Source organism: Quercus suber, unplaced genomic scaffold (assembly GCF_002906115.3).
Source record: "Quercus suber isolate HL8 unplaced genomic scaffold, Cork oak 2.0 scaffold_381, whole genome shotgun sequence".
NCBI lineage: Eukaryota > Viridiplantae > Streptophyta > Magnoliopsida > Fagales > Fagaceae > Quercus > Quercus suber.
In genome coordinates this window covers 440,898-511,924 of record NW_027069833.1, presented here as the reverse complement: position 1 = coordinate 511,924, position 71,027 = coordinate 440,898, and the positions used below count along the sequence as shown (strand labels likewise).

General features: G+C 33.3%; 4 protein-coding genes and 1 pseudogene across 8 annotated transcripts; 2 read left to right on the top strand and 3 right to left on the bottom strand.

Moving 5' to 3' along the window:
* Positions 1-4,998: 4,998 nt before the first annotated feature.
* On the bottom strand, positions 4,999-9,857 carry LOC112007363 (hyoscyamine 6-dioxygenase). The gene is made up of 5 exons (XM_024039698.2): positions 9,585-9,857; positions 7,893-8,109; positions 6,568-6,818; positions 6,133-6,451; positions 4,999-5,376 (listed from the first exon to the last, which is right to left on the bottom strand). Exons 2-5 carry the CDS (start codon positions 8,091-8,093, stop codon positions 5,125-5,127), a joined length of 1,023 nt encoding a protein of 340 aa, XP_023895466.2. The 5' UTR covers positions 8,094-8,109; positions 9,585-9,857; the 3' UTR covers positions 4,999-5,124.
* A 9,684-nt stretch (positions 9,858-19,541) lies between these two features.
* LOC112007368 (exocyst complex component EXO84A-like) lies at positions 19,542-33,585 on the top strand (annotated as a pseudogene).
* A 273-nt stretch (positions 33,586-33,858) lies between these two features.
* On the bottom strand, positions 33,859-41,112 carry LOC112007384 (uncharacterized). 4 transcript variants are annotated; one of them, XM_065760775.1, is made up of 12 exons: positions 40,919-41,112; positions 40,529-40,784; positions 40,365-40,425; positions 38,920-38,990; positions 38,098-38,162; positions 37,666-37,710; positions 37,485-37,565; positions 37,172-37,239; positions 35,933-35,984; positions 35,354-35,514; positions 35,019-35,124; positions 33,859-34,098 (listed from the first exon to the last, which is right to left on the bottom strand). In XM_065760775.1, the coding sequence occupies exons 2-11, from the start codon at positions 40,635-40,637 to the stop codon at positions 35,052-35,054; spliced, it is 786 nt and encodes a 261-aa protein (XP_065616847.1). In that variant the 5' UTR covers positions 40,638-40,784; positions 40,919-41,112; the 3' UTR covers positions 33,859-34,098; positions 35,019-35,051. The 4 variants fall into 4 exon arrangements, with proteins under 4 accessions (XP_065616847.1, XP_023895491.1, XP_023895490.1 ...); XM_024039723.2 differs by lacking the exon at positions 33,859-34,098 and adding an exon at positions 34,554-34,918; XM_024039722.2 differs by lacking the exon at positions 33,859-34,098 and having other exon boundaries at positions 34,554-35,124.
* Positions 41,113-53,486: 12,374 nt separating this feature from the next.
* LOC112007387 (BRCA1-associated RING domain protein 1) lies at positions 53,487-60,452 on the top strand. Its single transcript, XM_065760764.1, is given in 14 exon segments — positions 53,487-53,730; positions 53,842-53,895; positions 54,028-54,098; positions 54,614-54,717; positions 54,845-55,157; positions 55,160-55,245; positions 55,757-56,059; positions 56,210-56,310; positions 56,614-56,803; positions 56,921-57,027; positions 57,979-58,069; positions 58,646-58,811; positions 59,244-59,362; positions 59,857-60,452. Coding segments are annotated over 14 exon segments (2,163 nt in total). The 5' UTR covers positions 53,487-53,611; the 3' UTR covers positions 60,196-60,452.
* A 478-nt stretch (positions 60,453-60,930) lies between these two features.
* Positions 60,931-66,614, bottom strand: LOC112007388 (protein NRT1/ PTR FAMILY 5.2). Of its 2 annotated transcripts, none has more exons than XM_024039730.2 (4): positions 66,339-66,614; positions 65,760-65,977; positions 62,788-63,359; positions 60,931-61,892 (listed from the first exon to the last, which is right to left on the bottom strand). In XM_024039730.2, the coding sequence occupies exons 1-4, from the start codon at positions 66,469-66,471 to the stop codon at positions 60,983-60,985; spliced, it is 1,833 nt and encodes a 610-aa protein (XP_023895498.2). In that variant the 5' UTR covers positions 66,472-66,614; the 3' UTR covers positions 60,931-60,982. The 2 variants fall into 2 exon arrangements, with proteins under 2 accessions (XP_023895498.2, XP_023895499.2); XM_024039731.2 differs by having other exon boundaries at positions 66,343-66,466.
* Between the last annotated feature and the right edge of the window lie 4,413 nt (positions 66,615-71,027).

Below are 71,027 nucleotides of genomic sequence, written 5' to 3'. Positions count from 1 at the left end.
AACACATCCACGCAGTAAATATAAGGCAAAGATAAAGGGAAGAACGATGCAAACACACGGACAACACACGATTTGTTATCGAAGAGGAAACCGAAGTCCTCGGCGTAAAACCTCTCCACCGCCCTCCAAGCGGTCAATAATCCACTAGAAAATGTAGTTGGGATACATGAACAGCAATAGACCCTCCAAGCCTAATATACCCAGGTACCTAAGCCCTCCAAGCTTCTTGCTCCAACGTGGTTGCGCCGAACCTTTTTCTTTTCTAGCTTACCGGATTCTACTACTTGACCATAGCATCAACCAATGTATATTGATTCCTTCCAAACTGCTTCCCTCAGCACTAAATAAACCTTCTCACAAACGTAGGTGTGGTGAGATAAGGATTTGGTAAAAGACCTCTCAAGGGTATGACAATGGAGAGGAAAAGAGTAGAGGAATTTGTAGAGTTTCTTAAATGAAGAATGGGGATGAGGCAATCTTGTTTTTCTCTAGGGTGTTCTCTCACAAAATTCTCTCTGGAAGCTCTCTCCATTTAGTGGGTATAGTGAGGTGAGATAAGAATACGAACAGACAGATTTTTGCCAAACAGGGTAAATTGGCGGCTTGGTCTAGTGGCTTGTCCAAGTCGCGAAATCAAGTCGCGACGTAACGGCCTGGCCAGTCTGGGACTTTTGTCCTGTAGTGTGATAGCTGGCACGACCCTTCAGCTTCCCTGCGTGCATCTCACGTGCCTGAAGTTGGCGACTTGCAGCCGCGAGCCACCCGCGAGTCCTAGCCGCGAAGCTCTGCTTCTTTGCACATACTTGAGCTTTTCTTCACAACTTCTCACACACTACCCTTACAATAATCCCACCTAAATACAGAGTTACTAAGTGCTTAAATTACAAGCAAATTGGTACGAAATAAAACCAACAAGATGGTTGATAAATTTCAACCTTGCAACTTTGTCCAAATTTTTTATACTACATTTCTTGTAGTTCTCATTCACAGTGCTTTTATACTAACACCAACTAATTATGTCCCTAAAGTAGAAGCTACATAACATAGCTATGTTCTCTAGGCATCCTTGGTCCTTTCGCCTATGCAACCACATGTAGTATTTTTGGATCCATGAGTCTTAGGGTGTATTCGAATACCGCTTATTTACTGAAAACTAAAAACTTATTGTTTATTATTGAAAACATTATAGCAAAATAATTTTTAAATGTATGAATAGTGTCGTAGGACCCAAAAATGCTTTGATATGTGCGTTTTTGTGTTTTTAGCTGGGTCATGAACAATGCCATGGGACTCAGCCAAAAATGCAAATGCTGGAAACGTTCCTCTGCTGCTATCCAAACTCATGTTTAGTGTGTGTTTGGCTCCAATTTAAAAAGCCAGTTTATTTTACTATTTGGCTTATTTTTACTACTATTCATAGGCCACACTGCACTTTTTGGTACTATTCATGGGTCTCACTGTACTATTTCAGCTAACTTTTACATTTATCTATAGTACTTTTAGCAAAAAAATAAATAAATAATTTCAGCAAAATAAACGAATCTCAAACAAACTCTTATACAGTTACGCACACATTGTTGTTTTTTTTTTTTTCCTCAAAAGTCACTATCTCAAATCTCAACTTTAGAGCACCATTCTATCATATAAAAATGATATAATATTAATATCACGACAAAAAGTATAGGCTCCATTGGTGATCTCCATGATGAAGAATAGAATACGTCAATGAAAAATGATCACTCCATACGTGCCTTTGTTTCGTAACCATTATGATTTCTTTTTCTTTTTTTTCTTTTTTTTTTTTTGGGTAGATCACATGCCATACTTAAATAATGAAATATAAATCCTAATCAATCAAACGTGTGAAAAAGATCTCTATTATTAAATAACAAACTTCAATAATAAAATTTTATTAAAATAAACTTGTCAACTTTTGTTAGATAGCTTTCTCAATAAAAAAAATAATTATAAAAAAAACTTTTGTTAGATAGCTTGTAGTTGTCAAAATTAAAAGATACATATGGGTAGGTCGAATATGAAAGAATTTAAAATATACAAGATTATCCTTTACAATAATTTGAATGAATCTTCCAATACATAATAATTTATAAAACTATTTATGTGTATTATATTATTTAATTAAGTCGCAAAAATATTCCAAGCTCAGTTAGTAAATATGCATAAGATAAGCGTATCTTACGCATATGTTAATATTAATTAAAGAAACTTGCGTCTCCCGAACTATTCTCAAATGTGCAGAATCTTACACGTGATTTTGAGATTAGAAGTACCATACGGGAGTCTTACGGAACTGATAAATTTTGATTTGTAAAATATAGCTTGTTAAATGTTAAAGATAAAAGTTATAATACTTGATGGCTAACCACTACGCACCCTTGGTGCGGTAGTCACTCTACAAGTATAAGTGTTTATGGAGTGTGGGAGGTAAGGCCGGAGTTCAAGTCTCCAAGAGAGAGTTTCACACACATATATACTTAGATTAAGTTAAAGTAGAATTTCTATCTTGTATCAAAAAAAAATTTACTTGATGGCTGTTAATTTGGCATTGACGTAAAAGTTCAAAGCTCAAACGCGTGTATGATACAACTAAAGGAAACTTATTCCTACCAAATACAAGTGTCATTTTTTTTTCTTTTTTCTCTTTTAATAATAGAAGTGTCATGTATAGAATTTATTTTACTTAAAGATAAGTAAATGATATGTTCACAAAAATTTTACAACAATTTCACAACAAATTTTAGGCAGCATGTTACAATTGGTGGGTAGAAAAAATAATATCAATGGAGGGCCTAAATTATAATCAATAATAATCTGTCACATAAAATTCATTGTAAAAATATTGTAAACCTAACATTACACTTTCTAATATTATAAACCCAAAAAAAAATATATAATAACAATAATAATAAAAAGTTGCGTAAACACACATTCCAATTTTGTTTGTTGCTTTAGAGTCTATGCTTTATGCTCCCAATGCTAAAATAATCACTGTTTAGATTATAAAAATTGCTAAAATTACTAAAAATTTTACTAAAACTTTTATATACACATTAATATAAGACCTTTTTTTTTTTTATATAAGTCACATTAATGTAAGACTTTTTTTTATACAAGATAAAAATTTTATTCTAACCTAATTAATCTTACTGTATATGTGTGTAAAACTCCCTCTTGAAGACTTGAACCTCGGCTCTTTACCTCTACACCTCACAAATACTTATACTCGTAGAATGACCATCACACCAAGGGTACGCAATGCTAATATAGTAAAATTTGTAACATATGTAGGATCACTCTAAAACAAATTTGTTTGAGTGGTTGGAATTAATCATATATATGACTAGACATAAAAGTCATGATACAAATATTATTCTATTTATTTGACAAAAAAGGGGGATAAATGTCTAAACTTTTTTTTGTTACAATTTTTTTTTTTTTAAATAAACTTAACATATTCGTATTATACACGTACCATTTTTTCTGTTTCTGTATTTTTATGCCAAATTTTTGAAACATAATTTTTTAAAATATACCGAATTATACCCGTCCATATATTTATTGTATTAAACACATACAATATTTTACTAACTATGATTCCAAGTTTTAGGAAAAAATTTAATTTCAAACCAAATCATAAGAAAGCATACATATATAGTTTATTTCAAATGACTTTTTTTAATGAATTATGTGACTTATTCAAATAATACATATGAATAGTGCTATAAAATATAAATCACCACATAGTATATTGAATGAGATAACTCCTAAACTTGTTAATTTGGAGATAAATGTTGTCCTAATTTTTTATTGAGAGAAAAAATAAATTTGACAATTTTAATTTTGATTTTTCGGATAAGACCAAAATACCATTTACTCATTAATTTCTCCCCAACTCAAAATAAACTCAAATAGCAAAGAATCTTTGTAGCTCAACTAATTAGCACCTTCTGGTATTTTTAAGAGAGATATCCAGAGTTCAAATCTCCCCCTCCCCAGTATAATTTATAACTATCGAATTATTAAAAATATTTATATAATAATAATATCTATATATATATATATATTATTTTTATTTTTATTTTTTGAGTAATCAGCAGACCGAAGAAAAAAAAAACAAAACAAACCACTGCCACACTTCACACGAAATCACAACTCTTTTACAAATTAAAACAAAAGCAGGACATATAATTTTAGATATATATATATATATAACCTGATTCCTTGATGAAAAAAATGATATGGGTTTTTAAAAATTGTGAATCACGCTTAGAAACTGCCAAAATTTGAACAATTGGTTTCCAACAACGACAAAGGCCTTGAAATGGGTGCATTGGATGGCCATGGTTCACGATATACATATTTGGTGTTCATTTCATTACCAGTTCTCTTTGATTCCAATACTCTGTCTCCTGAGGAAATGAAAGAAAGAAAGGAACACAGTAAGAGAGAGAGAGAGAGAGAGAGAGTGTGTGTGTGTGAGATCTGAGATTTATAGTTAGTATTGGGTATTCATACAAACTAAGACATGATTAGAAGGGTATTCATAGTTAGTATTGGGTTATTGGGTATTCTTTTTAAAAAATCAAATCAAATCAAACCTAAAAAATATACTCATAATACAATACAGTTAGTATTGGGTTATTGGGTATTCTTTTTTAAAAATCAACCAAATGTAGTATCTCACCTAGGTTTTGGGTAATAATTCATTTTGTTGCGCACATATGTTTTTCAACATGAGAGCTATATCTCACAATATATATGACCATTATCTACCTTTATTTATTTAATTATTTGCTAAATCAATTATATGTCTTTATTTAGTTTGTCAATCCATAATTTATTACTACATTGCATTCATAATCTTATATTCAATTGGTGTTCACTTCACTATTTTTTTTTTTTTAGAAGGTTCATGGCACTAAAATTTAATACATAAAAATAAAATAAAATAATAAAAAATAAAAAAGACAACAACAATGACAATAATCATATTTTATTAGTGCAAGAGTTGACAAATACATTTATTATGATGATCCAATTAAGATTTTCTTGTTGATACAAATGGTCATAGATTGATAAAGCACAATAGTTTTTCTCCCCCCTCTATTCAGTAGTACTACTTAAAACCTCCTCTAATGCTTGAGTGTTGCCAGAGGCAGCTACATATTTGATAAGAAAGTTTTTGTATAGCAAGGACCTATAGAGCGCAGGATTTCTTGCATCAACCAAAGTTTTTGCTGGTTCTATAATTGTTTCATCTAATGGATTAATAAAGAAGGAAGCAGTTGTCCGAGCAAAATTTGAATTTGTCACCACTCGATGTTCAGCACCTTTCAACTTCCCATTACTGATAATCTACAATTCAATGCAGCACAATTTCAAGTGCAATAATTAAGAAACAATAATATTTTCTATAACAAAAAAATACCATAAACTATGGGGGTACTTACACTTTGCACGCTAAACTATGAAATCTTGCATTCACCACCCCAATTGTAACAAACTTGATAATTTGCATCTCATAGCTTGAATGAATATCAAAATTAATGATAGCATGCAAGTTACATGACTGTAAAGAAATAAATTCTATGTTTTGCCCTTATAGTCGATTCATGTGCTAAATTTTTATGGTCTATGTAACTTGCACATTTTTATTTTTTATTAAGGTATGGTTATTAATTTTAATTGTCAATCAGGCTACGGGATGCAATTTGCAAAGTTTGTTACAATTGGGTTGTGATCACAAGTTTTTATAGTTTGGAGTGCAAAGTGTAGGTACCCTGAAGTTTAATATATATACGGTACTATTTGTTACAATTTATATGATATCCCAAATTAAAAAGACTGCCTATAATTAAAGCTTTCCATAATCGTGTAAATAACTTAGACTGATTATTGCACAATAATGTATTGCCCAACAATTATTTACCTAATGCCTTCATAATTCAAAATCAATGTGGTGAAGTACCACAAATCAAATGGATTATCAACTAATTTTCAGTTTTTCACTAATTAAACATCTTGCAGTTACAAATAAGCTAGAATATCCTTCCCAAAAACAAACAAAGTGCATTATATATACTGAGAGCTTGTGAAGATATATGTGCGTACCTGCAAAGGATAACCTATGTTAACCACAAAAGCATAAGGAATAGGTTTAACACCAATCCATTCCTCATCCTTGAAGACTTGAAGCCCATATACTTCACTTTGAAGAAGAATATTGATGATGCTAGGGTCTCTATGTTTGCCCTGTCCCAAGGTTAAACTTGGGTCTGGGCATGGTGGATAGTGATTGACCAACAATCTTGGATTTTCAGCAAGTCCACTGCTAAAATGACCATGGCTGATTTCCAAGCCTTGGGAAATGAACTCCAAAATTCTAAACCCCAACTTCCTTACTTCAGTTGTATATGGCCCAACAACTTCTCTGTAAAAGATTACATAAAACATCATGATGTAGTTCATTTATGTTCTATATATGAAAAAGGTTCAGTAGCATAATAGAACAAGTTAATTTACATGTCTATGACTATGAGGATTTACCGATATCTAGTTGGTTTTTCAGGCCAAAATTGGATGTATTTCTCTTGAGGATTACAAAGGTGTAACAATCCATCCCTCCAGAGGTGGAACTTTTCTTTTGCATAATTTTGTCTGCCTGTGTAGACGGAGCAGCTCTTATTGGGGTCCTTTGAGCATTCAATTGTTTTGTCCTTGCCAGACATTGCATGAAACTCCTTAAAAACACTCATGGCATCATCCATTAAGTGGTTAGGGACTCCATGGTTGATCACCTATTAGTTGAGCCAGAAAATGTTTTTCAAGGGTCAATCTAAATATATTTATGATTTTTAAATTCACAAAATAATACACACATACACATATATATACACATTTATTGGTTAAAACATTTATACTTAATATGCTTTATTATCATTATTATTTTCTTGTATAAAGAAAATTTTATATAATAAAAAAAAACAAATATTTTCTTTCCTGCAGTTATTTATAATTTTTCTTTAGAATTTTATTCAATTCAAGATTTATTATTATTATTATTATTATTCAAAATATTACATATTAGAGTATTACAATAGTTTTAAAGAAAATGTACACAATTCAATTAATTTAAAATAAATTGAAAAAATAAATGTCACTTTTTAAAAGTAATAAATGTTAATGATTACAAAGTAGAAGATGTCCCAAACTTTTAACCATAAAAATTATAGCATATTTTCTTCTAATTAAAACACACACACATATACAATTCCTTTGAATGCAAAATAAAACAAAAATAAAAATAAAAAGTTTTTGCTTTAAATATATATATATATATATATACATGTACAAAATTGATTTTTTTTTTTTTACTTTTTCTTTTTTGATAAATTATGCTTTAGCCTTTAAATACTTAGATGGTTCCACGCTATGCATAACAGAGTTTAAGTGAGTCAAGAGTTTTCTCAAAAAGAAAAGAAAAGAAAAGGAAAAAAAAAAAAAAAAAAAAGGTGGGTCAAGAGTAGTAAACACAATGACTAGTTACTAGTCCCTTTTTTATCTTTAGTTTAAAAAAAATTAAAAAATGAGACCCTTTTTTTTTTTTCTAAAAATGAAGGGGATTCATATAAAATCTTGAAATAATCTAAACATTTATTATAATAAAATAATAGGGGAAAGGGAAAATTGCGGAGAACCCGGGACTGCATGGGTGGCCCCTGCCTCCACCAGATGGTACAAATCATCATAGAACACTATTATATATAGATAGGAAAATGTAGCCAAAATTTGTTCATGTATGTTCATGTTTGATGCCAAGAATCCACTAGGAATAAATCATTATCTCAAAGAAAAAAAGATGTGAGTGGAACCTGAAAGAATCCAAAGTCTTGGCTAGCTTTAAAAATTTGTTGAATTATCTGAGTCTGATCATGAACCCCAAGATCAACCACTGGAATATTGTTGCCTACAGGAACATCAATAAGCTTCCCTGGTCTTTGTTCCGGTGGGAATATATACGTTTCTGGCACAGCTCGATCCCTACACCAGCTTGAAACAAGAAGATCCTCCATCACTTACAGCTCAGATCTGTAAGGAAGAAAATATATGTCTATGGTGTGAAGTGAACATTAACCATAAACAACTCTTTTATCAAAAAGCTTCCATGTTGAAGTTGAATAAAAGAAAACATTGAAAATTTCGGCAAGCATATTATATTCCTAGCTCCTACGATGAACCTTAATACGAGATATATCTTGACCAACTTGCTACTAAAAATGATTTAATAAAAATAAATGAACAAGTTGCTTGTATCTGTTTTAAATCAATCAATCAATGGTTTATCCAATCAATCTATACTAATTAACTAAAATTCAAAGGATTAATTTAATCTACTCTAATTTTCTATCAATTGTCTCAAATCAGATTTCAAATCTACTATTGCATTCAACAACTCCACTTTTTTTTAAGGAACCCAACAACTCTTCTTTAATACCTTATGCATATATAATGGGGGTCCATATAATTTAAAACTATTTTGAAGTTGTACTCTGGTTATATAATGTGTTATAAACTCAGTTTAAAACACTAGTATTACTATTTTCGTGTGTATTCTAATAAGTATTACTGTTTACTTTAAAAAAAAAAAAATTAACCCAACTTTTCTTGAAATACTTATTATTAAGTGCCCGTTTGTTTGGGCGTTTTGAGCCCAAAAGTTGGCTATTTAAAAAAGCCAGCCCAACTTCAATGTTTGTGATGTCACGGAAGCCTGAAGAGAAGCACACACGATACTCTCTTGATGAAACAGAAACTAAACTGTTAGTCTCTAGTAGTAAACCTCGAATCCACGAGGGGTTTCCCTGAATCCACAAGGAGATAAAACTGAAATCCACCAGAAGAGAAAATTGACAAAATGTCTGTGTTTATTGATAATAGTCTATTTTGCCTCTGACAGCTACAAAACATATAAATACTGAGCAAAAACGTTTAAAACCCTAATTCGCACTAATTAAGCGATTAGGTGACAAAATTACCGAATTTTACCAAAAATGGCAAAATTGAGTTAAACGCAGAATCATAAAGTACTGACCTTAAGGGTCGTCCCAAAACAGACGGGACCTTATTCTGACTTTTAAACTAAAAGTTATTAAGGAAAAACAAATATTACTATAAATAGCAAAAACATTGTTTTCGGGGCCTTAACGAAGGAATTTGCCTAAAATTTGGCAACGTTCATGGCACCTATCATGAATCTGGATCAGAACGCCGTTTCCCTTCAACCTGCCAAATTTCATGCAATTCCGACACTGTTACCTCTGATGGCCCCTACTGGCACCCCCCTTTGATCTTGCGTTGTGACTTCCTGCGCCCTTGCTGCTCCAAGAAGGCATGTGCTGTCTGTTCTACATCAGTTTGGTAAGTACAAAACGCAACTTTTTGACAAAAGTTGTGTTTTACATTTACGAAGGAATGCATGTTTCAGTTTATGGACATGTTTCCGTCCATAAACTAAAAGCTGGAGTGGGCTTTTATAATGTATCCGTTGGAGTGAGTGCAATTACCAAAATTACCCTTCAATAAAAGGCAAGGAGTCTTCTTCAGATCACGCACAGCCTCAGCACATTTTCCTCTCATCTCATCTCTCTGCTCTCCCTTTGCCTTAAAGCTCACTCACGTAATAAAATTAATCAAACCACAACAATAAAAGCAAAAAAAATTCTTGCTCTCATAAAACTGATATAATTTAAACAACAAATCTAAAATCAAAACAACAACAACAACAGAAGATCAAGAACAGAAGAAAAAAAAATTAGAACAATAAATGATCAAGAAAAAAAAATCAAGCAAGATTATGGAATCAAGTATCTCAGAGAGAGCTAGAGAATTTATGGAATCAAGTAAAAAAAAAAAAAAGAGAGAGCAGAGAATGAGAGAGCCGAGAAAGGAAGGCTCTAGAATCAAGTGGGGAAATAAAGAGAAAGAAGGCTCTAGAATATAAAGGAAAAAAAGAGATGAAGGAATCCTATGGGTATACGTGTGTGGTGGAACAAATGCAAGAGAAAAAAAGAAAAAAAAGAAAAGAAAAGAGTAAACGTATGGATGAAAGAAAGTCAAAGAATTAGAAATCACAATTTAAAAATACTACTACAATATTTTCACAATATTTTCACAATAAATTTTAAGTAATTAGCTAATATTGATAAGTAAAAATATAATTTCAGTAGTGGGTTTAAATTAGAACTAATAACAACTTTCCATATAAAATTTTGTTATGATTCTTGTGAAAGTATTACAAAAAATATTGTAGATGTAACACTTTTTGTTGAAAAATATAATTGTTGAGAATGAATAGAAAAAGAAAAAATAAATATTAAAAAAGAATAAATTTGATTAAAAAATAAAGATTAAAAAAATGGATAATCAAAAGGTAAATGTCACTGTTGATTGTCCAAACAATACAAAAATTTGTCTAACCTGCTGAAGATGCTCTTATATATACATTGTCCTTTTTGGTAATTTATTCCTCAAACTACCACTTTTATAAATACTAGTCAAACACTCAGCTTTTTCAAAAAACACTTTTAATAGTTTTTACCAAACACTCAACTTTTTGAAACTCCACTTTTTCATTATTTACTTTTACAAAAAGCTGAACCAAACTCACCCTAACTCAAGTACAAATTGTTAGTTAGCAAAAGTTATAGCAAGTAAAATTCATTTTTTTAATTCAAGAATCGTTGCACCACATAATCATGGATTCTTACAACCTGGGTTTTGCAAACTATTGTAATACTACACAATTGTTTCGAAGGCCAACCACCAATGTCATATATCTTATTTATAAGACTCTTGGTAAAACCATAGAGAAGAGTACTTCGAATCCTTAAGGATTTTAATCTTCAAACTAGGGTCAGTTAATACCTTTAGAATGCTATGGACTTAACTAGGAAACTCTGTTTCTAAAAAATAAATAAATAACTAGGAAACTCTTACAATTTTTAATCATATAAAAATTTTATTTTCGATATCTACAAATTGCAATATCGTTTGTCAACGCATTGCAATTGCCCCCGAAGGTTAGAGAATTTTAAGCGAGAACTCTTTGCTTACAATTTTATATATTTGCTCTTCCCAGTTCCCACTATATTACACATAAATCACTAGGACTGAATTAGTATAATAGTTAAGTCCCTAACTTATGGGACCCTTAATTTAATGAACAAATAAGAAAACTTACAGAAGCAAATGGAAGGACTAATAGTACTTACTTTTGAAACTTTATAGGACCAAAAGATCTTAACATGTAAATTTTAGGGACTAACCATATATTTTCTCCCAAAAAAAATATATTATTCAAATAAAAATCAAGCGCGGGCCAAAGGTTATATATATAGGGTGTTGTTAACAGGTGCTGTACAAAACCCATTAATGTGATAAAAATTCAAATAAATTATTCATGTTTTTTCAAGGATTTGAAAAATGCTGGATATGTATTAGGCGTGTGTCAGTTTAGATAAAGAAAGTCAAATCATTTTGCAACCGGACCAAAATGCCCTTGAACCCAAAATTGAAAAAGCGTATTTTTTATCTCTAAATTACCCTCAGCCTTATTATGAACTCCCAAATTTATCCCCACTCTATAACCACCAAAAACACAGAAAAGGCATATAGAGAAAATCATAGCAATTGTTGGGTTCTAAGACTTTAGGTTTAAATGTATTAGAACTTCATTTTGTAATGTTGGCAAACCATGATCAAAATATTTAGTCTTGTTTTAGACTTGCTCAAAGTATGTTATGTGTAAAGTTGGAATCGAGTGTACTGCAGGATTTATTGTGTAAATCTGTCAGGCTCAATCGATCGAAAATTAGACTCAATTAATCGAAACTCGTGCAAATTGTTTTTCCTAATTTTCGATCAATCGAGCCTGACAAATTTACACAATAAATCCTGCAGTACACTCGATTCCAACTTTACACATAAACATACTTTAAGCAAGTCTAAAACAAGACTAAACGTTTTGATCATGGTTTGCCAATATTACAAAATGAAGTTCTAATACATTTAAACCTAAAGTCTTAGAACCCAACAGCAACATCTGGGTATGGACAAGGACCTCCATCGGACAATCACTAATCTCACTCTAACATTGGATTTGAATCTTCTAACACGGTTGGGTTGAGATGACAAGGAGTAGCTCCGATGCATCCATCTAACTTCAATTCCAATTTGGTTTTGGGGTTATAGAGTGAGAGAGGAGTTGGTCTTGGGTGAAATTGAGAAAAATTAACTCTTAATGCTTTTCAATTGGTAGGTAAGAGGATGGATGAGAAATTTGAGAGAGTGGGTTCTTTGAAGATGTGTGTGCATGAAGGAAAATGGAGAAATGTAGAAGAAGAAAGAAGATAAAGGTGTGGAGGAAAGCAAATAAAGGAGATGAAGAAAGTGGATATTTGTGAAGAAATTGGAAGATGAGAAAATAAAGGAAAAAAGAAAATAAAACAAAGGGTCATACGTGGGTAGGTGTTGGGTAAGGGTATAAAGAAAACCTTTTATTTAATAAAAATATATAATTGAATATAGTGATTGATGAGACTATGACAGATATATGTTTCATGGTGTTACTAATGCCAAAATATAATTAAGTATTAAAAGCCTGATATTAAAATAAAAAATAAAAAATAAAAAAAGGAAGAAGAAGAAGAAGAATAAGCCATTGGGCCTTGTAGCCTAGTGGCACCCGGTTCCTTTGGTAACCTTCAGCTCGGGGGTTCTATCCCCCGCAATTACGCAGCAAAAAAAAAAATTATGAAAGAAACGATAATCCCTTATATCATATTATATATAATAAAAGTTAGGTTTAGACACAATGGTTATGCCAAGTGACTTCACCAAATTATAAATTTTTTAAATTTTTAGATTTTAAGAAAAAAAAAAATATATATATATATATATAATTTTTCTTCTCCTATAATTTCTAAATAGATAAAAATCTTAAAGAACTAAATAAAAGTTGCTTCACATGATACAAATCTTAATTTGATTATAGTTGAATTACACTTGCTGTGCTTAATATGTCTCCATGCAATTTCCTTTAAGGATTATGTATTCAAAATGAAATAAAATTATATTAACCTTAGACTTTTTGTTTAAGGTTGCAACGTTCCAAACATTCGCATCTATGGATTGAGCTTTGAGATGTTTGTGTCCCAGAAAAACAATGCATATGGTCTCAATTTGTAATTAATGCTCCTCAAAAAAAAAATTGCAATTAATGCAGTGACAAATCATAATGTGGTGATATGGGGTACTGCAACGAGGTGCGATTCGTGTTCGTGGGCCGGGTTCATGTCGTGTTGAGCCATGGGTATTCAGCTATATAGGTTGACCTGAATCCGACCTGTTTAGTAAACGTGTCAAGAATCCTCAACCCGAACACAACCTATTTATTAAATAGGTCAACCCAACCCGGCACATTTAATTCATTTAATTAACAAGTCATGTAAAGGTCAATACAAATGATCCATTTAATAATCTATTTGATTAATAGGTCTTACCTAACATATATAATTTTTATCAATTTCCATATATCTAAAATTAAAATACAATTATAACTATAAATATAGTAATAAACATATTAAAAAAAAACCATTAATGAAGCAATAATATCAAAATAACTAATAACTTTATAAGCTAAACAGGTCAGATAAGTTCGCATGTTGAACACGAACATGACCTGTTTATTAAACGGGTTAGCCGTGTCAATCCAAATATGATCCGAACCCGTTTAACCTCAACCCATGACTTGTTTATAAACAGGTTAATCGTGTCGGGTTTGCAGGTCATGTCAAATTTTGCCACCACTAGTACTGCTTAGTGCTTATATGCTCAGATGTAATAGGTTTCGTAACAATCAAATATACTTGACGTTTGTGTATTATAAATAAAAATAAAAAATAAAAAGTCTGTTATAAAATTCCATTAGACAAATATTAGACTTATATATATATATATATATCATATAATTCATAATTTGATTACAATCCAAATTCTTCATCTAATCCATCTACTATAATTTCTAAGTTGATAAAAATATTAATTTGATTACAATCCAAATTCTTTATCTAATCCATCTAATTCTTAATTTTTAAGTGTAGTGTATTATAATCCAAATTCTTCATCTGATCCATCTAATCCTTATTTTTACATGTAGTGAATTCAAAAAGAGATCAAATTTAGTTGGTTTTCATCTTTGAGAAGTAAATTTAGTTGGTTGGTGCCATACAACTACAACCTACAATTGTATCTATCTAAATATTATCAACAAAGCCTAAAATAATAAGTAACATTACAATGGCTATGGCTGGTAATTTATAGGTAAACTTTTACATTTACATTACAGTCTAGATACTTATATTTTTGTAATTTATAGAATTTGTTTTGGTTGTATACACAAGAAATTTATATATAGTTAACACTTCTACTACTCTACATGTTAGCAAATATAATGAAAAGATTTTTTGTTTTGCTGCTCATTCTTCAAGAATATTTAACAATAATTAGTATAATTTAAAATATCATGATCACAGCTAGTCAAAATCAATAAGAGTACTTAGCTAATCAAACATTTAAGTACAATGCCATACTATTCTCAAAAAAAAAAAAAAAACAAACAAACAAACAAACAAACACGAGAATGCATATTTTTGGTACCAATCAAAACTATGAGGGTGAGACCAAAAAATATGCTCTAACCTTTTCTTTTCATCAGTTGTGAATGCATATTGAAATTTAGAATTCCTTTCTTTAGCAACTTTACAAAATTGTAAGAGCTCCATAGCATCATTTACAGCATGCATCTTTCTCATTTTCACTTAAAGATTACAAATATCCCTTTAGAAAAATGGAAGATGTCCATGTTTCACATTTTTCTTAAGTTCCATAACACGTATTATTTCTCTAACTGAAAGTCCAGCTCTTTGTATAAGAGAATGCAATTTTTATCATCTTCAGTGATAACTCGATTGGCTAGAAGAAATCGTACAGTTGAAGAGGACAACAATTCATGATTGTGATCTACATTAAAAATAGTGACATGTCATTCTTTCGGAAAAATGTCTATTGACTTTCACAATACAATAGTTAGACGAGCTTTGCATCCACATATTAAAGACATCCTATTTCGTTGCTCCTTAGATGGATCCACCATTTTTTTTGGTTGCCTACCTTCCTGATGACAAAAGAAATTACGTCTTCCAATTTCTTCATTTTTTTTTCCTTCAAACGATCTTTTCGAATTGTAAAACCATTTCGATTTGCATAGTTTTTAGAGAAAATGAAAACTTCTTCTTCACTAAGAAAACATTGACCAACAAAAGGCTCAAATTCACTTTCTATTGAATTTATATCCTCATATTCTTCAATAACTCCCCATCTCATCTATTGGACATTCATTTCAATCAATTATTTCCCCTCTACATGTGTTATTATTTTTTCCATCATTCAGAAGCTCATTTAACTCAACACAATTCCTTGAAACACTTCCATGAATCTCACTTGCAATTAAATCATCATCAATTTGTGCTACATTAAAACAAGAATTTAAAAAAAAAAAATCAATATCATATTATACGTTAAATGAAATATATGGATTACAAAATAATAATAATAATAGTACCTTCTTGAGGTAGTTCATTTAAGTCAAAGTAATTCAGCGGAACAAGTTGATGAGTCTCACTTGCAACCATTTATGCTACATTAAAACAAGATTAAAACAATCAATATTCAATATCATATTTTAGGATAAATGAAAAAAAAATGATACAAATAAAATAAAATAATAGTTCATTCTTGAAGTAATTCATTTAAGTTAAAACAATTCCTTTTAACAACTTGATGAGTCTCACTTATAACTAAATTCTCATCTATTGGTGCTATATTAAAACAAGATTAAAACAATCCACATCATATTTTAGGATAAATGAAAAAAAAATGATACAAATAAAAAAAGACTAACCTCATATTCAAATATATTTAAAAATAAATATAAATTTAATAAAATAAAATTATTGTACCTCGCAAAATAATTGCTTAATCCTTCATTGAATATTTGAACTTTTCCTCATCTCTTTTTCTTTCTTTTTCTTTTTTTTTATTGGGAAGTGGGTTTGATAATGGTAAAGTAAATGAAAGTGAGTTTGATATTGGTAAAGTGAAAGGAGATGAATTGTGCGTTTGGATAGTGCTAAAAAGCACTATCTTGCGTTTGCGTTTTCTTTAAAGCACGTTTCAGCAAAGGCAATGCACTTCTAGTGAGTCCCGTGCACTATTCACGAGACTCACAAATCTCTTTTTCAACAAAATTTTCATTACAAATGGGTTCCACGGCACTATTCACACATTTAAAAATTATTTTGCTACAGTATTTTCAGTTTTTAGTTTTCAATTTTTTGCAAAATAAGCGGTATCTAAACAGTGGTGGCTCTAGAAATTTTTTTCAGGGGGTTCATTAAAAACTCTTAATAAAAAAGGAACTTGAATATATTGAGTTATTGACAAAAAATATAATAATAATGCGTGAAGTTTTACAATTTTATTCTACAAGTTTTCAAAGTTTGTCTAACATTTTTATCTTTATAAAGTTGTTATTATCTATTTGACTTTGTTTTTATAAAAAGATTTTATACTAAATGATTAATCTCAACTCATTGACTCCATATTAATTATTGACGCACACAATCACACTCATTTATACATAAAATTATACACTATGTGTCTACTTAACTAATCAAATACTTGAACAATCACTAACTTTACAATTGTTTTCTTGAATTTTACTAACTTTATAAAAAAAAGTTATTATAACATGAAAACAATATACATGCATGTCAAAAACCCTTTTTTATTTTCTAATTATTAAATTATATAAAGTTATATTATATTTATGTTGTACACACACATCATAATGTATATAAATAACATTATAATAAAATGTAATATACACAATCAATATAAGACACACTCACACAAATATAATATAAACTTATAAAAAAAAAATTACACTTCCAATTCACAATCACTCACTCTTTAATTTTAGAGTCGGAAATACTTATAACAAGGGTGTGCAAAATTTAAGTCGGGGGTGCAAAAGTATATTTTTAAGAATAAATTAAAGTATTAACCTAACAAAAAAAATATTTTATATATATAATTTTATTTTATTTTTGAAGTCAGGGGGTTCATTTGAACCCCCTGAATAGGCTACAGCGCCGCCCCTATATCTAAACACAACTGAAGAGTAAATTTGGGTAGAAAATAAAAAGTAAAATGGTGAGAAATGTGTTAAAAGTGTGTGGAACATTTTTGTCCTATGATTATTACAAAAACCAAGTTACATGTCTTACATTAACCAAAGCTGAAAAAGTAATTTTTTGCCCATTTCCTATACAGTTAGGACCCAGGGGCCAACACCTGTTAAGAAAATCGATACATAAAACTGAAAGAGAAAGACAGAGAGCATTGTTCTCATAGATTGATTTAGGGCGACAAAGAAACCAAAGCTTTTAGCTTTCACAAAACGGCAATGGAATCCCAAAACGACGACGAAGACATCCAAAAAACACTACCTAATAATATTAACTCACTCTCACTTTTTCTTCTTCTTCTTTTTATCGCTTGGAATTGGAATTTTGCTTTCCTGTTTGTTTCTCAAGAATCCATTTTCCATGGAATCTCTTTCCACCTCGACCAGAAGATTTTGATTCTGAGACATGGAAAACCAAATGAGTAAGTTAAGCAACGTTTGTAATGATTAAGGAAAATAGCATCTCAAGTTTTAGAAACTCGAGATGCTGTATAAATCTCGACTGTTCAAAACTCGCTTTGCATTTGCTGTGCAGCTACTGATCTGGACTAAATGCCACATAGATCTCGAGTCTTAAAGACTCGATTTCTACAAAATAAAAATCGAATCTTAGAGACTCGATTTTTTTAAAGAAAAAACATTTTATACTCATAGATATCGAGTATTAGAAACTCGATGTTTTTTAAAAATTTGCATAGAACTCGAGTATTATAGACTCGAGTTCTGCTAGGGAAAATTTTATAAACACAGACGCATCAGTCTACAAAATTTTATAAACACAAAATCAGCCCTCACTCTCTCACTCATAACACTCAGCCTCACTAACTCACTGCCTCACTCACCACATTGCCTCTCACTCTCACTCACCACATTGCCTCTCACTCTCACTACTCTTCCCTCTTAACAAATTCATATCTCAAGTAAGGGTTTTTTGATTTGATTGTCATTGTAGTTGGGTATTAGTTGTTGTTGGGTGTAGGTTAAAGAGTTTGACTATTTATTTTGTAGATAGTTAACATTACTTAGTTAGGATACCAATATTGTGAATTATAGAACTAGATATTTCACCTCGCCATTCCAAATGTCATCTGATCGATGATTTCATTGTTGCGTCAACAATGAATCATCTTCTAGACCAAGGCGCACGATCTCTGACTCCTCATCGATCTGAGGCTCCATACTGCAAAGAGTGCTACTGTGAGATCATACATAGTGGCAGACATACATTATTTGGTGTGAGAGTCATCACAAATCAGGCATTACCACAACACACAACGATTTCACTTGAAGATGTAAAAAATATTTCACTGCATAAAAGATTTGAAATATTACATCCGGATATCAGCTAGGAGCATAGAATCAAACTCCAAAACAAGATTCTATATTTGAACAACCCTAAAAATCAGAGAAAACACAATTTACCTTAACAGTAAAGCATGGTTGTATGCAACGCAAATTCCTTCACTAAAATGACAAATGATCATTTCCTACCTAAAACCTCAATTTTTTTTCTCGAAAACCAAACATGAATCACCAAAACCCAAAAAGATCCAAAATTGAAAAACGAAAAAACGTAGGTAACATCATGAAATTCCAAAATATAAAATTGGAGAAAGACAGAGAGACAGAGGAATCTAAGAAGCAAAAACAACGTGTTGAGTAATGAGAGAGAGTACCTTCGGCACGGTGGCTACGATTTTGTTGACAATGGGCTACGATTGCTTGAGAGTGAGTACCTTCAGCACGGTGGGCTACGATTTTGTTGACAATGGGCTACAATTGCTTAAGAGTGAGTGAGTGAGTGAGTTTGAGAGGGCGAAGTGAAGTTTGAGTGAGTGAGGGTTTGACTGAGTGTGTTTTAATGTGTTTGAACTTTGAGAGTGTTTGAGTGAGTTGTTTGAAAGTGTGTGTTTGTGTTATATGGTGAGCAGATTTCAAGTCTTATAAACTCGATTTCTACGTGGCTCCACGTGGAAAATTTGTCCACGTAAGGGTAGCACAAAAACACTGAAATCGAGCTTTAGAAGCTCGAGTTCTAATATAATCTCGAGTTTTAAAAACTTGAGATGTTAGTTTCATACATTGTTTTTGAACCTGACAACTAACAAAAATGTTAAATATTTAATGGTAAATGGAAAAAAAATAAAATTCCCAAATGCAGTCTCACACCAGCCCCAACTTCTCCTCCGTCTCCACCAACCGTGACGACGATGACGACTCCGAACTCCAATCCATGACTGGAAAGGTCTAAATCTAAGCATACACCACTACTTGGTTGCCGAGAAAATTTTATGAAAAGAAAGAAAAAATGTGAATGATTCGTTTGCTTTGTTTGTTTGTCGCGTTTTCAGTTTTTTTAGGGCATTATGCATCTTTGTTCGGAGCTTATCAAACTAAAGGCAGCGTCGAATGAAGAGTTTCAAAGAAACATCATTTCTAATTATTCAGCCTTTGTTAGGTAACATACTTGAGCCAAATTTGGTTATTCTTCGTTGTTTGATTATGTAGAAACAACAATAAAGAATTCTCAAAGTTTTGGGGTGGATTTAGCATATCATTTCTTATGTATAATTTTAGGATATAGCTAGAGTTATTACAAGTTGGACTGAATATTTCTTAAGACCATTCACGTGTTTTGGTCGCATGACCTATTTAATAGTAATGTGACTTATTTAAATTGTTGGTGAAAACAATATTTTGGTCCCTGCATTTTGGGGTCATTATCAATTTGGTCCCTATTATTTTCAACTTCACTCAATGAGATGACAGTAAGATCCAAATTGACTATGGGTTGAAAATAACAAGGACAAAATGCCAAAACGATATTTCTGCCTTTAATAACTCATGTAATTTAATGCACATGGCTGGTCTTATCAACGGTAATGGGTTGGAAGAAGACTTTGTCTTTATAGGTTACTATAAGCAAATTGGCGTGACTAGTAAGATGTCATGCCACGCTTATCCAGATTTGTTGAATTTGGCTTGCACCATGCGCAATACGTGGGTGCCATACGTTACACTAGGCACCACCACATATGTTTGTTAATATGTAACAAAATTGAGCTAAAAGTTTGTAATAACCATAGCATTAATCATAATTAAATCATATATAAAGTCATTATAGTTACTTGAATATGATGGATTGAGGTGGAGATTTTTAAGCAAGTATTAGTGAGATATGCTATTTACATATTCGAAGAAGTAGAAGGTGTTGAGAATGAACTTGTGGAACTGAAAAACCATGTTTTGACCCCAAAAAAGCTTGTGAAGGAACTAGTAGATGGCATCTATCTAGAATTTTTATCGGAAGATACAATAGAATCGATTATAGAAGAACCTGCTTGCATTGATTCACCTCAGCCAAGTGAGTTAGATGCTCTCATTAATGATGTTTCAGAAACCCTGGATCTTCTCCTATCAGAAAACAAGATAGATGAAGCTCTGGACATTATGGACTTGAAGGATGAAAATTTTCAGAGGCTGAAGTTTGAAGGAAATACTCCATCAGATGTGTTAATGTTATATAACTCTGCAATTTGTGAGAGGAAGGCCATGCTTACACACCACTTGACGCTGGTGGCTGAAAACCCAAGAAGAGCTGCACCAGAACTTTGAATGGCACTAGATGGACTTTGCAGACTTGGTGACAGTCACCTTGCAACTCAATTATTGCTTGAATATTACCATTTACGTATTGCAACTGGAGTCCATGATTTGTGGTGTTCAAAAACGTACTTATATGGGATTTACATTAGGGAGCTTGCGAAATTTGTGTTTTCTATGATTTCTCAAGCCTCAAGGAGCTTCATAATGTTACATGGGGAAGCTTTTCCTCACACTTCAGAACTTATTCAGCGGGCCTGTGAAGAAACCTAAGTATTTGCTGTTTGCTTTAATAAATATGTTAAGTCCATTTCAGAAATAAATGGAAGATTATCCACAGTGGTCGAAGCTGTGTAGTTTGCAATGTTGTTTTGCTCTTTGTTAGAAACTCAGAAATTAGAGTTGTGGCCTCACCTGATCAAGAATATTTGTCCTTGTGTGGAAGAGGTTCTACAAAAACATATAGAACACCATAAGAAAGTTATTGGTATCTTTACAGCAACTGACTCTTGGGTTTTGGGTAGATATCTTGTATCAGGAATAGTAAATGAAGGATTTTCTTCTATGGCTGTTGGGCAACAACCAGAATATTTCTTGCTCACTAGCAGCGGCCGTAAGTTTGTAACACTCTTACAGGTTTGTTTTATTTCTTGTTAGTTTAGCTTGAAAAGTAAAGCCAGGAAAGTACACATTATCCCATGCTTGTGTTTAACTTATAAGTAATATAAATACATAACTTATAAGAGTTTCATTTAATACAATTTCATTCTGTTTTTTGTCAATGCCACAATAGTAATTCTCACCAAGCAATAAAAACTGCCATAGGTTTCAAAGCCCACAACTAATATAGCTATTGTTCTTGGAAAGACCTGTTAAGTAAATTCCTAAACTGTCAGCTATAATAACGGCTTCAAAGCTATTTTCATTGTTTGCAATTTACTAATTTTCATGAATGTAAGAAGCACTTTATACTTCTGTTTTCTCCAATAAGACCTGAAAGGAGTTTCAAATTCAATACGAAAATTATTACATTCAACCAAACAATCACCGTACCTGTTAATTTTTCCTCAAAAAAAAAAAAAAAAAAAACTTAGCTGTTAGTTCGGTTAGTGTGTTTGGATGAGTTTTTTTGGTTTATTATACAAAAGTACAGTTCTACCTTGTAAAATGTGGTGTTTCAAAAAGTTTGATGTTAGGTTCTAAGGTCTTAGGATTTTATGTATTTAGAACTCTAATTTGTAATGTTGGCAAACCATGATCAAAACATTGTATTTAGTCTTATTTAGACTTGCTCAAAGTTGGTTTAATATTGTAAAGTTGGAATCGAGTGGCTGCAGAAGTACTTGGGACTCTCGGCCTGGCTCGATCGATCGAAGAATAGACTCGATCGATCGAAAATCGCACAGGTTGAATTTTCTGCAGAATTTCCAACTCAGCCCTACTTCATTAAACGTTTAGGGTTTTATGTTTTTACCCTAGGTATATAAATAAAACCCTAGCCACGTTTTTGAAGGTTGTCCATATTGTATTGTTGCTCATACATTGCTGTTTTGTGTGAATCTCGTGTGAGATCTTTGAGGAGCTTTCCTTTACACAAAACTTAGGGTTTTCATGGTGGAGATGATTTCAACATCTTGAAGATCATTACTGTTGCAACCATTGGAACTTAAAAGAAAAGCAAGCGGGGAGCTTGTAGCTGATTGAAGAATTCAAGAAAGAAGTAGTCCGTGGATTCGGAGCCTGCGCGTGGTCGTGTCAGGAAGTTCTACTGGTGGGTAGCATTAGGAAGTCGAGCGGGGAGCTTGTAGTCCTTTTGTACGAACTTCAATTCTTTCATAGTGAATTCAGGTTAGCCTTGAGGATCGGTGGGTCAAATCCTCCCCAGGTTTTTACCGTGTGGTTTCCTGGGTGATCATATCTTGTGTTATTTATTTTCCGCTGCTTTATATCTTGATATGATTGTTTGGATTGTTTTAACCTAGAATTGCTTAATTTGACTAAGTAACAACTTGGCTAATTAATCTAGGCTACGCAATCTGTGTGTTTAAGGGGTCTAAAACCGTTCAAGTGGTATCAGAGCAGGTAGCTCTTTTTGTTTGAGATTTTTAATCTCTGAGCTGATCCTTGACCCCTGTTGTCATGGAGCATGGACACTCTCTGTTTGTTCCTCCTCATTTTGATGGGAACAACTATGCCTATTGGAAAGTAAGGATGAAAGCATTCCTGAAATCCATTGATGAAAGGGTTTGGAATTCCGTTGAATACGGATGGGAGAAGCCCGCTACTCCTGTGAGTGAGTGGCAAACTTCTGAAAAAGAAGCAGCAAGCTTCAATAGCAAAGCTATGAATGCTATCTTTAATGCTGTTTCTATGGAGGAATTTAAGAGAATCTCTAATGTTGAGGTTGCTCATACTGCTTGGAAAATCCTCCAAACTGTGCATGAAGGCACAAAGGCAGTTAAGATAAACAAACTGCAGCAATTAACTTCTAGGTTTGAAAACATTAGGATGTCTGATGATGAATCCTTTGATGAATTTTATGCCAAACTGAATGATATTGTTAATTCTGCTTTTAATTTGGGTGAAATCTATGATCAACCTAAGATTGTTAGGAAGATTCTTAGATCTTTAACTGAAGACTTTAGACCCAAAGTGACTGCCATAACTGAAAGCAAGGATGTGGACTCCATCCCTGTTGATGAGCTTGTAGGATCTCTTCAATCCTATGAGTCTGACCTACCTAAAGTGAACAAATCCAAATCAATGGCTCTTAAGTCAGTTGATGATGTTGATGGTGGTGGATTTGATGATGAGCTCTCTGCTACAGAGATTGCCTATCTTGCCAAAAACTTTAAGAACTTTCTTAGGAATACAAATAGAAAGGCAAGAGGTACTTACACTGCTGAACCTAGAAATTTTAGGAAGAATGATCCCACTAAGGTTAACAATTTTGAAAAACCTAGAGAAAATTCTGGTCAATCTTCTAATAACTCTTTGGGTCCTCAGTGTTTTGGCTGTCAAGGGTATGGTCATGTGAAGTCTGAATGTCCTACATTCTTAAGGACTAAGGGTAAAGCTATGGCTGTAACCCTTAGTGATAATGAGGTTTCTGATGATGAGTCCGGTGGTGACGAGGATGGAAACTTCATTGCTTTCACGGCTACTGCTATAGTCAATGAAGGCATATCTGCTGAAGAGAACCCTTCTGATGGGGAACTCTCTGAAGATGCAGATCTTCAAGAGGCCTATAACAAACTTTGCAAAATTGCTGCAAAGGATGCTATGAAAGTTGATCTTGGCCTAAAGAAAATTGATTCTCTTGAGCTTGAAAAGAGAAATTTGCTTGTTAAACTGTTTGATGCAAATGAACTTTTGAATAATGTTAAATCTGAGAATATGCTTTTGCTTGATAAAGTTAGAACTTTGGAACATGATTTATCTGTTGCTAGATCTGCTAGTTCTAAACTTGATCACATGCTGAATGTTCAAAAGTATCCTTCTGATAAAACTGGGTTAGGATATGTTGAAAGCATCTTTGATACTGGACCACATTCCACTACTTTTGTTCCTTCTTCTTCTTCTGGACCTTCTGTGAGTGAGGTTGTGAGTGATACTGTCAAACCACCTGTGAGTGAGGTAGTTAAACCTGTAGAAGTTTCACCACCTAAGAAGACTAGGGTAGACTTAAGAGAATCTAAACCTAAGGAGCCTACCAAATCTAAGGACAAGATGCATGGTAAACCTGCGTGGGTTTGTCATTATTGTGGTAAGTCTGGACATATTCGTCCTAACTGTTACAAGCTTCAAGCTGATAAGAGAGCAAATAAACCAAAAGTGCCTGTGCCTCAAGCACAAGATCCTATGGCATTAATTGGTGAATTGGTAAAGGTGTTAAACCTTTATTCCAATCATGGAGTTGGGAATCACTCAAATGTGAATAAGAACTCCAATGCTCATGGTGCATCTAAAAAGTTTTGGATGCAAAAGACTCGAACTACTTGAGTCTTTCTGACATGGTCCTTGTGCTTCATTGCTCTATTCTTTTGTGACCATTGTTTTTTTTTTTTTTTTGTGTTTTCTTTGTTCTAGGACTTGCATTGCATTACATTCATGCATTTCATTCTAGGATTTATTTGTTTTCCTTTAAATAAAAAAAAAAAAAAAAAAAAAAAAAAAAAAAAGGAAAAGAAGGAAGCAAAATTTATGTTGAACATAATGTTCTTGATTTTTGAAAAACAAGGTTGGTCAATTTATTTACACATAACATGTCTTATGTACCTTGTTTAGCTTGGATGAGCTTACTTTATTGCACTTTACTAGTTTGAGCTTTGTAGTGCATGTTGTGTGGGAAAGATGTTTATGGTGTTTATCACTTTGTCTTAATCTTGAAGTCACATGTTATTTGACTGTCGGACTTGATCCTTTTGAGAAAGGCATAAATAACCATCTCACCACTGTTCACTAGCCAATCATGAACACCTTAGTGCATATCATAAGATTCTGTGCTCGAGAAAGTGTAGCACATGCACAAAAAGAACATAAGGTGTAGCCTCAAAATAAATTAAAACTGGTGTGTACTATTAGGCTTGATGCCAATTCACTTAATTCAAACCGGTGTGTACTATTAGGCTGAATGCCATCTCATGCAAATAAGAGGCAAAAATACAAGAAACTTACATGATTGCAAGCTTTTGTTCTAGGAGATGTGGGAGTTATAGGATGTAACTCTTTAGGTGATAGTCTCTTTTGAATTCTATGTGATGAATTTTGTAGACTTTGTGATTGATTGCTATTCACATATCACCTCACATGTATCTCAAGTTTTTGCTAGTATCACACACGACACAAGTTACTCTTTGTTAAACACTGTACATGCTAGTGTGTGTTTTTGGTCTGACCAACCAAGTTTGAAAATATCTTGAGATTTATGCACAACATATTTGTTGCTTGAGAAAATATAATGGGAGGTTGATTGCAATTTGTTTAAGAATATTGGGTTCAAAATTTTGGGTTTTTGAAAAAGCATTCCATCTCATACTCATGCATTTTGTTTCTTCAATTTAATGCTTTGAGGAGTTATTTTCAAAATTCGGCTTGTGTCTTTCAAAAACTGTGATTTTTCCAAAATTTAGTGAGCCTCTGCCCATTTCGATCGATCCAACCTAATTTTCGATCAATCGAAAAAGTGCTCTCATTTGTCTTAAAATGACTGTGCTTTTCGATCGATCGAATGTATTTTTCGATCGATCGAATATCGTGGAAAAGCTTTTTAAAAGTTCAGTTCTGACTTTTTCAAAGGTGCTATTCAAATTTTTTTCAAACTTTTCTCTCTCTCCGCGTTGGCTAGGCTCCACACCTCAGGATTTTTGTCGTTTTCCTCCGTTGTTTTTGCAAAATCTCTCTTTCCTCAAGCCGGTAAGACTCTTTTGCCCTTCCTTTTGATGTTATTTTCATTATTTCATGCATAAATCCATGCATTTAAGGGTAATTTTCGGACTTTATTCTTTTTGGATTTTCTGTTGATTCAAACCTTATTTTATGAAATTGATCATTGGGTTTTTGTGGGGACACATTATATTAATGATCCTTGGTGGTTAATTTGATCAATTTTGTGTTTTGTGAAAAATTGAAAATTCTAGGGTTTGTTCTTGATCCGAATTGGGGCTTTTGTTAAATTGGGTAGAATTTGATGAAATTGGCTTGTTGTGTTGGTGTAATTAAGCATTATAATCTATGTGCTGTGTTTTGTAATGCTCAATTCATCAATTTGTTGCAAAATTTTCAAGTGGTTTTTCAAATTTTTGGGATTTTTGATAGAAATTCCTTGTTCAAGCCAATTTTGTCCAATTACTCTCAATTAAACTTAATTTGTCACTGCATTTAGATCATGCATCACAACATTTTATTGTTCATGCATCATATAGATTTTTGTTCTATATTATTTATTGTGCTAATTTGCAGTCTGCCCTTGGTTTTGTTTTCTCTTGTTTCTTTGTGTTTTTCTCTTTGTGTCTCTGTCCTTTCCTTAGCACTATGCCTAGGAAAACTAGAGCCCGTAGGAGTGTTCCCTCACCTTCTCCTTCACCCCCTCCATCCTTTGATAGTGAGAGGTTTCCGAGTGAGGAAAACCAAGAGACTTTTGAGAAACTGACCGTTAAGAGAAAGATTTGGGCTGAGCGTTCTGTGCTGTTAGATGAGCTTGATCCTGCCATTAGGGCAAATTTTGAGCGTCGGGGTTGGTTACCCTTGGTGGATGTTTCTGATCCTCCTCCACCTTCTGCCTTGATTAGAGAGTTCTATTCGAACATCTCTATCCGCGTCTATGATTCCAACACTCTAGTTAAGAGTTGGATACGAGGCGTAGAGTACACCATTACTCCTCGGGTAGTGGCTGATGCTCTAGGGGTACCTTTGGTCCAGCATCCTGTCTATCCTTATGATGAGTCTCCCGAGATTAGCGATGTTTTGTCATACGTCACTGGTACTACTGTCCAGTGGGGTTCTGATCCTCGGATCACTTCTGCTGAGCTCTCTGGGTTGCACTATCTGTTCTTTCGGATAGCTTGTCATTCGATCTGGCCTATTTCCCATGTTCACACCATTCCTCTTGAGAGGTGTGTTTTTCTGTACGCTCTTGTTACTGATGCTCCTATTAGTTTTCCCCATCTTTTTCTTCGTTCTTTGAACGAAGTTTATAGGAGTTCATCTACTGCTCATGCTCTTGTTCATCCTATTTTCATTCATAGGATTCTTCTCTTTCTTGGTCTTGATGACTTTCCTTCCTCTGAGCCCGTCCATGTGATAGGACCTTTAGGTGCGTCTTTTCTTAGACAGAGGGCCGCTCATCTTCGAGCTGGTTCTAAACACCCTAGATCTGAGCCCTCTAGTAGTGCACCTCCTCCTTCTTCTTCTGCAGGTATGGCTGGTGAGGATATTCCTATTCCTGTTGGTGATGATGATGCTGCTGCTGATGTTCCTCCACCTCCTTCGGCCGACTTTGATGTTCGTCGTACTTTGGAGACTGTCATGACTGTTCAGCAGGCTCATGGTCAGATTTTGGTGGACTTGCTGGATGAGATGCGTGCTCTCCGAGCTGATCTTGCGCGTCTTCATTCACCCTCACCACCTCCTTTTGATGGCGACTTGTGATTGCCCTTTGGCATTCCGTCACAAAAAGGGGGAGTGGAGTTTTGACTTGTAGTAGAGTTTTTGTAGTTAGGGAGAGATTTTTTTTGTTTTAGAGGAGCTTGTGGAGTTTTAGATTGTATCTATGTGCTTCACTTTGTATATCATTTTTTTTGGGATATTCATGTTAGGGGGAGTAACATTGATTGATATACATGATATTTTTTATTGATTCTTGTTGCTTTATGATTCACTGCGTATTGATTTATATTTATGACTTGTTCATTTTTATATGTCTTTATTTTGTGTTGTGTGGATCTTACAAGAATGTTATACCTGTTGTTTTACTCTTTACTGTCACACATGCGTTTATGCGTTTGTTGAGTATTTCAGGATTATACAGGTTGATTCAACTAAGCTGCTGTCTACACTTGCAACTATGGATAGTAGTTAGGCTGAATTGAATTTTATGAGCATTATCTTTGTAAAGGGCTTTTTATTTGTAAAACTTTGAGCTGTTAATTAGGGTTTTGTCACGGATTGCCAAAGGGGGAGTTTGTTAGGTTCTAAGGTCTTAGGATTTTATGTATTTAGAACTCTAATTTGTAATGTTGGCAAACCATGATCAAAACATTGTATTTAGTCTTATTTAGACTTGCTCAAAGTTGGTTTAATATTGTAAAGTTGGAATCGAGTGGCTGCAGAAGTACTTGGGACTCTCGGCCTGGCTCGATCGATCGAAGAATAGACTCGATCGATCGAAAATCGCACAGGTTGAATTTTCTGCAGAATTTCCAACTCAGCCCTACTTCATTAAACGTTTAGGGTTTTATGTTTTTACCCTAGGTATATAAATAAAACCCTAGCCACGTTTTTGAAGGTTGTCCATATTGTATTGTTGCTCATACATTGCTGTTTTGTGTGAATCTCGTGTGAGATCTTTGAGGAGCTTTCCTTTACACAAAACTTAGGGTTTTCATGGTGGAGATTATTTCAACATCTTGAAGATCATTACTGTTGCAACCATTGGAACTTAAAAGAAAAGCAAGCGGGGAGCTTGTAGCTGATTGAAGAATTCAAGAAAGAAGTAGTCCGTGGATTCGGAGCCTGCGCGTGGTCGTGTCAGGAAGTTCTACTGGTGGGTAGCATTAGGAAGTCGAGCGAGGAGCTTGTAGTCCTTTTGTACGAACTTCAATTCTTTCATAGTGAATTCAGGTTAGCCTTGAGGATCGGTGGGTCAAATCCTCCCCAGGTTTTTACCGTGTGGTTTCCTGGGTGATCATATCTTGTGTATTTATTTTCCGCTGTTTTATATCTTGATATGATTGTTTAGATTGTTTTAACCTAGAATTGCTTAATTTGACTAAGTAACAACTTGGATAATTAATCTAGGCTACGCAATCTGTGTGTTTAAGGGGTCTAAAACCGTTCATTTGACATTCTATTTTAAGATGAAAATAAGCTCATCCAAACAAATGCTAATTAGTTACACAAAGTCAAGGTCATGTTAGTGCTTGACTTTTTCACTGTTAGGATTTGTAATTGTAAAGTGACAATTGTTGTTGAATGGGGAGCCAAATATGACCATTTTGTATGTATATTAAATGAAACATGCTCTTTTTCTTAGTCATATTTGCTTTATAGGTATGACTTTACTCTTGCATATATCCTTTCCTCTCTTCAGGCTATCATAAAGGATGCTTCACCTTTAGTTGCCCTTCAAATGGAAGGTTCAATCCTCAGTGGACTCAAGAACCTTTTTGTGGAATATACTATCATCCTTGAAAGAGTCATCACCTGTGAAAAAATTGCTGCTGAAAAAAATGTTCAAGAATCAATTTGGCAGAGTCACTGCCCCAACAGGTCTCTATTCTAGCGAATCTATCAACACTAGAACAATTCTTCTCTATCATCATTGAAAATATATTTGGGAGCATTAGTCATATCAATTTTGAGCCAGTGAGGAGCCATTTAGTTGGTGTTCAACTGGAGGAACTTGATAGTTGTATATTGTTTATTCAAGCGGCTTCCAGTCAGATCAGAGACTGTTTCTGCCAGAAATTTATACATAGAATGATGTTGCTGGAAACTGGCTCCACAAATACAACAGAAACTTGCAATGATGATGAACATGATCTGATGCCCTCTGTTGCCTTTCAGGTAACCCTTTATTTTTGAAGAACATCTATAAAGATCAGCATAATTTCAAAATTAAAACCTCATGAGTAAAAAAATTTATTGAAAAGGACCTGATCAAAAAGTAGACAGCTGTTACCTGTTTCTTTTGAAGAGACACAATTGCTTCTCTACATAATTGCTACTTATATGGTTTTCAATTTTTGGTGTGATATGATCAGGTACTATTCTTAGAACTGAGGAAATTATAAAAACTTGCTGACGATGGTGTTATTGAAGTTGATTGGTTGATGGAACTTTTGAAGGAACTAATAGAGGCCATATATGTTTGGATATCCAACAATAAAGCAATCTGGGCAACTAGTGAAGAGAATTTTTCTGCCCAACATTCTGACAATTTCAAGAGGGTATATATTTCTCTTTTTGAGCACTGCTTAGAGAATTCATGGCAGATTTATCTTTTTAAGATTTACGTTTATTTTCATTATATACAATTATTATTCCGAAATTTGTTTGCAGTTTTCTGCATACTTGACTCACTTGACTTCCTTTGCCCTCTTTTATCTGCTGATCTGCTTCACCTTCTTGCTTGGATGCTTTGCAAGTTTTGAGCACTTAAACTCACAAATGGCACTTGCTTCTCCCACAAGAATGGGTGGACATTGAGGTTGGGTTCAAAATCAATGGGGTGCATGTGTAACTTGCCAATATAAAAAAAATATATATATTTTTTGGATGCACAGAATTTCATGTCCATTAAAGAGTTTCTTCTCCTGAGTATGTGTGATAACAATATCAATCCTTCCCTCACCATTTAAAACCTTTTTCACAGTGATATCCTGGTTGGAGCATCAGGATTTGCTTCTCTTATTAATTGTTCTACCCAATTCTACACCATGAGCTTCTACAACTATAGGTGTTCACCCTTGTATTCTTAAAACATAAATTAAACTCTTTCCTCTTTTTAATTCCTACACCCTTGCATTAAACCCTATTTTAAAATTTTTGATGTATGATTAATATCTATGATACTGATACTTAAACGTAAGATTTAATTTAAAATTTTGAAGTGGCCAGGGATACCTTTCTAGACATATTTAATACCATGTGTCTTCAATAATCTTTTCAGTGTAAGTCAAAATTTATACTGCACAATGAATATGGAGGGAAATGTTGTTTGAACCTTTTAGGTGAATTTGTAGAACCTCCCTGCTCCCTTGGAGTACAGTTTCTCAGAGGTGAGAGACTTTATTTAGAACATTACTCCATTAGCTTCAGTTAAATTAAAGTTTGACATCAACTCCTTTTTTCATTTCCTAGTTTCAATATAGTATGACTTAGTTTCATGTTGGAGGCAATCTTGTCACTGTACTTTTGAACTTACATGGCTAAACACTAAATGGCTCCCCATGTCTGTCCCTTCCCAATTTTTTGGTTGGCTTGCACGTGAAATTAGCTGGAGACCCTGAGTTTTCTTCGGCCTTATGATGATGTGACGAGGGTTTTTAATCCATAAGGAAATTTATACTAATCTTTTGCCATGATACCAATTCATCCACTAAAATTATTTCAATAATGTTGTTGTTCCTAGAACAGTTTGTTTTGGACATGCATTTTCTGGAGGAAATCGCGATGCGTGGAGGATATTTCTCCAACAATACCTTGGTTCTTGTAACTTACATGAGATCAGCCTTTGCCTCAGCTGGACTGAATCCTGATAGGTAGGTGCTGATGCAGTTTGATACTTTACAGTACTTTGTTGAATAATGAAAAGGACCTCATGAGTTGATTTTATTGTCTCTTTTCCTTTTACTGTGTAGTTAAAGTCTAATATAATATTTTCAGCCATGACTGCATATGCTTGAACATTCATGCACAGTGCACGCACAAATATTACATTCATCATGCGAGTATATATTATATAGGCTTCCGTTCTGCATTAAGTTATTTGATTTTTAATTTGATTAAGCTCCAACATTTAGGAACATTTCCATCTTATGACAAAAACCCCTGTAGCCACTTGTAAATTTATTCAAGATTTCTGTAAGCCAACAAACACTGAGCACACAGCTGCACCATATACGGTAATAAACTAGCATTCATGCTGCAATATGAGGTCAGGAAACCATTGGGCTTTATAGACAACTAGAAACTACACCTTTAAAATGATTTTCATTAACTGCTGCCTACTTTGTTATTTCAGCAAGCCAAATTAAGTCTCTAATAAAAGATGGAGTCTTATTTCTTCTTAGCAGAGATGTCAATGAAGATGGATGGGCTATAAACGTTGTTAGCTAAGCAATAACAAAACTCCTAGAGATCGAAAAAAGAATTATGCCTCCAAACAACAATTCTATTGGTATTCGTGAAGAGAAACTACTTGAAAACCAATCTGACAATGGAAGTAACTCTCTTCAGGATGATGCTAGGTGTTATTTGAAAATTTTTATGGAAGTTTCTGTTAAAGCAGAAAAAATGATATTGAATACAGAATATAGCCCTTTTGGAGGGTTCTTGTGATCTTCGTGAAGAGGAGGATGGTTCTTTTTACGGGAGTGCTATAAATTCAACAGACAGTTCTGTAGAAATTGAAGATAATGTCTCCAGAAAACTGGCTAATGCAGTACATGTCGGACCCCAGATCATTGAGAAAACTGATTTACCAGCCACATTATCTTTGGATATTGATGGAAAATATTATAAGGCAGGGGCCTTCATTGAGGAGGAGAGTAGTCATCAAGTTAATGTGGCTGAGTCTGTAAGTAACAGGCTAGAAGATGGTGGACGCTTGGGTGTTTCAGGGACTGTGGTTGCTAATGCAGCTAATGCAGAAGACTCTGATGAACATGAAAAAGAGGGCATAAATCAGACTGATTCTGTTCTTACAAATGATTGCGACAATGTTCATATTAATGCAGTCAATACTCTCTTCAAGGATAAGGAAATTAACGTAAGAGAAATTGAATGCAAGAATGGAGAAACTGAAGGGCATGTTGGGATGGATGATGGTAATGTCAAGCAATAAGTAGAGCAATTCTGATAAATTCAGCATGGACGTTGGGTTGATAAGGACTCCAGCTGAAGTTCTTAATGTTCCATGATTTTAGCCTTTAGGAGGGACAGGTGAGATGATTTGTTGGTGGTAAGGCAGTTAAGAAGATTTTGGATTTAAAAATCTACCTTTGAGAAATTTGAGTTAATAAAAGGGTGGTGCAGCAAGTTGCCGGATTTTCTTGCCTCAAATATGTTGCATAAATGAGATTGGTGGAACCCAAAATTAAAGTTGCTTTTCTGTAACAATAATTTATTTGGTGAGCGAGACTTGACTAGTCAGGTTTTGCAGACTAGCTTTTATCAAACCTAACAAACATTTCAGAATCTTCATTATCTGATATGAATTTTGAAATTGCGCCATATGCATATAGCAAATGTACTTTCCTAAAGAAAACATATATACTTCTTTTCTTTTATTAGCTAAATTACTATTTCAGTTCCTAAACAATACTAGTTTCTAAAATTTTGAAACTAGTTTAATCTTACCCAAATCTCCATTTGCTAAGGAAGAAGAAGATTAAGATGATTTTGAGGAAGAAAAAAAGGTATATCTGAAGAGAGGAACGCTAAAACACTACTCTTTATAACACAAAGGAATATAAATGCAGTTAAATATCTGAGCCAAAAATTAATTTACAAAAGAAATCCATAATAATAAAAACCTCTAAATTTTCAATCTTCATTCAATTTCATCAATAGTTGAAAAATTCGAGAGATGGGGATGTTAAACTGCAATTTAAAGGCTTGATTCCTTCTTGATTTGTTTTCATAGAACAGCTGACCATCTCTATTCTCTGATGACAGAAAAAGATCCCAAGTTTGTCAGCACTACAGTGGGAGAGAAAAGTGAGAGAGAGAGCACAGGGACTCTTTGTGGCTCTAGACACAGAATGTGAGAACTGACCAAAATATAAGATCCCTTTGCATCAAAGCATGAGTATGAAGCAGTAAATTTTGAATCAGTAAGCAGAGTAGGTAGTGCCTCATCCGGGTACATGACAAAGTTGAAATAATAGTACTCCAATTTGTACACAATAACGTATGAGAAAGAGAGGCCAAATATTCAACACATTTTTAATAGTATCCCCATGCAATGCTCAAGGTAATTAATAAAAATGTATAAAATTTGACAGAAAAAGAGAAACCGCTTAATTTAAGTGAACCGTGGGATCTCACTGTCTAATGTGAAAAATAGACGTGTCCTTCAGAGAAATCATGGATGCAGTTGAAGTTGACAGATAAAGAAAAATTGAAAAAAGAGGTGGGCATCTATTGCTTTATCAGCAATGAAGAAGCATTATTTTGAGTCACTCAGAAATTAGCACAAATCAAAATTAATCCTATACATTTTCCAAAACCAAAAACAAAAACCAACGCATGCCAACACAGTTTTATGCGATATACGACCAAACTATTTCAAGTAACCTAAACATAGTGCAGAATTTGTTTGTGAAATTCTTCTTTTTCTCCCCTGCTTTTCGTACACCCCAGTCATTCAAAGAGGATGGGATATTTCAGTAAAAATATGACAAATGCAGTTGCCTGGCACTGTGCACCTGAGTCCTGACTGAAGAGCCTTCTATTCAATTGCCAAAAATTGTGCTAGAAAAGAGACTGATGCAAATGAAGCACATTCAAACGCATGTATAAAATTGGCAATATATCCATGGATAAATACAAAACATTACCGATGATACTCATATTCAAAACAGACCTCATAATCCATATATTCTCCAATCCTGTAACTTCACATACACTCGATCCTTCTAAGCATGTTCGCATAGGTATAACTGGAAAATGCTACAAAAAGCTTGCGGAACCTGCAGAAATAAACATGGTTCATTGGTACATTTATCTAGAAATATGTCTAATTAAAAAGATCATAAGTCCTGGATGTTTTATGATTGATGAAGATATCAGCTTGACAATCAAAAGCAAGGCAGTACATTTGAGAAAGGAAACAAATAAACAGAGATGACTTTGGTTGAAAACATCTCATGACAAAAAAGGTTTCCTTCTTCTGGTGAAAATACAAGAATAAATACATACCAAACCCACTGGCTTGAGTGTTGTGCCATTGCGAGGAAGCTCTTCTGGGGATGCTCATTTAGCAAGCAATGCATCACTTCACCTGAGTGCTGCATGGCATCTAAAATGGAAAACCAGATATCAACTGGACCAATATACTTGCGTAATATGTTGGTACTGACCTGAGAACAATGAAAAAAAACCACATGTATGATATTTTGAGCAAGAAGCCCCAAAGAAGAGTAACATGTCACTTTCGGTCAAACAAAAGAAGCGTATAAAGTCTTCATCTACAAATTTGCTCAGCAGACTCATTAGTAATTCTGTATCAAATTGAAAAAATTTTAAACCAACCCATCATTTTGTCTATGAAAAGTTAATAAGGACACAATCATATAAAACTATGGATGCATTCTAATATTTGAATAGAACAATAATTATAATCATCAAAAGCAAGGTATTTAGAACTGTGCTATATCATTATGAATTTTTCAACAACATAAATTGGCAATGTTAATCAAGATGCATCAAACGTTATAATAAAAATAGAACTTTTTTTACTGGTATAAATAAACTAAAACTGAAGAAAAGAAAACGTACAAGTTCCCAAGCCTCAATATTTCCCTGTGGAGTATCGCGCAAGAGCTTGCTGCTTACAAACATAAATAAAGAAATAAATAAATTAATCTCAAAACATATTGTATTTTTGTCATAATAACATAATCATCAAAGCAGCCATACTGTAAATGGTAATTTGCTAATATTCAGTAACTAGCTGAATTCATCTAATGTGGATACATAATTCACCTTCGCCTCATGCCAATGACATTTATTGAAAATATCCCCTCATTCTGATAGACGTACTGATTCAAGACCCAGGGAGGGTGTGTGTAAATTACCAATCCCAACCTCATGCTGTAATCATGGTGCAAAATTTTTAGGAAGATTCTTCTCATCAACATAAAACCTTCGCTATTGATCCAGAAAACTGTGGTTGGTTTGGTTGCTTGGACTCTCAGACTCAATTATACCTCACAGCCCTTACAGATTTACATTACCAGGTTGTATCATTTGATTGTGTGGGCTTCAACCAATTTTTGTACAATTTGAGCCAGATAAGATGCATTCCAAATGCCAAATTCTAGTTTAAACTGATCAATTTTCAGCACTCACACTACAGTAAAGAAATTCCATTGCCTTTATTTTTGTAATGACTAGGGTTCAGAACCAGAAGTGATAGTTGGTAAAATACTGCTGCAGACAGGCCTGCCGCCTGAGAATTGGAGCAAGAACCACTCTCATGCTCTCAAGCAGCAAGCAGTTGAGCAGGGTGAGCTACCTTGCTTTCCGCAAGAGATTGGGACAGAGGTTCCATTGACAGATAGAACCAGAAAGTGCAATATTTAGGAATACTAAGTGAATATAAATGCTTGACTCAGTTTAATACAACTATAACAAGAACATGTAAGTAATCGACTGACTAGATAATAAATAGTAGATGTTATTGCAAGCATATAAAGCACAATAAATCCAGCTTAGCAAAAATTTATAACAGCTTCTTCTACATTTTACAACTCTGCTATTAAATCCACAATACAATTTAGACAACTATGTCCAGATATGCATGACTAAAATGGGTAGTGAAACAGACCTGCATAAAAGGTATTTTAGGTGCTAGTGCTTGTCAACAATACTAATAGCTATTAAGTTATATGCCAGATGAATGTAAGGCTAAACATCTTACAGTTATGAAAAGTAGATTTTTATTTATTTATTTTTTTTATAAATTATAAAAAGTGGACAAATGTAAATAAATAAATAAATCAAAATTCAACTTACCGTACTCCATAATGCACATCACGATGATTACAATGACCTGAAACACCATATCTATCGAAAGTAATAATCTGCAAAATGCCCACTTGAAAAATGAGATCTTAGAGGAGATACCACAAATTTGTGATACAAAACAGAGCCTTTCAAGTTTGTAGCATCGCCCTGAAAAGCCAAGGACTTCAGAACCCCAACACATAAAAATTAACAATCCCAGAAACCACAATAGAACTGAAGAAAGGAACTCATCCAAAACAAATAAATAAATAAGAAATGATGAAATGATAATGTTTATCACTACTAGGAAAAACGATCTCACCAAGTCAATGCCATGACTATTAATTTCCCCTTCAATAATTTTAGCCAATAAAGTATGGTTCCAAACCCTGCCAAAACCATCCTAAAAATTACACCTTGTCAAATTGTAGCTGCTGCCTCAAATAGCATTTCAAACAATACAAATATATATACGTTCTTCCATAAACTTATTGGAGTAGAACCTGCAACTCAGGATGGTCCAGAGTCTTCACTTGTTGATGTGGAACCTGCATGTAAAATTTCACATGTTATAGTTATACAATCAAAATCAATTGCAGCAAGAAATTCTGACTACCAACATTCTTTTTGTTTTGATGTTAGTTGGTTTTTTGCTATTCAGTATCCCCAAGACCAAATGTTCAAAGAATGGTCGAGAGAGAAGGTGAAAATCTTTTACTAGAGTTACAAGAAAAGAATTATGAAGTTATCTGTTATGTAGGCCCTCAACATGAATTATTGGAATGGCAGGGTAAGTTGGCACTAGAAAATAACTTGAACATTAGGCTGACAGGCATGTATAGAGAAGCTTGGGTTTTAGTTGGAAACTTCGTACTAATATTTGTTGTCTTGAATTGGCATTCTAAGTAAATTTCAAATGGTAGCTAGCAACTCACCTTGAGAATTGCACAAGCTTGATAGAGCTCTTCTTCTCTTATATTCCCTTTGCCATCTGCATCACCTACAAAATAAATGAAAATAAGTAAAAGAGATATATCCAGGATAGGATACACTGAAAACATCAGTAGAGATGATTCGATGGTGCCCCATGTCAATTGTCTGTAGAAATTATACATGAAACAGTAGTTATAGAGGCTTTACAATTACACCTATTGTTTCGGTAATTTGTAGAACAAATCAACAAAACTAAATACCCACATGACAGAGAAAACTAGAATAAAACCAAAACATGGAATTAACAAGAAAGGGAAATTACTGAAGGGAGACTCTAATTCCACTCAAGCAATAGATTTAGCTAGATTAGTCTAAGACATTGTGGGAAAGCAGGAAGGCATTTCCATGCATAAATTGCAATTCAAACAGCATCCATGGTATAATTTACAATCAAGATTGACAGGGTACACTGCAAACAGCCTGTAGTTAGGATATAAAATCATCAAGGCTCAAAAAAGTTCCTTTTATAAAGGACATCTTGAACACTAAAGAAGAAATGTTTGAAATAAGAAGGTTGTCTTATCAGCTACAGACAAGAATACTTCAATACCAACGAAAAGGGAGTCTGTAAGTTTCAAGCTACTATTTCATCCGCCATGCAAATGCCACGATTTTGAAATAGTGAAATTTTTTTTTTTTTTTTTAAATCTATACAGAGATGGCTGGTGAATTCAAATACCCAAAATAAAGTAGTTACACAAGCACGTGTACCTTGATCTAAAAGACCAATATGAACAAATCTTGTATTGATGAAAGAGTATTACCGATTGATAAGCACAATATGTGCAGATTATGCCCTCTAGAAGTAATGTAGCTTATTGTTGGAGAAAAGAACCTGCAGAAATGTTGTAAAATGTTTCAATGCAACGTAAAATCACATAAACAAGGACAATTCATCAATTCAAACGGCAAAAAACAAAAATTGCAGTATATTAAGTGACTTGGACAACAAAAAGGCAAAATTTGTCAGTCAAAATTTAAAAATAAATAAATAAAATACCCAACACTTGATCTTTCAAGTAAATGAAATATGTGAAGAAATCAAGCAATCATTACAAATAGCAGTAACATCATCGTTTGTATTTAATTGAAAGCATACATTAGAGCATTTGCAGCAGTGTAGCTATATTGCTATATTGCTATATTTTAGCTACACTGTTGCAAAAATGATGCTCCAGCAGTGGAGCTAAATCTAAAAATTTTGAGCTCCACTGCTACAGTGCACATCTAAAAATAGATGTGCACTGTTCATGAGGAGAAAAAAAAATTATTATTTTAATCACCCAGTAGATTAAAATAATGCCTCTCATTCACTCTCTCTCTCTCATCTCTGAACATCACTCTCTCTCTCTCTCACTCCGGCCTCTCACTCCCTCTCTCCGGCCTCTCACTCTGTCAACTCCGATCACCGAAGCTGCCGCTCTGTCACTCCAATCTCTCACTCTCTCAACTCCGATCACCTAAGCCGCCGCTCTCTCACTCCGATCTCTCACTCTCTCAACTCTGATCACCCAAGCCGCCGATCCACCCCTTCTGCCGACCCAGCTCGCCGACGTGATCGGTGCTTGCTTGTCGTGGGTTTTTTTTTTTTTTTTTTTTTTCCTGCTGTGGACTGGTGGTGGTGGTGGTGGTGGTGGTGTTGGTGGTGGTTGTGGTTGTGGCCGTGGCTAAGGAAAAAGATTGGAGATTTTGGTTTTTTTATTTTTTTCTTTTCTGCTGTGGACTGTTGGTGGTGGTGCTGGTAGTGTTGGTGGTGGTTATGGCTGCGGAAAAAGATTGGAGATTTAGTTTTTGTTTATTTTAATTATTTTTACTAATTCCTACTGTGGACCGGTGGTGGTAGTGGTGGTGGTGGTGGTGGTGGTGGTGGTGGCTGTGGCCGATGGTAGAGGTATTTGTGGTTGGTTTTTTTGGGTATTGGGATATATTATTTTATTGTAGTGGTTATATTATTTTATTGTGTTAAAAGCTAAAATAAATCAACTGCTGTAGCATGTATATAGATAAAATAGATAAAGTAAGTTTTTGTGGTGCTAAATAGCTAAAATTATAGATCCACCGCTGTAGATGCACTTAATACAACAATATAGCAACGCATTTATTAAAACAAAAACAAAAACCCAAAAAAATAAAATAAAAAAATAAAAAATAAAGATCAATCATTAGAGCAGAATTGGAGTTAAAAAATCAAGAGTTGAAGAAAGTTTACATAGACTCATCATCTGGGTGAGCAACAACCAGCAAGACATTCCTTTTCTGAAAAGCCCCACCTAGTTTTCATGACAGAAAAAGCGCATTAACACATAGACTTACTAACCAATCAATATATAGAAAAGGGAAATCAAGCAAATAATGATTGTGTGAATAACCCACCAGTAGTCAAGAATGAGTTCCGGGAAGGTGAGCTTGATGTATAGAGAATTTTACAGAGAGATGCTACCCAGAGCACTACCAGAGAAGCAACAATCAATACCCATGCCATTTTATTCCCCTCAAAAATTTTCCAAGCGCAACGTTAATTGGACCTTGTGATCAAATTCAAAGAAATAATAATTTCTTCAACTTTCTTATCGGTGGGGACTTTTGTGAAACACCTCATGGGCACTGAGGAAACTCCTTTCAACACAAACTACAACAACCAAATCCAATCACAAGTCATTTTGCAGCGCTTACAAAATCATTTTCTAAGTTGTAGCTAAAAAAAAAAAAAAATCTATATAAACAAAATTCAAAATATTCGAAAACCCATTACAGAGAACCTACCGTTGAGATGTCTTTGCTATACGGTGGCCTATATCCGCGGTAACAGAGGTATATGTAACGAACGGCGGTTGATCCACAAACGGAGATACCGGCGGCGAATACCACGAACGGCGGCCAACCCACGATGCAGCAGCCTCTCTCTCTACTCAGTTTCTCTTTGGTGGAATCTAGTTTTTCTCTCTCTACTGCACGTGCGTCTCACATGATTATGCCGTTAGTCACTTAAACAGCAGGCAAAACAGTGCCTCTATTTGGCACGTGTGAAGTTGTAGCGGTCACTAGCTGTCCAAACCCGACCGAAGTCTAACAACCCGGCCAAACCACCCGACACCGACCTGATTTTGGCCTGAACCGAAGGTCCAGTCAATCGGCGGCAAATTTCCATTTTCAAGAATCGACACTGACAAGTCGAGTGGCAAGTTTACTTCTCTAAAACCCGAGCAACCCAAACCCGACTGAACCCATATAAAAAATCCGACCAAATCTGCAAAAATAAGCCAGATCCGGCGAGATCTCGACTAGATCTAGCGACATCTCGACAAGATCCGGCTAGATCTTGTGGGATTTAGCTAGATTCAACCAAATTGTAGCAATTTTTAGAGAAAAAATGCAGATTTCGGTGAAAAAAAAAATGCATATTCCAACAACTTTTCCACATTCCGCGACTTTTTCTAGATTTCGCCAAATTTTTCCAAATTTCGATGACGTTTTTGTAGATTTCAATGACTTTTCTTAGTTTCTAGCGACCGACCGAACTGACCGACGCTCACCCTCACCCGAAATCGACTCGACCAATTGATTTTAGTGGTCGATTTCGGGTTCTTCCACCTAACGCCGGCGGGTTGAGTCCGGGTTGTGTCCAAACTAACCCAGCCTAACCCATGGACAGGCCTAGTCACTACCCAAAATTAAGTTGTCTACTTATGATTTAAAATTTGACACTTTATAAGATTTGACCAAAATTTAAGTTGCCTACCTGTGATTTGAAATCCTATGATGCAATTGTTCTGCTGAATTTTTTTTTATCTTATATTTTTATGTCTTTTGTATTTTTAGAGGAAATAAACATAAAAGTGAAGCAAAATCACATATTTAGTGTCCATTTGGGAATAACTTATTTAACTGAAATTGAAAACCTTTTTACTGAATAGTCACTACCCAAAATTAAGTTGTCTACCTGTGATTTAAAATTTGACACTTTACAAGGTTTAACTGAAATTTAACTTGTCTACTTGTGATTTGAAATCCTATGATGCAAGCGTTCTGCTGGATTCTTTTTGATCTTATATTTTTATGTTTTTTGTATTTTGGGTGGAAAAAAACAAAAAAGTGAAGCAAAATCACATGTTTAGTGTCCATTTGGAAATAACTTATTTGACCAAAATTGAAAACTTTTTTATTGAAAATACTGTAAATAAAGCTAAAAGGTAACTAAAATAGACAGTGAGGCCATGAATAATACCAAAAAATGCAATAAAACCCATGACTAATAGCAAAAATAAACTGAATAGTAAAAAACCTAGCTTTTTAAGAGAATTAGTATTGGTGGTGTTAAAAAACTATATTGCTATCTTAAGACTTCCAAATACAAATTTATGGCTACATTGGTGGAGTCAAAGCCAAATAATTTGGCTCCATAGCTACAGTGCACAGCCAAAAGCGGTTATACACGGTAGGTCATAGGAAAAAAAAGTATGATTAAATTGTGCGTTCAAACTTCATTATATTAAATATATTATTTTATTCATGTGTTCACGTTGCTTTGTAGTGAATATATTATTTTATTATAGTGCATATATTATTTTATTATGTTGTTTATATTATTTTATTATTTTGAAAGTTAAAGTAAAACCACTGATATTGGGTATTTTGTAAAGTAAGAAGATAAGATAGATAAAGTAGCTTTTTGAATGTTGTGGAGCCATATTGCTAAATTTATGACTCCACCAATGTGGATGCTCTAAGCAATCCCAAACGCACACTTAGTGTCCATTTGGCAAAGATTTTTTTAGCCAAATTTATTTTAGTGTAAGTTTGGATAAAGTTGAAAAGAAAAGCAAACGCGTATGCGTTTTTTTTGTGAGTCCCATGCATTGTTCACGAGACCCGCAAGTACGAATTTTAGCAAATATTTCTTTAAAATTGGGTCCCACAGCACTATTCACACATTCAAAAATTATTTTGCGACAGTGTTTTCATTTTTCAGTATTCAGCAATAAGCAGTATCCAAATAAACCCTTACTATTTAGCTTATTTTTGCTACTATTTATGGGTTCCACTACACTTTTTGGTACTATTCATGAGTCCTACTATACTATTTCAGCTAACTTTTACCTTAATCTACAGTACTTTCAATAAAAAAAATTTCAATTTCAGCAAAATAAGCAGATCCCAAATGGACCCTTAGCCATGTTTTTAACAAAGGTTGATTAAGAAAATCTAACTGAACTAATCTCAAGTGGGTAAAGTGTCAAATTTAAAATTACAGGTAGGCAACTTAAATTTTGACCAAACTACAAATGGGTAAGTTGTAATTTTCCTCACTAATAAATTAGGCAATTAAGTTATTAGAAAAAAAAAATTTAACAAATGGACACTAACACAATAGCTCAATGACTTTTTTTTAAACAATATTTTTTTTCTAATGTCTCTCTCGTGTCTTAGATTTAATTCTGTTGTTCTTAACATATATGATGATGCATTTGTTTTTCACTTTTCCTAACAACTCACAAGCACTCTCGTGAGGGCAAGCATACCTTGGTGTCTCTTATAGATCTCTCTTTCCACTTCCACTTAATCACAATTGACACTCTCTCATTATCTTTTCATCAAGTCATTACCAAAACTCCTCCCAAATTCATGCTTTCTCTAACTCAATTATCGTAAAGTCTACCTCCCATTATCATGCCTCTCATCACTTTCTTTCTCTAGCTCATCTTTGGACCATGGAATGGTGAGCTGGTGTATGAGGAATTTAATTAATAGGTTTTGATTTAGATATGTAGTTATGTTTATGGAGGATATTGGTAATGGGTTATGGTTGATTGGGCAATGGGGACTTTTATGGCATTTTTAGTTTAGGGCATGAAGTTCTTTAGGCTTTGTGATGGGGTTTTGGTTGAGGTGTGGCATGGTTTTTTGGTTGTTAGTGATTTGGATATCATATATGGTGATTGAGAGTATTAGTTATAATTTGAATCTACCACTAAAATTACTTTTTTTCTCACCAATAACAACTCATAAGAATATGCTACTTATGATTTGTTGTGAAAATATTGTAGACATAACATTTCTCATTAAAATAACATAAAACACCCACCCACAAAATTCCAACCGCCAATTGCCCAACAAATTGCCATAACAGCAACCATAACCACCATCCCCTCCCTTAAAGCTTCAATTTTGAGATAAGAATAAAGAGGAGAGAGGGCAAAAAGATAGATGCCTTGGGTTCAATCAGAGTGAGATAAGAGACCATAGAAATGGGTAAGAAATTTGTGAGAGACAGTGAGAATAAAGAGGCTTTGGGTTTAGTTGCAAGATACAAAAGAGAGACATTGGGTGAGAGGGTTTGGTTTCAATCGAGAGGGAAAGAGAGAGGCGTTAGGGTGAAAGAAACAAAGAAGAGAGAAATAAAAGAGAGAAGATAAAGATAAAAGTGTGAAAGATAATTTTAGAATGAAGAAGAGAGAGACAATGAAATAAAATGAAGTTTTTTAAGTATCACTTATAGCTATAGTGAACTACTAGATATTGCAAATTCATATTGTAGCTAGTTGGCAAAAAATTTTAGATTTAGCAATTGGGATGTCGCATAGGTTTTGGTTGTTTGAGAGCTAAAATAAGCCTTCAATGTGAATGCTCTTACTAGAAAGAGTTCATCGTAGCAATTTAACAAAAAGAAAAAGAGTTCACCGTAGCTTAATGCTAAAATTTGTTAGATATAACAATTCGGATGTAGCATGATTTTCATGGTTTAAGGTACTAAAATAGTTTTTGATGATGCACGGAAATCAGTAGGTTGAATATTCTGGACTTTCAAGGTGGTTGGATGACTTGAAAAGGAAGAAAGTAACTGTTGAAGGTGACCAGGGTGAATCGGCCAAGAACCCTTTGACGATTAAGTTAGTTTTCTCTCTAAAACACAAAAGTGGTGAGTGTATGAATAGTAAAAACACACCTTGGTTGGATGAGGCTTAGGCATTTTATAGAGAGTTTGGAGTGGGTCTACTTGTTGGGCGCCACTAACATCATAGGGGATGTGCGGACTTAGTAGGGAATGTGGAGCAAATTTTGGGGAATTCACCCTACGTTCCCAGATGTGAGTTAGTGGGCTAACCATTTGAGATTGTAGAAAACACTCAGAAATTTACTTAGCGTTTATTAGAATCTGTTTGGATACCACTTATTTTGTTGAAAATTAAAAACTGAAAATACTGTAGCAAAATAATTTTAAATCGCAAGTCCCAGTACGGACATGACATGACAAGACAAATTGTACCGAAAATAATTTTGAAGTATTACTTCATGACATGGAGCTATCACTGATAGTGAATGGTTGGGTGTTGAGCCAAAAGGTTATTAGAATAAATGGCTGAAATTTACTTTGATTAAAAAATTATATTTGAATGAATGGTTGGTGTTTAGTGTAGTGTCGTGGATATATAATAATATAATATTGATTAATACTGTCGAATATTCTGTCTATAATGCTACCTGTGCGTTTGTCTTCATTTAAAACACCAAACGCAAAAGCAAAAACGAGCAATCAGTACAATCCAAACATACACTTAGTCGTCCATACTTGAATATTGTATGGATGATCGTACTTTCCTTGAACGACCATATCCTTGCTGGAAGACTAGTGATATGCTTGCAAGTCTTTATTTTATGTTTGTGAATCGTACTTCTTCTTTCTCCTTTTTGAAGGTTGTTTTGGATGTTGCTAATCTTGGACAACCACTATAGATGAAGAATACTTGTTGTTGATCACCATCAGTTCTTTTTTTTTTTTTTTTTTTAATGGTGGTTTTACAACATTTAATGCGAATGCTCTAAGCCTTTCTCCATTCCACACAATTATCACCTATTATCACTTCTTGTTTTTTTAGATACACATTACTCTTATTATAATCTAAAAAATTGACGGTTAGTTTTTATTAATATTATCAAATTGATGTTTTGAGCTTAAAGATTGACATATTAATTTAAATTTGGACTTATAATTTTAAGATGCAGCATAATTTATATGGGTTTTGATCAATATATATATATATATATATATCTTATATATAAAAGTGGCTATGCCGCTACAGTGCTTCAGCACTGTGCAAATAACGTTTTTCACTGTGCAAGCACTGTAGTGGCAACAGTGCTTTGGTGAGTCCTTTTTTTTTTTTTTTCTTCACTGCTTTCTTTTCTTTTCTTTTTTTTTCTGCGATTTTTTTGGGTAATATCCTATCCGCTCTTTTTTTATGAAGACAATAAATTGTCACAATATTTTTGCAATCGTTAATATGTTAATTGCTTATAGGTTAAAATAAAATATCATTCTAAAAGCATCCACAACTAAAACTAAAGGTATTATGAAAACAAAAAAGTGCTACATTCAAAATATTTTTCATAACACTTTCGTGGCTATGCTGCTACGATTTGCACTGTGCAAGCATTGTAGCGGCAACAGTGCTTTGGTGAGGCACTTTTTTTTTTTTAGTCTTCCATCTGTATTTTTTTTTCTTTTATACATATTGTTATACTGACATAATAAATTTCACAATTACTGAGGTGTCAATTTCTTATAAGTCAAAATAATTATATATAAAAAGCGGCTATGCCACTACAATGCTTCGACACTATGCACTCAGTGTGTTTGCACTGTGCAAGCACTGTAGCGGAAACAATGCTTTGGTTTTGTGAGTCTTTTTTTTTTTTTTTTTTTCCTTTTTCAGTTTGTTTTGTGTTTTTTTTTTTTTTGTCTTTTCTTTCAACTGATAGTTATATTGTTATATTGACACAACAAATTTCACAATATTTTTATAATTACTGATATGTCAATTTCTTACAAGTCGAAATAAAATATGAGACAATAGCCAACCACAAATTAAAATAAATGTTTTAAAAAAATGTTACAACATTTATTGTTATCACAATATTTTCAAAATTGTTGAAATCTCAGTTTCTTATATATCAAATAAAAAAATGTTAAATCCACAACATTTTAACATTAATTTCACAACAAATTATAGATAAATGGATAGCACTGGAGCTACAGTGCTTTTGGTTATTCAACTGGCACTGTAGCTACAGTGCCTAAAGTTTTTTTTTTTCCTATTATTGGTTTGTGTTTTTTTTTTCTCTTAAATATTGATGTAAGCTGACATTTATATTTTTAAACTGACAGAAAAATTTCACAATATTTTCACAATTATTGACGTGTAAATTTCTTACCAGTTGAAATAAAAATAATAAAATATGAAACTGTAGCCAACCACAACTGAAAATAAATGTTTTAAAAAAATGTTACAACACTTATTGTTATCACAATATTTTCACAATTGTTGAAATCTCAGTTTCTTATATATTAAATAAAAAAAATGCTAAATCCATAACATTTAACATTAATTTCACAACAAATCATAGGTAAGCTATTATTGATGGATAGCACTAGAGTTATGGTGCTTTTGGTTTATTCAACTGGCACTGTAGCTACAGTGCCTAAAGTTTTTATTATTTATTTATTTATTTTTTTAGTAATTGGTTTGTGTTTTTTTTTTTCTCTTAAATATTAATGTAAGCTGGCATTTATATTGTTATACTAACACAACAAATTTTACAATATTTTCACAATTATTGACGTGTCAATTTCTTATAAGTCAAAATAAAATAATAAAATATGAGATTGTAGCCACCTACAATTGAAAATAAATGTTTTAAAAAATTGTTACAACACTTATTATTATCACAATATTTTCACAATGGTTGAAATCTCAGTTTCTTATATATCAAATAATAAAAAATGTTAATTCCACAATATTTTAACATTAATTTCACAACAAATCATAGGTCAGCTATTATTGATGGATAGCACTATAGCTACAGTGTTTTTGCTTTATTCAATTGGCACTGTAGCTACAGTGCCTTAAGTTTGATTTTTTGTTTTTTTTTTTTTTTTTTTCTTTTTCCAGTAATCGGTTTGTGTTTTTTTTTTTTTTTTGGAAATATTTATGTAAGCTGGCATATATATTATTATACTGATATAACAAATTTCATAATATTTTCACAATTATTGACATGCAAATTTCTTACAAGTAGAAATAAAATAATAAAATATGAGACTGTGACTAACCACAAATGAAAATAAATATTTTGAGAAAATGTTACAACACTTATTATTATTACAGAATTTTCACAATCGTTGAGATCTCAGTTTCTTATAGATCAAATAAAAAAAATGCTAAGTCCACAAAATTTTAACATTAATTTCTACCGTGCCTAAATTTTTTTTCCCAGTAATCGATTTGTGTTTTTTTTTTTTTCTTTTAAATATTTATGTAAGCTGGCATATATATTGTTATATCGATATAACAAATTTCACAATATTTTTACAAATATTTGAAGTATCAATTTTTTACAAGTCGAAATAAAATAATAAAATATGAGACTGTAACCAACTACAACTGAAAATAAATGTTTTGAGAATAACAATAACAATAACAATGTTATCAGCTTAAAACTAATAATAACTTGTCATTTAGAATTTGTTCGGAAAATTGTATGAATGTAGCATTATAAAATAAAAAAATATCTATTCAAATCCTAAAAATGACGATATTGTGAAAATATTGTGATATTTTGTTATATTCTTAGACTTCTTTTTTAATATAATCAAATTAAGTGAGCCAGAATACGGTTTTATTTACAAAATCTATATTAATTTTCTCACTACTGGGGGTAGCACGTGCTTTGCATGTGCAACCAAGGCTAGTATATTATAAAAAAGTAAGAAAATTTTATTGTGGTAAATTGTATTTGAATACACCATCCAAATATGGTGGTAGATCTTCTAACCACACATTAGTATTTGTAACTAAAACTGCTCTTCTAGTAAGGGCATGAGCAAGCTTATTTCCTTCCCCCTTCATATGCTTGAAACTACATAAAAACGTAAAACGTTTAAAATTCATGAATCCTCAATGATGTGCCCAAACATAGTGTTATTTGGCCTTAACTTGTTAACCGGCTCAATAACCTTGAGCGAGTCCCCCTCCACTTCCAGTTGAAAAATGCTGATTTCTTGGGCAAAACTAAGAGCTCGACTTATTGCCATGGCCTTTAACAGATCAACAAAGTTTGGGAGGCAAATTTTCTAACTAAGAGCAACAATAATTAGTCCTGCGAAGTCTTGGATGATCACACTTAAATTAGCCGTTGTCAAATCTTCGAACACAACACCATCAAAGTTTATTTTAAAGATCCTAGTATTAGGAGGCTTCCATCGAATCTCTTATGAACTATATTCCTCGAACACCGTCTATGCACATCACGAAATTCCTAAAGCAATTTTGAGGCTCTTTTCACAATGTCCCCTACTTCCCACGATGGTTTATTCTCCTTGAGTCTATTCAGTCACTGCCACACACACCAAGCAATCAAGGAGAAGAGTGTAGCAGAGTTGGAGGAGGTTGTCGATAGGACAAAAGCCATTAAAATCTCTTAAGCTAGAGAAATTTTTGGCCTGAAAAAATCCAAAGCAAGGATTCGATAACCACCCTGGTTTAACACTATCACATAACCAAGGGCCATAGATAGTATCTTCTGGAAATCACCTCGAATATTGCATTTTTTAGTAGGGATAACATGCCGTGTATGAAGATTCTTTTTTGTGGGAAGAGACCCGCTGCAAGCACGCTAGAGAAAATGCCGATTTTTATTTGGTATAGATGGTTTCCAGATTTCATTCCACAAACTTTTACTTGCTTCAAAATTGGAAGAGCTTGACTGAGTGCATAAAGCCCCAAATGCCAACAATGTATAAGCACTTTTAACGGGTTATGAATCATCGAAAGTCAAATGGCAAACTAGTAAGTCTGTATTCACACGTGCACTGACTGGGATGCTTTTAATGCACTCGACCTCCCATGGATAGAAATTTTGATCAATTAACCCTGTGTGCCACTATTTAGTTCCTGAAAAAAACAAAGTAACTCACATTATTTAGAGAGAAATCCCTCTAAGGTGATAAAACTATACCTCCACCTGAAAAAGTGAGCTATCAATGCTACCAAATATTAATGATGCTTCCATCCCCAACCCTCCACCGTGCACCTTTACAAATCACCTCCCTAGCTTGCATAATACTCCAATCGTAAGAGCTTTGAGGATTAATCTCTACATCAAGTATACTCCTTGTAGGAAAGTATTTTGCTTTAAAGACTTTGTATAACAGAACAGGGACAGAGTCAGAATTTTGAGTTAGGAGGATAGTTTTACTATTAATTGTATGTAGTGATTTCAATATCTGACTATGCTACTTAGCTGCTGAGTGTTTTTTTTTTTTTTTTTTTTTTTTTTTGTAGGCTAGGTAAGAACAAAATTATTTTTGTTTAGAATTTTTTAAAGGACAAGGTTATTTATTTTGGATAAAATTAATTAATTGAGCTTAATTTTGTTTTTAGTTTTTCTGGTATTTTTTTTTTGGGCTTGTATATTTTGTTTTAAATTTTAGATCTATAAATTTTTTTTATGGTCACTAAAATGAGGAAAATGCTAAAGCTGCAAGGTTTTTTTATTTTTATTTTTTTTTTATAACTTACTTATGTAATAAGTGGTTACTAGTAAGTAAAAAAATGATGTGAGTGGTATGCTCATATTCGTACCAATAAGAATTTGCTACTAAAACAATTTGTAAAAATGTTATAAAAAAATTTGTGAGTATAGCATTATTCTTAAAAGAATCAATGATATTGTTAAAGGGAAATAAAATATAATTTTGTAGAGCAAAATTACTAAAATTAATATACATATAATAATATATATTTTTTAAAAAAAATTTAGGGGGGGGGGCATTGCCCCCTAGTCCAAGGGTAGTTTCGCCCCTGTAACAGAATATCTATTTCATGGTGCAGTTGCCATACCTGCTTCCCCAATAGAGCATTGTTAAACTGCCTTAAATCTTTGAACTAACTTTAAAATGGTACGTTGAAATATTTTGTTCCAATGAATAAACTGGAACAAAGTTTGAAATAACATTCAAAACATTGGAATATATCATGAAGCACAAATTTCTTATCAAGAAGAATATTTAATTAAAAAAAGACCACTCACAAAAGATGGACAGGCTAAAAAAAACGAAGTAAAATTTTGAATTGCTAAACCAAATTTGGTAACTCAAATAAGATAATTTTTTATAGAGAGATGCTACGTTTACAACAATTTTATAACATTTTACAACAAATCACAGGTGGTTAGTTGTTATTGGTTCAAATTTAAAACTGATGAAGCTGAGAAATTCGCCAGTGAGTCACACGATGCCTTCTCGCTCGAACGTAAACCTACACAATACAAAGAAGAAAACCTATCAAAGGGCACCGGTGTGGTGCCGGCCAAATACCCTCCGAAGGTTAAGTCAGAAAGTATTCTCACAACTCTAGAGTGCTAAGAGGGTAAATAATGCGTACCTCTATTAGTGAGAGTATTGGGGCTTTTATAGTAGTCGAAAGTTTTTCCTCTTAGACTTGGCATCCAAGTCTTTTCCTTGTAGAAATCTTCTTTTTTTTTAGAGTCCGAAACGTGGTGGACAGATCTTTTCCTTATAGGGAAGATCTTCACCAATACATGAGAATTCTAGAGTCCAAGTTGCGCAAGGACTCTTCTTAGGGCTTTACGAGAATGGGCCAAAGTGTTCCCACTAAGGGGCCAACAGGCTCATGGCCAACCAGCCCACCTTTATTCCCTCCGTCCACTTAAGGCCTTGTGTAAATAACGGGCTCGTCTATTCTTTAGTTCGCGGACCATAGTTAGCCCGTACACTCACTCTAGGCATCCTAACGCGTATTTTCTCCTTTTCAGAAACTAACACTAAGATTACTTTTTTGCCTCAACAATAACAACCAGTAACAACTTGCCACTTAAGATTTGTTGTAAAAGTATTGTAAACATATTATTTCTCTTTTTTATAACCAAAATATGCATGCCTTTTTTGTTTCGTTTTTAGTTAATGCAATACTTACTGGTCCCAAATTCTTTTATTAACCAAAAAATAATAATAATAATAATAATAATAATGAGTAATGCTATATATATATATACTCACATATAAACAATACATTTTTTTTTCTTTCATATTTGTTGAATTGTAAAATTTTCATTGAATATTATCTGAACCTGCAAGCTACCTTTGATATTACATTCTTACCTACTACTTACCATCACATAAATAAGTATCAAATTTTGTTATTGTAACTTTTATATCCATAGATTAAGGGTGTGTTTGTTTAGAGGTGAAATAGGATAAATGGAAAACTTTAGAGAGAATGGAAATGAAAACTTTTTTGGAGTATGTTTGGTTGGGTAGGGAGGAAAGAAAATAAATGGTAGGGTCCAAATGTTTTCTTTCCAGGGTTACTAAAAAATTTTCTCCCAAAAATTAAGAGAAAACTGAAGGGAGAAAATAAGATTGTTTAATGGACAAAAATGCACAAGTGCACATGCACATGGGCTTTGTCAGTACATTACTTTTTTTTTTTTTTTTCATTCCCTCGTTTACCCCTTCTTTCCTTTTCGTTTTAATTTTTTATTATTATTTAAGTATACATTGCTTTTATATATATATATATATATTTGCTTTATTTTGTGATTTTTTTGGTTGTTTCACTTTTTTGTTTTTCTTAATTGGGCATCATTTTTAACAAAAGTACATGATGAAAAAATTTATACAAACTTACTTTTCTTATCTTTCTACTTTTTCATTTCCAACTAAATAAAAAGTAAAAAAATTAAAATATTTTTTATCCTCTTATTATTTTCTATTATTTCACTTTTTTAACCTTTCAACTAAATGGACCTTATGTAAAAAAGTCATATAAATAGTCCATAAGAGTAATGTTAAGACTACAAAAATTATTACAAATTTTACCATAATTTACTTACATGAAAAATCTTGAATGATAAATTTGTAAACTTACCATTTTTACTCCTCCTTTTAATTTTTCACGTGAGTAAATTGTAACCAAAACAGTAGCCCTACCATTTTCTGCCCATAAATTAAGATGTGTCCCGTCAAATGACAAATCAACATTGACAGCAAAGCACGCCCGGCGGGACTTTCTGTAAACGAAAAAAAAACCCCAAAAATAAATAAAAACACATGAAAAAGCGCGCGCACTTCAAAAAACAGAAAAATCCCACCTCCGCCCAAACCCAATCAGTCAAATCAAATCAAAATGTCAAATCTGCGCGCCCCGCTAATTCCCATAAAATAAATCCCAGCCGTACACGTGTACTCCCACTCTCTCAAAATCTCAAACTCCGATGCGCCAAATACATAAAATCCCCTTCTCTCTCTCTCTCTCTCTCACACTTTCACATTTCCAAACAAAAAACCACTCTCTGGTCTCTGCTTTGCTTTGCTTTGGGTTTCGTTGTTTTTATTATCTACAATAGTTGCAGTTGCTGTTGTTTCCAGTGGTAAATGCAATGGAGGATTCTATGAATACGAAGAGTGATAGTAGTAGTAGTAGTAGTAAAACACTTCTCATCAACCCATGGCTTTTCCATTACCACAAACTCGCTCTCGAGCTCAAATGCCCTCTCTGGTATTATACATTTATTTCTCTTCAATTATTTTTACTTTCTTTTGGATTTGAGAAAATGCAATATGATATTTTTGTGGGTAAATCTAATATGGGTTTTGAATGATGTTGCAGCTTAAACTTGCTTCACAAACCAATGTTACTCCCGTGCAATCACATTTTCTGCAAGTTAGTTTCTTCTACTTCTTCATCTAATAATCTTTGATCTTTTACTTTTTTTTTTTAATTTTTTTTTTCACATATTGTTCCTGATTTGATTTGTATTCTGGGTTTGGGTTCTTGACTTTTTTTTTTTGGCAGTTCCTGTATACCCATTTCAGCACAGCTTGAATCAGATTGCCCTGTCTGTAAATCTCAGTATATCAACAAAGGTATAACTAGTACATGTTGGGTTCCTCTTGATTTTCTACAAAGTAAATAGTTTGCAATGATTTTTTACCTTTTTTTTTATAAAAAAATTTTCTTGGCGCCATTTATATGTTGATATATCATACTGCATGGCTTGTTGTTCGTTTTATTGGAAAATTTCAAGGAAAAAATTTGCCCTCTGCCCCAATTATATTACCCTGAAATTACACACCAAACAAGTATTTTTGCAGGGTTCATTAGTATTCTTCGTAAATATTAATGTTATTTTGATATTACCCATCAAGAAAATAAGAATGTTTTTATTTCTAATGTTGTTTTCTTGATGGCTAATATACATTGTTGTTGAACAATGCTTTTCATGCTTTTAAAGCTTACTTTGAGGGTTTTTTGTTAAGAATAAGATGGAAAATTTAAAGTATTTTTCATCAGAACAAGCAAAAGACATGCTGATTTTACATTTTTGTTTTCCCTGACCAGTCTTTTTTGATTGTCTAACTAAATTACACTGGCCTGGCAGATTTAAGGACTGCACCTTTCATAGAAAATTTGGTTGCAATCTTCAGGGGATTGGAAGCTACTTACTGTTCCAATCTTTTTCAGCAGCCTGTTTCATCTGGTACAGTATAGCTGCCATATACGCTCTTATGTTGTTTAAATTGAGTTTGTTTCCTTTATAAGATTTCTAATTGGAAGCTACTTATTGTGTTTTACATGCTGATCATGTAGATTCTGGGAGGTTTTGGAGCAGGGCCAGGCTTCACTTTATACTGGTAAATTTAGTAAGGAGAGTGTTGAAGGGGTTAAATCAAGCAGTGGGCAGTCTGTCTTTTCATTAACGGCTAATAAGCGAGTTCAGGTTCCGTTGGATTTGAATTGTTCTGTTGAAGATGGGGTTGGCAAGAATGATAAATTTGAGAACCACAATTCACCAGTAGTTGGTAAAGGTGGCAGGGAAGAAGACAAATTTAATGGTGCTGTGAATATGAATCCACCATCAGACAGTCTACCAATGAGACCTGGGAACCACGAAGAGTGCAGAGTCGTGGAAATAGAAATGAATCAGGGGCACAGTCACTACCAGATAGCTCTCTATCATTTAGTGATGCCAAGGGTTCGGATGACGACAGCTGTGATCGGGGCAGTGAGCATGTAGGAATTAACTGCTGTTGACTTGATAACTTAGTTGTTACTTAGGTTTTTAGTTTGTTTCTACTTTCTTGCTGTTTACTACTACTATTGCTAGTTTGTCACATTTCTCTTTTTCAGTAAGCGATTAAGCTGAGGTGGTTGTTAGATGTCTTGCAGTTCTTTATTGATTTGCCCCAATTGTTTTTCTGTGTTTTATTCATAATCTCCACAATGGCAGCTTCATAGACAAAAACTGGACTCATGTATTTATGTTTTGCAAGCTTGGCGAAATTATGAAATGGGGAAATTATTGTAGACACCACTAGTTAGAGGGAGAGTATAAACAATTTTGACAAATGCAGATTTATTTCAGATGTTTTGTTTTATCCTCCACACATTGTTCTATTTTAGTGATATTTTGTGTTATTAAAATGTCAGGCTATCTTGTGGCAAATAGATGTATTTCATTCTTCTAACTTTTATTTTTATCAGAGTTGCTTGAATTCTTATGTTTACCTTTTTGCATTTTCAGAGTCCAGAAAATTCTTTGAGCAAGGGAACCATCAACAAAAATTCTGAAGATAGGAAGAGGCAGTTGAGACATGAGAATTCTGGCAATGAAACTGAAGATGGTCATTCGAGGGACATCAAGAGGCAAAAGAAATTAAACTATGGCTCATCAGAGTTCATTCCTTCGGTTGTTTCACATTCTGAAATCTCAGTGGCTCCCAATTCTGAATTGGAGCTTGAGTCTAGGGTGCCTCCTGTTGCTCTGCAGCAGGCTGTGTCTAATAAAAGCATTTGTGCATTTTGCCAGTCTTCTAAAGTCTCGGAGGTGATTTTTCCAGATTAGATCAATTTAAGTGATATATCTGTGTGCCATTTCTTTTGTAGCTAAAAAATATCCTTGAAAGATTGTCTCAATATGTTACAAGTTACAATGCTTTTGGTGCTAACCCCTTGCTTTGTTGATAAATTCTTCCAGACTAGTGGCCCAATGTTGCATTATGCTAATGGGAAAAAGGTAGTGGGAGATGAGGCAATTCGTTCAAATGTCATACATGTTCACACAATATGCATTGATTGGTATGTCATCTTGGCATTTCAAGTATTTCTGAAGTGATTTGAATGATATTTAGCTTTCTTGTTTATCTCTTAAGACATTTTAGAAACAATTATATGAAATTGGTTTCTTTTTTGTGTATATTAGGGTTATATAACTTTAATGGTTCTCATATGCCTTTTTGTTTTTTGCCAAAATAGGTCAAATTTGGTCTTGTTTAATTTATTTATTTTTTATTGGCAATTATATGTAGCCAAATCCTCTTTAGCTTTTCCTTTTCTTCTTTTTGCTATTAGAGGATGATATAATGTAATTTCAAAATGCAGGGCACCACAAGTGTATTATGATGATAACGAAAATGTTAAGAATTTGAAGGCAGAAGTGGCAAGGGGTGCTAAGCTCAAGTGCAGCAGGTGTGGAAAGAAGGGAGCAGCCCTGGGTTGCTATATGAAATCCTGTCGAAAAAGCTATCATGTTCCTTGTGCAGCAGAAATAGCAAATTGTCGCTGGGATAATGTAAGCGCTATGCTTAGTATCACAGTTGGGGATGTTTCTTTTCGTGTTCTTTCTGCTTCAATGTAGCGAGTTAAACATTAAGTATTAATTGGCTTATTGGTTTTTGATTTCTTACAGGAAAACTTTCTCATGCTCTGTCCAGCTCATTCTTCTGTCAGGTTTCCAAATGAGAAGCCCAAGTCTGGAAAACAAGTCTTAAAGGATCATCCTGAGCCAATTCAGAAGTAGGACATCACTTCTTAGTTCTGTTGATAATTGAGTGATTAATTGAATTAGTTTTAGTGCTGCCTACAAACCAATAGTTTCTATTGGCTTCCTTCTTCTTTCCCCCCTGTTAGTACAAAATTGGCACAGCTCTTCCAATGATTGCTTTTTTCAATGAAGCGTGAAAATATGTTGAAAGCATCATCTCATTCTCAAGTGTTAGCACATGAATATGATGAGTCTTAAATATGCATCCCCTGCCCCTATTTTAAAACAAATAAAAATAAGATGAATTTTTCATTTCATGGTTACAGCATAGCTAAGGCCAAAAAAGAGTTTGGAGGTGGAAACTGAATTTTCATAAGTGGAAATGGGGGTTTATATGTACATTAGAAAAGATCCATTCTAACCTGTTGAACTTGTTCCTTTTTCATAAAATTCTTTTTACTTGTAAAAGGAATTGGGATTTAAGTTTTACATGGTGTCCAATGTCTTAGAAAGTCAAAAAAATTAAAATTCCAAATCTCTAGAAATGCCAAACATGGATCTTGGATCATTTGTTCTTTTGTTATTATTTTTGAAAATTCTTTTATTATCTATTGATTCAAAAGTATTTTCCTGTTTGATGCTTTATGTTGACTCTAATTCAACTTTCAAACTAGAATTAGTATGTGTGCTTTAATGTAACTTGCCGTAATGTTCTTAGTTTTTGCTGCATCCAACACACACACACACACTCTCACTTTGGCATTCGGTAGGAATGGGTTATGTTTAATGAAAAATGACACTTTTCAGCATTATTATGGGAGAGTTTTAAGGTAAATGTTTGGTTTAGGATGACTGTGGAGAACCCCATTAAATAAATAAATAATGTTTGGTAATTTTTTTTATGTTTGTATCTTGTGTATGTACTGTACTATTGGTTGTATGACATATGATTTATCTCCCATTTTCTGCCATTCTAAATGCAGAGCAACTCCGCAGTCCAACGGTTGGGAAGCTCCATCAGATGGAGCTAAAGAATGGGTTTTATGTGGTTCTGCTCTATCCACAGAAGAGAGGGTTAGTTCAAACAGATTTTTTTTTTTTTTAAATTATTTATTTATTGCTTGATTCAGTCTCATAACATGGAGAAAATGAAATGGTTTTCTTTTCTGGGATGTTATCAACACTTTGAGAGTTGATATCTTTGAGATTATTGATTTTGTTTGCATGGTTTGCAACGATCTCATTGCAACCAAATGATTAATTTGTTCTTAAGGCATTTTGATGGAAAATCACTGCATTTATATTATCACAAAATCATCTTAGATATTTCCTTTCCTTTGTTTGGTTAAGATTGTTTGGAAGCAGTCTCTCTTTTTATTTATTTTTTTTTTTTGGAGAATTGGGAGTTGTCATGTTAAATTGGAATTGTTACACTGAAGCAACTGCCTTCAAAGATTTCTGACAAAACATATACTTAACTAGGTTTATTTTGACGTGGACCCACACTAAGTAGTATCAATTAGCCTCTATGCGGTTGGAAAGTTGGAAATCCATAAAAGTATGTGTGGTGAATTGTCTTGTTTGTAATTAATCAAGTCATATGCTTTTTTTTTTTTTTTTTTGTGTTTAAATATATATTTTCCTATGCAGATTCTTGTGGTCAAGTTTGCGATCATGTGTGGTGCAACTGTGACCAAGTTCTGGAAACCAAATGTAACGCACGTGATTGCAGCCACAGATGCACAGGGTGCGTGCACCAGGACGCTGAAAGTTCTAATGGGCATTTTGAATGGGAGATGGATTCTTAAAATTGACTGTAAGTTAATACCTATGGCTTTAACGTTATTGGTTGCCATTGACTGTGTTGATCACTGTTGCTCTTCTTTGGCTTTATTGAGTACAAGCCTGAATAAATTAGTTTCTTGTCTGCATTTTTCATTTGTGCTGGCTCCTTTAAAGGAGCAAGGTTATTTTCTTTTCTTTATTTTGACAAGAAGGAGATGGTTTTTTTATATTTTATTTTATCTTTTTTTGGGGCGGTGGGAAGACTTGTAGATCACATTGAGGAGAGTCTTAATGTTTTCTATTCTCTCTTTTGCTTGAGAAATGGAGTAATATTATATGAATAAACTGGAAATCTGCTATAAAAAATATTATTGGTATCTCATGCATTTTCTTGTTTCTTTGTGTAGCTATTATTCATTTAAATGATTATTTGTTGATGCAACTTTAAACGCTGGTTTTGCAGGGATAAAAGCATGCATGGAAGCTATGCATCCTGTGAATGAAGAACCTTATGAAGTTAGTCTTGACAACCATGGTTGTTGTGATGGCCCCAAAACTGGCAGGCTTTTGGCATTAAACAATGTAAGGCTAAATCTGTCTTGAATACTTGTGTGCAATATGACTGATGGGAGTATCTAGATTATGAATATTCTGACATTTACAAGCACCGTTGTTTTAGCGGGCATGTCTTGCAAATGGAATATCTGGACTAGTTTACCAGTCATTCTCTCATAATAATTCACTTCAAGTAGGATGCCTATCTTATTCTGAATCGTGTGGTTTTGTGATGCCAATTTGCACTGTAATGTTGAATTTGGCAGAAGGCAAAAAAAAGAAGCCATATCTAGCTGTTAAATTATCTTGGTGTCATCAAAATTTGGGATCAAAACCTTCTTTTGGCTCAGATGGAAAAAATTGGAGAACTATACACGCTGTTTGGCCTACTATTTGTTATTTGACATGAAAAAGAATTGTACAACATTTTTCTCTGTTAGCATACTTTTCTTATTTGTTGTCTCATGATTTTTGTGTTTCCTATCTTGTTTAGATAATTGATTTTCTTAATCCTTTTCTAGGTGCCAAAGCTCTTTAATGGGTTGAAGTTCTATTTCACTGGTGGCTTTGTGCCTGAATACGAAGAAGACCTCTGTGATTTGGTCATGACAGCAGGAGGTACTGTTTTGAAAAGTAAAGAAGAATTGGTGCCACAAAGCTGTGATGGCCAGGCAAAGATACTAGTTGTTTACAACCTTGATCCCCCACAAGGATCCAAGGTAGGAGAAGAAGTTGATATTCTTTGGAAAAGATTAACTGAGGCACAGGATGTAGCTGCCAATATTGGATCCCAAGTCATTGGTCACACATGGCTTTTGGAATCAATTGCTGCATGCGAGTTGCAGCCTCTTTTCAGCTGACAGCATTTGTCATCAGCTATTTTGTTGTCTTATCAGTCCAGGATTATTATCTGCTCACCATTCTTGCTCAAAGCTATCGTGTATATAATTAAGTTAAAAATTAGATAGAGCTTTATTTTATTTTGGGAACAATTGCAGGCTCTATGTTGCAGCTTTTTGTGATAAAAAGCATTTGTCACTCATATATTTTGTTTATCATATAAGCTAAGGATTATAATCTATTTATCATTCTTATTTAAAGCACCCCATTTATGTGATTATGGGTTTTTTTGGGGTTCGCCACTAACGTTTCTTTGTTGTCTATCACTAACAACTTATAACCTCAGTAGTTGTGAAATATTTTGTGAAAATTATTGTTATTCTAGAGTTATTGATTCATAAAATGCGTCCATTTTTAATTTGTTTATATTCGTTACAGGCTTTTGAATCTTCCTACTTATACAAACTTTATATAAAAAGGAAAACAGAATAGGACCACCGAATTGCAAAGACAACGGGCCTTAAAAAAAATATGAAGACAAAGAGTACTCTATTTTCTTTAGGTCTTCTTACTTCGGCTGTAGTAATTAAATTTCCCCTCAGTGGGAAAATACAACCATGTCAATGCCACTTCTTAGAATTGTGAAAGTTGCTTGTGAAATTCATTGGAATGAGTCTTCTAAGATTGGATAAAATATCTTCTATACCTGAGTTTTCTGAGTCATTAGGATGGAAACTGAAAATTTCTGAGGTACGCTTACAATAATCGTATTTGATTATGAAAAACAAGCAATTTACATAACTTTTATCAGCTTAGTCCCGTCTTCAAGACTTCATTATCTCGAGATGATACTTCATTATCTTGAGATGATTCTTTGCTTGAAGTTTCCATGGCTATGCCCCTCCTGGATTCCGTCACGTCAACATTGTAAACGAAGTGCTTTGCTATAAGCAGGAAGAAGAAGAGGTTGAGAAAGCTGAGGATGGCCAAGAAAGCATAATAGTAATCTAAGTGAGATGCATTTAGATTATCCAAAATCCAGCCCTTGTGGTCATGCCTCTTGGTCATATCAGCCACTGTTTTTAAAAGAAAACTACTGAGAAATTGACCAATTCCCAAGGTACTAGTGAAATATGAGGTCCCCAGGCTTTTCATGCTTTCTGGAGCCTGGTCATAGAACAACTCTAGCTTTGCAACTTCCACAAGGGCTTCAGCGATGCCCACCAACCCAAACTGAGGGAGGAGAATGAAAATAGTAAGAGGAACTGTATCACTTTTGGCAAATATTTGGTTTTCTCTTGCAACCTTGAGTCTCTTTCTTTCAGCAAGGCAAGCTGTGACCATGATAATAACATGCAACGTAAGGCCAATTCCTAGTCTTTGTAGTAATGAAATCCCTCTAGGGTTCTTTGTGTAGCGCCGGACTGTTGGAACGAAGAGGCGGTCATAGATTACAAGGCTTATCAGCATGAAGATCGTCACAAATGCTTGGAGACATCCTGGAGGCATTTCAAAATGAGGACCCATGCTCCTATTTAGGGTGGTGCCTTGTTTGATAAAAAGTGTATTTGATTGACCTACTATGGCGCTTGGTATGATTGTAGCAATCAAAATTGGAAGCATTTTCATCATTTGCTTGGTTTCTTCTGCTTGGGTCACTGGACATAACATCCATGGTGAGGCTGCCCTGGTCTTTACCGCTGCTTTGTCAAGGAATCTGCAGGCAATATTGAGCAAGGTGGGGGATGAGATGGGGAACCAAAAGGGTCAAATAATGCAAGTATTTTAGTTCTCTTTGTATGATTGTTTTTTTTTTTATAGGGGAGTTCTTTGGTTGATCAAATTCTGGGAACAGAATTTTCCATTTCATATTATGATATGTACAAAGAATATGTGCGTTATCAGAAAATATTTCCAACACAGACAACATTTTTCCAAGTCTCGGTCAAACTTTTGCATCGTTGTCCTCAAATTTATGCCATGGATTTAAAGTTTTTAAGATGGTGGAGGTATGCTAAAATGATCTTTTCAGTACTTTGTAGGTTTGGCTGTTTTCCATAATCTTCTCAAAGAAACTGAAAATAGTTTGGCAAAAGATAATAAAATTGCTTTTGCCAAAAGACATTTTAAACCTTATAATTTAGGGGTGTAACAAAATTAAATCTTGAAGTTTCAAAAAGTAACAAATTAAACTTTGTAGTTTCAAAAGTATCAAATTAAACCATAATATTCTAAAAAGCACAAATTAAACCAGAGAGCATTGAATTTGACATCTAACATAGGCTGAAAGTTTAATTTGTTACTTTTTGAAATTTCGGGATTTACTTTGTTACTTTTGAAACTATAGGGTAGGTTGGTCTCTAGAAGATTCCTGTATGTTTGCTGCTTCAGTGAGTAGGTTGGTTTGGTTGGCAGATGTAGTTTGCTTGTTTGTTCAATTGGTCTGTTGTGTGCGCAGGCTTATGCTGTGTAATTTTGTTTTGCTTTAGGAAATTTTCATTCATTAAAAAAATAAAAAAAAGCTCAGAAGTAAATATATATTGTAAAAGTGAACATGTGTATAAATATTGTGACCGAAAATTCTAAAGTCAAAAATAGGATAGAGGGTTAACCTTAATGAAGGGGTGTACTCAATTTTGTATTTCCCATTTTTGGCATATTCTTCCAATCTCAACTCATGAAGCTCTTTTGGGCCATTTGGGACAGTTACCTTCCATTTCCTTACAGCAGCCACAAGTACTTTAGTTATCTTAATGATAGGACTCCCTGAAGGCAGTTTGTGTCTATAAAATGGAGTACCCACCAAGAACACCAAAATTGAAATCAGTAGGCCAATTGTTGGAAGGCCATAGCCAAGGCTCCAACCCACATTTGCTTGTATGTAGATCAAGAAAGTGTTAGAGAAGAGGGTGCCAAAGAAAATGCTAAACATCCACCAATTAAAGAAGGAGAGCTTGTGGAACCTTTCCTTGGGCTCAAAGTCATCAAATTGGTCTGCCCCCATGGTTGAAATGTTGGGCTTGGTTCCACCAGTCCCAATAGCAATTATGTATAAGGCAAAATAAAATATACCCACTTGCAAAGATGAGGCCGGTTTGTTGCAGTCCACTGCTTTGACCTCATGACCACAAGTTGGTGGTTTTAAGGTTGGCAATGAGACTGTTAGGGTTAAGAGGCACATTTCCTGTGTATAACAGTTAACGTAATACTGTGTCACCATGAGTGAACATAAGTAAAGAATTCTTTTATTCACTTTGAATAAATTAAACTAATGTATTGATGAAGCTCATAAAATGCCTGTATACTTTTAATTGTTAGGATCTTTAGTTTGTTGGCAAATTATATGATAAGTTTGGGTGTAATTTTGAAATTCAATTTTACAATGCAATTAATGTATTGTTGTGGATTTAAATTTGTAATAGGTTGAAGAGGTGACACTTTGCATGAACGAGCTTGGAGGGTCTAGTGAATTCACTTTTTGAAAAATAGTTGAGGCAACAATTTTGCCTCTCACTTTTAGGACATTTCACTTGTGTTAAAATTCTATAACTTAACCCAGTGGAGTTGGACGAGAGGTTGGGCACTCGGTCTCAAAGTGGTTGTCTTGGGTTTGACTAGGAGCTTCCTAGTTTAAGTTCAGGCACCAGCATTTTGAAAAAACTCCCTGGGCCAGTGGGAATTTTTTAAGCCCCATTTTATAAATTCTATAAATTCTATAAATTTGAGAGAATTTAGTTATGACCTTAACTACAAAATGAGCCCTCAACCTCTCTTTATAAGCACCATTTTCCACATTTTTTAAGACCCAAATTCCATATTAAAGAGTTAGAGAAAGTCCTAAAACCCATTCCACATCTCTATCTTCTCCCTCTCCATTTAACCAATTTCATGAAAGAAGATCAAAACCATCACACACAAAGCAACCTTCAAAGTTCTTGGTGCTGATTGGTCTTGAGGTATCATTAGAGCAATCCCAAAATCACCAAGGAGACTTGGTCATTGCACTTGAGGCTCAATTGCGGATCAAGAGATTATCAAGAAGAAATGATTCGAAGAATCAGTTGCTAGCAAGAGCTAGAAGCTTAAGTACATAATCATTACTTAATTAACTTGAAGGGCTTTGTGGATCATTTGGTGCTAGAGATATGTATTGCAACTATTCTTGATTTGTGGATCGTTTGGTGCTAGAGACCCTAGAGAGTTTTTTTCCATCTGGTTCTTGGGTTTTTCTCTTTGTAAGCACTTCATTGTTGTTGTGAGTGCTTGATTTCTTTTGTAATTGGGATTGCTATTGTGTTTATCTAATTTTACTTATGTCAATTGTTGGTCAAGTATATTAACATTTGGGTTTAATTTCCATACTTAGCTTAAAATTGAATAAGCCATAAAAGTTGGGGTTTAAATCAATACTATTATTTATTACAAACTTATGGCACACAATAGAATAGAAGGAGAGGGGAGGGGGTAGATCTTATTAAATAAATAATCAAAGTAATAGTTTTGTGTAGCTTTTTCTTAACTAGGTCCTACTTTATTAAAGGGAGAGAGTTTAGGATTGAGAGGACTCTACATAATTATGTAGTCTAATAGTATTACCATTTGATTTTAAAAAAAAAAAAATTAATGGAGCTTATTTAAAAATATAAATTAACAAATCAACATCAAACAAGAATTTTCACTCAATATATTCTTTTGCCTTATTTTGTTTCGGCTACTTGTTATTTACTTATTTTGGGGGAGAGCCAATCCTAGGCCTATTGGCCACTTTAGGCAATAATCCAGAGACCTATGGAGAAAGGCTCTCAAATATGGGGGAAATAAGTGATTTTTTTTTTTTATATAAATTTTAGAAAAACATGTATGAACTGTACTTATTTTTCCCTCCACTTATAAGAAGGCCTATGAATTAATATAAATCCATCCCAATTATCATTAAGTGAATTACTTATATTAATAAAAAAAATAAAAAAGAGTAAGTCATATTAAAAAGTTAAAATTTTAAAATTGTCACTTAATCTTTAAATTGTATTGAGCCGATCTTTTTTTTTTTTTTTTGGGGGGGGGGGTGTTGGGGGGGGGGGGGGGTGTGGGGGGGATGTTTGATTGTGTTTGTATAGATTATTGGAGTGCAGGAGTGACATATTTACATGTAAAAAACCTTAGCAAAAAAGTGTGGAATTGAAAATCCGTCCCAAAACCTGATGGTTTAAGGTTTTAGGATATATAGGTTAATAATGATGCAACACTTCGTACAGTCACAGGTATTATACTTAAGGCCAAAGTTTGCTTTCATCTAAAAAATATATGCCAATCACATTAAAAACCATGTTGGATTCTAATCAGACAGTGAATCCCCACCATCAGAAACTATTAGATCTTGCATGAGGTTCTTATTTCTTTGAACAATAATCACATACGTGTTCGATTGTGCATGGTGCATCATGCATGCAATAAATGTTAACATTGAGTCTTTTAAATGATCAAGTTCACCTATTTTATTTTCTTCTCTCTTTAATTATTTAACAAAATTAAAAAAAAGAAATTAAAAATAAATATATTAATAACTTGGGATTCGAGATTTTACCAAGAGATAAATTCCTGATGCAATTACAAAAGTCCAATATCGGCCGAGATAAGTATCTGCAATGTAGGCACCTAATATGGGTGTCAACCATACAGTACCTGCCCAATTGGTCACATTGTTTGCAGAGTTTACGGTGCCTTCATGGAGCTTATCTGATAGATATATCACTAGATTTGATGCAATCCCATAGTATGCCATCCTCTCAAACACTTCATACCCTATAAAAAAAACATATACCAAAAAAAAAGAAAAAAAAGAAAGTGAAATTGTGAAGCATCCTAGGAAATTTTTGAAAGATATGTTATTCTAAGTGAATGAGAAATATTAATAGAAATAGAATTTAAATGAAAACAGTTGTGTTTGTTTACGATCTATGTATGAGTTATAGTTTCTCTTTGAAAATATGTGACTATGTAAGCCTGTTTCTTAGTTTATTGGCCATGGCTAGCTAGGTATCTTAAATATGAATGAGTTAAATCTTTATTCAGCAACTTTTGAAGTTTGGCCTAGCTGAATTAGTCTCTTAATGGAAGGATAAAAGGCACAAATAAGTAAAAAAACATAGGCTATATACATCACCTACAATGAAATAACAAGCTTTCCATCTCCCAGTCTTTGATCTTAAAACAGGTCTACCCTTGAGATTCACAGTCCCATCTTGCGTGTAATCCTCTCTTTCATCTGCAGGGCCTTTCTCTTCTACCATTGCCATCTTGTTGAAGAGAAGAAAATAGGGACTAATTGGGTCGTCTAGTTTGAAATCATGTGAGCATTTAGCTTTTTATAAAGTTATGTGGTAGCCAAGGACCTTTTCCACCTGTCATTGAACCACTATCTGACGTCTCTGGCTCCATTTAGAACCACTATGGCTTGTTTCTCCAAAGAAAAGGAAAAGGACCTTTTCCACCTCGAGATTCTAAAATCATATATTTTCTATTTGCTTTCTTGCTCACTTTTTTTTTTTTTTTTTTTCAAACTATTAAATACCTTTTATCCAATATAATCAAGCATACTGTCATTTTTTTTTTTTGGTGGTGATGTTAATTTGCCTCCAAAGTATCGAACTAGTCACTAGCACCAATTATGAGAGTTAGAGTGATGTTGACATGGTAGTAAAGATCATAAACTACAAAATAATAGAAATGGTTATTTTATTTCTAATGACATTGAATTTAAGGATTAATTATAACTGCGGAGAGTTAATTCCATCATAATCAATTGTATTTTATTTTTGACAGGCCATTTTATTCTGTAATCTGTATTACCAAATAGAAACTAAAAATGTCTTTGTTGTCGTTAATGTTTATTTTTGTTTGGGAAACACTCATCAGAACATGGATATGCTTTGATTATCCGAAATGATCAGATTGTTAATGATCAAACATTAATTTTCGTTCACAAATGACGTTATAATAATATAGAAATAAAATAGGATAAGAAATTGGTAGGGGAAAAAGTCCATTTTAATTTTAATGTAGCTCTAGGAAGAAGTGCGACACCACTTGTACAATGTACATATGCATATGAGAACAAGTGTTCTCCTCCAAACGTGGTCCTTCCTTTTATTCAAATTTCTTTCTCATCCTTAAGGCTTATATATTCATGACTCATGAGTACATGTGAAATTGTGGCTCTATTCTCAACCTATTCATTTTATTTTAAATTAAAATGATGCTAGCTAGCAGGATATATTATAAAATTAATTATATAATAACTTTTACAAATTGATGTTTTAAAAAAGAATATTAATTCAACCATTTATTTATTATATTTTAAAAATCCACCATATCATTACCAATATATCATATAGTAAAATTTATAATATGTTTAGTATTTTTCTTATACTTTTGGATAATCTAACTAAATACCGGTAATTTTTTCGACGAGCATTGCTTACTAGACCTAATAACATTTGCTTACATGTAAAATGACTAACCTATGTAGGTTATACCTACTAAAATAATTATTGGGTTTAGTTAATTCTTGCCCTTCGGGCATTTGCTGATAGACTATTAAAAAAAAAAAGAAAAAGAATGCTGCTTTAATGATAAATATAAAAAGTTATAAAAAAAAAAGTTAGTTACTTTTTTGAATTTTTCATTTCACATCAAAAGTTTATAAAAATAATTTCTAAACTATAACGTCCTTAAGTTATCTGTTAATTTATTCTGTAATTATTTGGTATTATTTTTACCTTTGTAACCTCAATGATAATTATTTTGTTTTTTGTTACAGCCTCTAGAAGATCGAGCTGAAGTATGATTCTTGTGAGAACTTAAATCTTCAAGAGAGAAAGAAGGTTGATACGTAAATAAATCAAAAGAAAAAAAAAACTGTGTGGTACAGACAAGGCTTGTAGATGAAGACAAGACAACCATAAAGACAAGTTCACTTTGTTAGATCCCTCCCATTTGAATCAACGAGGCAATCAAAGTTCAAATGGGTCCAAGAAATTTTGAAACTCTTCTACTTCATTGTCTCATTTAAGATAGTCAACAAACTCTACAGGCCACATATCTAATTTTGGATTATGTTGTGGATGGTGGATGGTTACTAGCCAGTCGAATAATTAAACCTATAGGTTTTGATACCGAAGAAATTCAGGAAGACGACTGGATGCACTGTATTAGGGTCCCTTAGTCCCTTGGCTATGCCTTCTTGATAAGGAAAAATGAGGCGTAGACGCATAGTCAAGAGGGAGAAAATCTATCACGTATCTAATATATGTATTTATCATTTCACATGAGGTAGGTCCCATATATTATCAAGAATGAGAAAATCTATCATTTCTGATACATGTATCCACTGATTCCACTTCCACATGCGTGGGGTTTACTCCCATGTGAAAGAGTGGATACATATAATACCACATTATCAAGAGGAAGAAGTACAATGGTTAATGGTGGGATTAGATTCATCTAGGCGCACTTGATTTATCGTGCTAGAGTGTATTTATTTTAGGACTACAACTAATTTTACATCTATTTTCACAACTATACTATGTGGTAGATTGTGATTTGTCACTTTCACATTAACCAATTACCTTTTTTTTTCACCACTCACAAACAAACATATCAATTAATAGTTGTGAAAATGAGTGTGAAATTTGTTGTGAACTTATAATTTTCTTTAATGTAACCTTGGCTTCTTTTGGTATTACAGTCAACGATTCCAATAGTATATTGGAATCCGTTTCAATTTATCCATAAGAATGAAATATTTGGATATTTGTTAATATTAGTGTACTATTTTTTAGAAGATAATTCTTAGGTTTGAACACGTGACCTGTCGCATTGGATGAATGACGCTTGTCATTGCATTAAGATTTGACCTTTAAAATTTAAAGTGTGAAAAAAAAAATGATCATTCCAAAATATAAAACAAACTAAAATTCAAAGTTAACTAATATACGAAAAATAAATTGGCATATATTCAATATTAACAAAATGTAAACAAAAGAAAAGATATAAAATGATTTTTTCTTAATACATTACTACTTAATTATTTGTGATTTATCAAAATGGAACTTGACTTTTTTTTTTTTTTTTTGGTTTACTATTATAACAATCATTTATAATTGATTTTGGACCAAATAATGTTGTAATAATTTATTTTCAATGCACAAAATCAAAAAATCCATTAGAAAATTATATTTTCTTTTGTTGTGAAGCCTAATTTAATAAAATTTATTATTGAAAATGATTGTTACCATAATTGCAATAAATATACAAAGGTAATTAGAAGTGAAACAATTTTATAAAGGAAATAACATTAAATGAAGTTGAAAATCATTTTTATTATCCTTATATATCCAATATATATATATATATATACCAAAAATCAATTAGTGTTATTAATTAAAAAACAAAGCACTCAAAAGATCCTTTAAGTGGAAACATGAAATACAACATCACTTAAAACTCAAACTCTCAAGTTTTTTACTTCTAAGTCCAAACATCAAACACAAAATGTAATGCCAAACGCATATAGGTTAAGTGATTATTTGATTTGATTTGATTTATGGCCAGCTTTCAATTTGGAAATGCTAGTTTTTAATCTAAGAGGACCAAATATAATTTTTTGTATTTTAACTTTATATATATGTGTGTGTATGTATATGCATGTATGTATTTACTTATTTATATGTTTATAAATTTACCATTTAAAATCCACATATGGAGATGGGGGTGTAGAAAAGTAGGAGAATAGAAAATGGTGGGAGGATGGAAAAGTGGGAGGATAGAAAAGATTTTAATTTCCCTAATTTTTGTTTGGTTAGGAGTGAAAAAGTAGAAGGATGGAAAAAGTGAGTTTGTATAAATTTAAAAACATAAAAGAAAGCAAAAAAAGAAAAAAAAAAAAAAAGAAAAGAATATGAGCACTAGACGTGTACAAAGCCTGCCCTGTAAATCAAAAGGAAAAAAAAAAAGAAAAAGAAGAAAAAAAAGAGAAAAAGAGGCAACATCCAAAGGAAAGAAAAAGAAAAAAAGAAAAAAGAAAAATGAAGAAGATCAATGTGGACAAGCTCATGTGCAACTGCACAGGGGCATTTTTGTTCAAAAATGATGTCTAATTTTTTACTTCAGTTTTCTTTTCATTTTGGGAAGAAAACTTTTTGGTAGACTCAGGGAGAAAACACCTGGATACTACCATTTATTTTCCTTTCTCCCCACCCAACCAAATACACTCCAAAAAGTTTTTATTTCTATTTTCTCTCCAAAATTTTCCATTTATCCTATTTCACCTCCAAACAAACACATAGGAAGTTGAGGGCCGATGACAAAATATTAGCCTAAGTACTTTAACCTAAGGTTTTTGCTCAAATCACATGTTTTAGGACTTTTTTCTTGAATTTTTTTTAGTTATTTTTCTTTTACCGATTGAATCATCAAACTGACCAAAACACTTTGAAAAATCTTGGTACTGTGGCTATTGCCAATACAAGTCGGTATAGATTTGTATATTCTCTAGTATGTTTTAGGTTTAGTGAGTAGTACTGGTATGATATTTACAAGATTGAAGAGCAAGAGACCAACTATTGAAGCGAGATTGGAAAATAAGAGAGAATGCTAAGGACATGAGAGAGAAGAGGAGAGAAATGAGGATTGGAGAAAGGGTATTTAAAGAGCATGAGTAGTGACTGTAATTGGGGGCCTAATTGGTAGTGTATGTGTCAAGATCCCACACATCTAGTAAGCTCTGAAAGAGCGAAAGCTTAGGTGACATTGAAGAGTGTCAAAAAGGGATCGTTAAGGTCGAAGCCTAATG

What these genes read in the sequence shown, in the direction of transcription:
- LOC112007363 (XM_024039698.2), bottom strand. Translation starts at nt 8,093, where the DNA reads ATGGAGGATCTTCTTGTTTCAAGCTGGTGTAGGGATCGAGCTGTGCCA. An exon ending in AAGACTTTGGATTCTTTCAG is followed by an intron (nt 6,819 to 7,892) that starts GTTCCACTCACA and finishes CTCAACTAATAG; the next exon opens with GTGATCAACCATGGAGTCCC. An exon ending in ACATAGGTTATCCTTTGCAG is followed by an intron (nt 5,377 to 6,132) that starts GTACGCACATAT and finishes ATTGAATTGTAG; the next exon opens with ATTATCAGTAATGGGAAGTT.
- LOC112007388 (XM_024039730.2), bottom strand. Translation starts at nt 66,471, where the DNA reads ATGGCAATGGTAGAAGAGAAAGGCCCTGCAGATGAAAGAGAGGATTAC. An exon ending in CATCAGGAATTTATCTCTTG is followed by an intron (nt 63,360 to 65,759) that starts GTAAAATCTCGA and finishes TGTTATACACAG; the next exon opens with GAAATGTGCCTCTTAACCCT. An exon ending in GAGTACACCCCTTCATTAAG is followed by an intron (nt 61,893 to 62,787) that starts GTTAACCCTCTA and finishes TATTGCCTGCAG; the next exon opens with ATTCCTTGACAAAGCAGCGG.
- LOC112007384 (XM_065760775.1), bottom strand. Translation starts at nt 40,637, where the DNA reads ATGGCATGGGTATTGATTGTTGCTTCTCTGGTAGTGCTCTGGGTAGCA. An exon ending in ATAGTCATGGCATTGACTTG is followed by an intron (nt 37,240 to 37,484) that starts GTGAGATCGTTT and finishes GGCATTTTGCAG; the next exon opens with ATTATTACTTTCGATAGATA. An exon ending in ATATTGAGGCTTGGGAACTT is followed by an intron (nt 35,515 to 35,932) that starts GTACGTTTTCTT and finishes CATTGTTCTCAG; the next exon opens with GTCAGTACCAACATATTACG.